At 34.3% G+C, this 72,089-nt stretch overlaps 5 protein-coding genes across 6 annotated transcripts in view; 2 read left to right on the top strand and 3 right to left on the bottom strand.

Annotated features, from left to right (window-relative positions):
• LOC128204291 (receptor-type tyrosine-protein phosphatase kappa-like) overlaps positions 1 to 2,115 on the bottom strand; it is a 12,906-nt gene extending 10,791 nt beyond the window's left edge. Inside the window, exons 1-5 of the mRNA XM_052905703.1 lie at positions 2,092 to 2,115; positions 1,368 to 1,558; positions 812 to 894; positions 467 to 610; positions 1 to 141 (exon numbers count right to left, since the gene is read on the bottom strand). The exon at positions 1 to 141 is cut by the window's left edge and continues 26 nt beyond it. Of these exons, the coding sequence (XP_052761663.1) occupies positions 1 to 141; positions 467 to 610; positions 812 to 894; positions 1,368 to 1,558; positions 2,092 to 2,115 (583 nt within the window). The remainder of the gene's footprint in view (positions 142 to 466; positions 611 to 811; positions 895 to 1,367; positions 1,559 to 2,091) is intronic.
• A 5,746-nt stretch (positions 2,116 to 7,861) lies between these two features.
• On the top strand, positions 7,862 to 32,757 carry LOC128206142 (uncharacterized). Of its 2 annotated transcripts, none has more exons than XM_052908418.1 (6): positions 7,862 to 8,033; positions 28,493 to 28,978; positions 29,103 to 29,243; positions 29,491 to 29,767; positions 30,156 to 31,091; positions 31,243 to 32,757. In XM_052908418.1, the coding sequence occupies exons 2-6, from the start codon at positions 28,535 to 28,537 to the stop codon at positions 31,785 to 31,787; spliced, it is 2,343 nt and encodes a 780-aa protein (XP_052764378.1). In that variant the 5' UTR covers positions 7,862 to 8,033; positions 28,493 to 28,534; the 3' UTR covers positions 31,788 to 32,757. The 2 variants fall into 2 exon arrangements, with proteins under 2 accessions (XP_052764378.1, XP_052764379.1); XM_052908419.1 differs by lacking the exon at positions 7,862 to 8,033 and adding an exon at positions 28,076 to 28,178.
• Positions 32,758 to 45,995: 13,238 nt separating this feature from the next.
• On the bottom strand, positions 45,996 to 56,074 carry LOC128204290 (receptor-type tyrosine-protein phosphatase S-like). Its single transcript, XM_052905702.1, has 18 exons — positions 56,065 to 56,074; positions 55,699 to 55,865; positions 55,273 to 55,360; positions 54,648 to 54,693; positions 54,476 to 54,531; positions 54,097 to 54,200; positions 53,606 to 53,718; positions 51,994 to 52,006; positions 51,219 to 51,367; positions 50,128 to 50,263; positions 49,586 to 49,714; positions 49,200 to 49,302; positions 48,982 to 49,058; positions 48,560 to 48,691; positions 48,194 to 48,331; positions 47,795 to 47,943; positions 47,507 to 47,642; positions 45,996 to 47,167 (listed from the first exon to the last, which is right to left on the bottom strand). The coding sequence occupies exons 1-18, from the start codon at positions 56,072 to 56,074 to the stop codon at positions 47,084 to 47,086; spliced, it is 1,830 nt and encodes a 609-aa protein (XP_052761662.1). The 3' UTR covers positions 45,996 to 47,083.
• On the bottom strand, positions 55,729 to 62,422 carry LOC128204041 (multiple epidermal growth factor-like domains protein 10). Its single transcript, XM_052905371.1, has 6 exons — positions 62,035 to 62,422; positions 57,444 to 58,917; positions 57,155 to 57,326; positions 56,897 to 56,976; positions 56,340 to 56,464; positions 55,729 to 55,865 (listed from the first exon to the last, which is right to left on the bottom strand). The coding sequence occupies exons 2-5, from the start codon at positions 58,660 to 58,662 to the stop codon at positions 56,340 to 56,342; spliced, it is 1,596 nt and encodes a 531-aa protein (XP_052761331.1). The 5' UTR covers positions 58,663 to 58,917; positions 62,035 to 62,422; the 3' UTR covers positions 55,729 to 55,865.
• Positions 62,423 to 67,533: 5,111 nt separating this feature from the next.
• On the top strand, positions 67,534 to 68,878 carry LOC128204289 (putative nuclease HARBI1). Its single transcript, XM_052905701.1, has 2 exons — positions 67,534 to 68,059; positions 68,718 to 68,878. Exons 1-2 carry the CDS (start codon positions 67,534 to 67,536, stop codon positions 68,876 to 68,878), a joined length of 687 nt encoding a protein of 228 aa, XP_052761661.1.
• The last annotated feature ends 3,211 nt before the right edge of the window (positions 68,879 to 72,089 follow it).

Raw genomic sequence — 72,089 nt, 5'->3', positions numbered from 1 at the left:
GTGTTTTTCCAGTAACAAATGAAACTAAGTCATCCAGATGTATCTTTCGTTTTTCTATGTCCTGTATTCCTATGTAGTACACGTTCTCTTCCATCTTTATATTCAACATTTTTTTCTCTGACTTTCTTGCTTCGTCTGCATCTGCATATCACCACAAAATAGTACGTCATCTTAGATCAGTGAATGAGTTTCTACATTTTTTTATCATATTGTTTATCAATTTGTCCTAAAGACGTTTATAAAAGTATTGCAAATAAATGTGTTGGATATTCGGTAAGTATTTGCTTTTTTTCGGCACGGTTTGTTAAGATGTTCGTCTACTTCAAAAATGTATACAATTTCCAATAAACGTGCAAAAAACGATTTAACACAACGAGACAGTTCATACAATTCATACAAACAATATGCACTAAACTTGTCTGATTAGCATCAGTAGAAAGGAATCAGTGCGTCTTAATTATCATACCGATTTCGAGATCATCCTCCTCTCCGGAAGATTCCGATGTTCCACCAAGAAAAATGGTATCAGAAACGACTTCGTAGTTAACCACTGCCAATTCAGATGATTTAATGGATGTTTGTCCCTCGGACTGACGTTTTCCATAAGGTTCTAAATGTTACGACAGTTATTAAAAATATGTAACAGTTATGAAAATAAATCTTAAAACAACATTTCCATACATTTATGTAAATAATACCAATAACAAAACATAAACCTTATTGAAAAACAAGCATTGCCAATTAATAATGAAAAATAAAATAATTTTACAGCACCATATACATATATGAATGAATACACAAACAGCAGTACCTGGTGATATACTTTCAATGGTATGATATTCATGAACAGTTTTCTCTTCCCCTTCTTCACGAGTCTGGTTCTTCTTAATCTTTCTAGAATAAGAATCATCACTGGCTTAAGAAAGTATGGTCTCGAAGGGCAAACATATATATATATATATATATATATATATATATATATATATATATATATATATATATATATATATATATATATATATATATATATATATATATATATATATATATATATATATATATATATATATTAAAAGGTAAGAATCGACATCGTGTATCAAGGTTTTGACAATATTTTTTTTAAAACATCAAATAAAATAAACACAAAATGACTTCATGACATATGGCATGCTACTTATTACACTCATATATGGAACGCGATTATTGCGGTTATATCTATCGAGTGTGAAGTTGCAGAATACATGAAGGACTGGCTAAAATGCCTCCAATTTCGTCCTTATTTCTTAAAGCTCGCGCTATTTGTATCAATTTAAATGTAATTCATAATATAATTTATATTCATTGTTAACGTCATATGTGTAGTTTACCTTTTCTTAAGAAAATAGACGACTATCAAGGCGACGACTAGCATAACTATAACACCGCCAACAGCTCCAGAAATGGCCGGGATAGGAGGAGTTGAGTTCTGTTTCGATTGATCGCCGTCTCCTTTGTCAGTGGTTGTTGTTTCATCGACTTCTATATCATATTTATAAACAAGGAGAGCTGTTAATCCCAGCTAGCAACGACAAAAACAAATCAGTTAGCCATACAAGCTGAATTGTCGAATTGTGGATTACTATACAATAGTATGTTCTGTTAAATCCAATTTCAAAATTATTGATATATTTGATTGACCTGGTGGATTAAAATGTGATGTAAATTGTAAATAGTGAGAAGGTAGTGACTGACCCGTTAAACATATATGTCCCGTGTATCCATCTATACATCCTTCTATACAGTCTCCGTTTGTATCACATAGGGTGCCTGATGATATGTTAGCACAGTAGCTCGAACATTCAAGTTCGCATTTATTGCCGTAGCGATTTTCCACGCATCCCGTTTTACAGTCACCTGTTTCACGTCGACAATCTTTGTTTGCGCAATATATGCTACAGGAAATATTACAATACCGACCATGAACACCATGGTTCCTGCAGCTTAAACATGCACCTGTGACTATCTCACAACCTTCGTCTGTACAGCTCGTTGGACAAGTCTCGTTACAAAACCGACCGTAATTCAGTCCTGAGGTACAGGAAACGCACTCACCCGTTCCAATATTACATTTGCCATCTTGGCATTGTTGGTTGCATTTTCTATTGCACAGTTCGCCATAAAATGATTCTTTGCATGTAGTACAGTGTGAACTGTTCATACAACTTTCACAATTAACTTGACAATCCACTTGTATCGCACAATGTCCATCTTCTTGGTTGCATACCTTGCATTCGGAGTCACAATGTTCAGTACAAGTTTGTCCATGAAAGCCATCAGAACAAGAAAAACAATGTCCAATTTGCATACAAGAAGCGGTTGAACATGTTTGCGGACATTTCAGATTACAATACGGTCCGTACCAACCAGTATAACACGCAAGACATACACCCGTGTTTTGTTCGCAGCCTCCATTGCAATCACTTGAACAAGCCATGTTGCAGTACGTCCCGTACCACATATCTTGACAAGACAAACAACTGCCTATGACAGAACAGGACATGCAGTTTGATGGACATTGAGGGTATTTCGTATCGCATCTACCTGACGAAATGTCACAAGATCCACCATTGCAATTACACCTGAGCAGACATAAATTGCCATAGTAGCCTTGCTCACATTTAGTACACGATGAAATATTTGTACATTCATTGCAATGAATTAAACACTGAGATCTACATGATCCCCCGTAGTATCCTAGTTGACATTTACACTCACCATTTTCACCTAAACATGAACCTGATATGCAATGATCAGAACACATTCCTTCGCATCTCGGTCCATAATAATTGCTTAAACATTCACAAGTGCCATTCGTGCTACAGTTGTTATTTCTGCATCCTGGACTACAGTTGAATGTGCATTTACTACCCCAATATCCTGCGATGCACGTTTCGCAAGAAAGTTCATTACTACATGTAAAACAATTAACACCAACACAAGGGGAACACCCACTGTAGAAAGGGAAGTGGCGTAGTGGGCAACTAAGGCATTTTCCTGCAGCATTATTGCAATGATCACACAGCGAATCGCAAGTTTTACCTAAAGCATAAATAAAAATTGCACAGGTATAAGACCGCTATAAGAAAGTACCTCTTTGCAACTCGAGTAATCACAATCCGTCCGTAAACCCTTCTTGAACCACCCAAGCAACAGGCCAATAATATGTAAACCTTGCTGCAAATATGTATTGAAATTAAACTGTATCTTCTCAGACTCATTAGTAAATATAACTTTCTTCTTTTCTTTAGGTTTATTCGGACCAAACTCCAACATATTTTAACTTTGAGCCAATTTTTTAATAATGATATCCATTTGCGAAACTGTTCTGCCTGAAAGACAAGCATCGAATGGCCATTCCTCGTGCACCGCAACTTAAATACTAGCCGAGAAATGGCACTGGGCAGTGACCATGTCTATGAATGGTAATAACCGTTAATGTTCCTATCTAGTCGTTTATTTCGATTACATTCTAAAGTGGACATAACTAAATAAATAAATACTACTGATACACATCAAAAGTGGTTTAAAACGGGCGAGGAATTGGCACCTGTCCCCTCTAAAAGTGTTAAAGTTTATTATAATTTCCGAGAAACAGTGTGATAAAATGCACTTAAATGCATTATTTAAGACTAGAATGGCTTAAAAGTCTCTTGGGAACGACCTTTTAAACTTTATTTACTCACTAAAACTGGCTAAAATATTATAATGAAATCTCACTTTCGTTCTTTTCTTTTGTTTTTAGTTTAATTATCAGGGAACCATTTAATTTATCATTATTTTAAGGAAATTTAAATCATTGGTTTTATTTTTAGGAAAATATGTTTATCTACCAATTAAATGATTTGCCTTGCTGCCAACTGTACTTGAATATCACTGTTCTACCAACTGGATAGGATTGGTTAATAGGTCAATTTTACCAATGCACAGTAGGCAATATAAAATTGACGGCGGACAGGTTTTAGAGTCGCACAGCCATTCTGTAAGAACATATTAACAATCAATTTAAAAAAGTAAGAGCCGATTTAGGTACTTTTAACATAAAAATAAATTATGATGAATAAACTACCATCACTAAAAATGATAATAGGATAACAAGGCATACTATAAAATATTTTGGTGTTATATCTTACGCCAAATGAGCATTTAATTGCATCTTCAATACGATCTATTTTTTCCAGGTTTTAACGAGTTCTCCGAGTTAATTTCCTGGGGAAAAAACCTGTTCGAATCCAATTACCAAGATTATAATTTTAATAACCGATAGTATACGTATCTTGATTCCCCGGCCAAAATATAAACATAGATATATTCATGTATTTATTTTGATTCGGTACGCGTTCGTTTTGAAACTTTTGGCGAATTTTGCTTTTTATATTGCCTATTATACTTAGCCGATATTAGAGTATTTGCGTTTTCTATAACTTTAATTGCGTTATTCTGCATATACACAGTTTATTTGCTCTTTATTAACCGCGTACCATAAAATGACTACTTCTTAAGCGCTAATTTTAGCAAGCTACTTAATATGCAGATCACAGTCCATAGCTCTTAGAACAGATTGATTACTAGGTAACTTAGATGTAAATGTTAATGTAAATTGGGTCGTTGATCACCGCAGTTCTAACAGAACTGGGGTTGATTCGCCCGTGCGGGCATTAATTCGTCATAAGTTAAAAATGTTATGTCGATCTGCTCCTAAGCTTGATGGTTAATTCCGATATACTCCGGAATGCCGATAGGGCCATCGCCTGTGAATGTGTTGATCTGAAACTTGATACTCGACAGTACGATGATGAAAACGCGAAATCAGCAAACTACGATGGTTAAAACGCGACAGTACGATGATTAAAGCGCGACATTACGATAACGAAAACGCGATGATACGACAGATGATGATAATGCGATACACTATCGTGTTTTCATCATCGTATTGTCGCGTTTTTAACATCGACGTTTCGTGATTTCACGTTTTCATCATCGCACTGTAGCGTTTTCATCATCGTACTGTAGCGTTTTCATCATCGTACTGTCGTGTTTTCATCATCGTACTATGGCGTTTCCATCATCGTACTATGGCGTTTTCATCATCGTACTATTGCGTTATCATCATCGTACTATGGCGTTTTCATCATCGTACTATCGCGTTATCATCATCGTACTATGGCGTTTTCATCATCGTACTATCGCGTTATCATAATCGTACTATGGCGTTTTCATCATCGTATTATGGCGTTTTCATCATCGTACTATCGCGTTTTCATCATCGTACTGTAGCGTTTTCATCATCGTACTATCGCGTTTTCATCATCGTACTGTCGTGTTTTCATCATCGTACTATGGCGTTTTCATTATAGTACTGTCGTGTTTTCATCATCGTACTATTGCCTTCCGGTGCGCATGCGCATATAAGAATTAACCCTCCATGTGACAAAATGTCGGTTTCAGGGGTGCTTGTAAGTAAGTAAGTAAATTGTTTATTATTGTGACATGTGCAATTCAAACAGAGTAGTAATAACATATATACAAATATTTGCAACATAGGCCACCATATCTTAAGTGTAATGTAAGTAACATCAGGTATATAACATCGATTGACTAGTATCATAACAAAGTTGGTATTACAGATACAATGAGAGTTGCAAAAGCGTTAGAAAATGATCAAATATCACATTAAGAGTACATAATAGTTCGTCTTTTTGGGTAGGCATTTACAATATATTTGGACAGTTTTCGAGGGTATGAGGACATCAGAATGGATAATTTACTGTCTATAACATGGTCGACTAGTTGACGTGAAATTATTTCGTTGAGGTGTAACAAACGTAGATCACTGTAACGATTGCATTCAAAATGAAAATGTTTCTCGTCCTCAATATAAATTTGCTGGCAAAATCTGCATAATCTCAGATCCATTGGTTCCCCATTATAACGTCCAGTTTTCACACTCAACGGCAAAATTCAAGTTCTAAATTGACATAATTATGATCTTTCATTCTTTTTCAGGTTAAGGCTTATGTAATCCTCTAATCAAAATGACGGTTTGAAGAGTCTATATGTTCGTAGTTTGGGGACGTGCTCGATTTCTCTCTTCCATACATCTGCATAATGGAATTGTATCAAGTCTTTTGTCTGGGGTTAATTCATAGCCCATTTATTGTCAAACGATTTATTGTCAAAAGTCCCACTGCATAGAATATTTCCTTTATTTCTTTTCTCCAATTATTCCTATGCATATGATTGTTGTAATCAGCGTTAAACACTTTTTTGGTAAGTCGTGTGTCATTCATTAGCACAAGTCTGTTCCAGAATCTGAACACAGAGTGCCATCGCCGGTACATACTTGGGAGCCAACCGGTGTCACCGACCATGGCAAGTATCGACGTGAAGCGTAGAACACCAAAGGAAATATCGCACTTCAGATCAACACATTCACAGGCGATGGCACTATTGGCATTCCGTAATATACGGTTATAAAAGTCTGCAGGCGTAGCGACCTACAACCTAAAAACATGTATTGTCTGTATTCCTTTTGAATAGGGCGTCTTTTCTGAGTTGCGCTCCCAAAATGCATCCACCTAACGCCAAATCCTGAAACCGACCCTGCACATACATATAATCTCTAAGTTCATCATACAAAGCGAAATGGTTGTTGGTTAAACGAGTGTCTACAAGGATAACTATCTGCAATTTAAGCACGTGGCAATACTAGTGTTACTGTATAGAAATGATATTTACAAAATGTAATACAACTAAACATTAAAAATGACAAGTAATGATATAATAAGAAAAAAACCAGTTAAATGTACACAGAACAAATGTATTCGGACAAAATTGGTGTTCGTCTTAGAGAAACAGCTTCTTACACTGTATCTATAATTTCTGACGATTTCTGTAAAATACATTGTACTATCAAATCAATTAATGCTCCCCAATTCTTAGGATGTTATATGTGTAATATGTGTCGTTTCATTGTACGTTCTTGAACTAAATAATATATAAACTAACATGTATTTATATATCTTGTATGTATGTAAGTTAGATTTATAAAAGTTATTGCTCCATATGTATGCGTTTATAAATGTTTATATTTGTCGCCATTTCGTATGATATTCGGATTTTTTTATATGACTATACGCTTTTCCTTATTTTGTTAAGCGTCAAGCTTAGTTCGCAGAAACTTACTATCTATTTGACCCAAAAACAATAAAGTTATTTCGAAAATAAAATGAAACTTTACTATGTATGCTAGACATTGCATCATTTTCGACGTTTCAACGTAGGAAACATCATAAAGACTAAACAAATATGCCACTTCGACATTGTCAGATCTCTCACTATTTGAATATTTTGAATCATTCAATACTAATGGATGTCTAAATCTCGTTCCACGTGACAAGCAATCGAATATTGGAAATGGCTTGACCGGTTATTTTTTTATGTTCATATATAATATCGACCGATTTCAAAACTCTGCAATGTAGTTCTTTCTAGTTAACGAAACGTGTTTGCTTTTCAGCCTACGAAGCTCAAAGCCTAGGCCCATGCGGACGCTTAACTACTGTTTAAGTTACAAAATGGCATGGCCTAAATAAATGTTATGTTCAGTTCATAATCACTGTATATCATAGTCAATACATGAACAAATAGACAAACATGTATCTATATAATCTATAGCTATTTATTCAATTTATTGGCATTTGTTAAATGTATTACCTCTTACTCGATCGATCTCATTACATTTCGTTCACATGTTTAAAATGACAAATACCACGCACAAGATCTAATTGATAAAGGGGTTTAAATGTTAGACTTTATAGTACATATCATGTTACAGATGTGATATCATTTCATAGTTTAAGAAAAGGATCGGTTAATTCGTTTCGTCTAGTTCTCTTCTCGGTTATGTTTTATTTCATCTTACAGAATTCCCGGGAATAAAGTTATTATTATTAACACACTATTTTGTGATTTTCATTGTGGAATGAATTAAAAAGGTAAACTCTTTCAACATGTGTTTGTAATGTAGTAATTGTACAGGTAGACATAGCCCAATATTCAGGTGAACTACCATATTTAAAGTGACACTCTTATTCAAATCAATATATACACATGTATAACAATCATACATGGACTGATAAATCTTTTACTACTTACTAAATAATGCATGTATGGAAAATATTAATAACTGATAACAAGATTGTGACCATGTATTTAATAGCAGAAAACGCAAAAATATTAATTGATTGGTGATTGCTAAAAGATTAACTGTGGTCTTCTAAAGTATCACAAGGTAGAAATACCGTATTTTATGCTCATTTCGTTCAAATTAAACTCTGTATCATTTACTTCATAAGAACCATTGTTTTCGACAACTTTTATGGAATATTACAACAATATTATTAATTGTGTTGAATCTTATTTAGGAGTAAAAGTGCATCTTTAATTAAATTACAATTCCACAAGTATTTTGGACATTTCGCACATCGCCGCGATGTTTCCTTACTGCGGACGTTATCTTTTTTAATCTAATTTTTACTATACTATATTTAATTTACATGTACAATCTTCTTTTTGTACCAAGGGTACCTGTTAAAGTATATGCAAATCGTGGTAAGTTGCATCGCAGCAATATGCCGCGTGCATATTTTTGATAGTCGTACGCTGTAACACCAGATAAATGCGTTGATGACGCACACCACCTCGTTGTCTGCCGCATAATATATCGCCGCGATTTTTCGTGATGACACAATCTTGCACGCGGTAGCAACGCGAGTTTAGTTGTGTAGTGTGTATATGTATCGATTTACAAGTAGTATAAAAATTGGTATTTCGCGGCCATTTTGTTTGGTGGTGCGGTGGTTCTGTCGATGGTTCCATTGTTTGCGCATGCGCAAGTTTGAAATTGACTTTCGCGGCCATTTTGTTTGGTGGTGCGGTGGTTCTGTCGGTGGTTCCATTGTTTACGCATGCGCAAGTTTGAAATTGACTTTCGCGGCCATATTTAGCGATTTCGCGCGTTAGCGGTCATATTTGGCGATTTCCCGCTTTTAGCGGTTATGTTTAACCATTGTTTAAAATCCAAGACAAAGGGTCATTGTTTAACTGGGTCTCCATTGATTATCAGTATTAATCTTTTTGTGATTGAAGTTGGCAGCCATTGTTTTACCGGCTAATATGAGTTATAATTTGACACCATATGACTCAAACAGGAGAATGTTTGATTCCTTTTGGGATGAGAATGGTAATATGTTACCCTGGAACGATAGTGAAGCTCGTTGTATATATTTGTGGGTTAAGGAGAGTCATCAGAAAATGGTAACTCTTTTAAGACAAACTAACAATTTTCAAACCATAGTTGATCAGTACAATAGCCATCAAGAGATTGAAGAATATCCGGATAGATGTAAATTCATTCCCTTTTTAACCGCATATACAGGACTTAAAGACGAGCCCATAGTACGAGAATAATCAACGTCCAAGACATTTTTTTTTTTTTTTTTTTTTTGGATTGTCAATAGTGGTATATAACAAACCGAACAAAATGGATATTGTAAGTCTGTGCTTTAACAGTTGTCTAAAGTGTTTAAAAAATACAAAAAATGGCTCAAGCTCAGATACGTTTTTCTAACGAGTTGCAGACATATTTGAGAGGTTTTGGTTTTGAAAATGTCTCTTGGTCACCAATAAGAAGGGAAATTACATGCACACTTGGTGACAAATTTGTCATAGTTGTGAAAGAGAGACAGCGACGCATTAAAATAATATTTAAAAAGGGTCACCAAAGTTTTCAATTACCATTTGATATTTTTGAAACTCTCTGTGATATGAAGGAAAGTGTTCAGTTATTGGCTTCATTCTTACACGGACAGTCGAAATGACAACTTCAAAACTATTAGAGTTTGAATATAGTTCTCCAAGCATGCTATTCTTTCAAGACAGACTTAAAACGTTCGACATGTGGCCACCTCAAATAGAACCAAACAAGTTCCAATTATCTTCAGCAGGATTTTATTATACTGGCAGAAATGACACAGTAGAGTGTTTTTCTTGCGGTTTGCGATTACATCAGTGGCAGAAAGGAGACGAGTCGTTGTTAAAACATAAAACACATTCTCCAAGTTGTTTATTTTTGAACATAATTGGACATCATAAAAACGACATTTCATGGCAGCATAAGGACACCCGATCTTCGTCCTCCAATGACTCATCCCGAGCACCATGGACGTGGACCGAACCTCTGGCGGGTTTTCAATATGGCGATATCCCCGGATGATCTGAAAATTCAAATTTGAATTTTTCCGTTATCATATGTTACTATAAAAGACTTATAAGAACAAACATGTACTCATTCCTTCTCTTGCTCGCGAGGTAAACACTTGATAAAATGGCTTGCTCATTATCTCAGGATTTATTTTCCTCTCAAGTTAGCGAAGATGATGAATGTTGTCATTCAATGACAACAAACTATGACGAAACTGAATTTGAAAATAAAACAATTAAAGTGAATGGTATAGAATTTTCATCAACGCCGTTAGATCATACAACTCCACAATCAACGAGTGTAATCATGATGAGTTCGTATTTTGATTTTCTGTATGCCAAAGCCTTGTGTGAAGTAAAAGGCATGACAGTGAGAAAGAACTGTTATGGATGTCAAATCAACCATCCCTCACAGAAAGAACATCATTGTATAATGAACACGGACGATGATGAAGACCAATTAGATTTTTATTTCGAAGGCATGCTGCGAGAAGTGAATGAACAGGACATTATTCGTTCCTGGGAAGAAATCATGGAAATATCAAATATTTCGAGTGAGACGGTCAACCTTCATAAACGGGTGATTGAAAGCAAAGACTTTCTCATCATGATGAAAACTGAACAGTGGAAAGCAAAAATGAAGAGACTAGTGCTTTCCATTACACGGATAGAAGACAGATTGTTTCGCACTTCGTTTTGAATGATGGTCAAATTGTATGGGAATAAAACAATGAACAATTATAGACTTGCTTTCTATAGATAATTACAAAGTTTGTGGTTTTCATTAAAAGAAACTTTAAATAATCATAAATTAAATGAATTGTCTTTACTCATTTTATGAAATATAGTTGATTTGTAATAAAATATTTTATATCAAAATGAGTTTTTTAGTTTTGTCTATATGTTCCATATCTAGTAAAGATGAAATATGGTTCTTCTGCGGTTTGTCTATTTAAAATGAATAAGTAGAAAACTTTTTACTTCAGTCATGGACAAATCACAAAAGGAGCATATTCTCTCTGGCTATTATTTTAATGTAAAGCAGCCTGGAAGTTATTTAGGTGCCACAAAGTTATGGAAAATATTGAACAAGAAATATCCTGAAATATTCACTGTGAATTTTATAAACAAATGGTTGAACAATCAAGATTCTTATGCTGTTCAGAAACAAGTGAGACATTCCTACAAATCGCCACCTGTGCAAGTAGCAGGTTTAAACGATCAAGCTGATATGGACCTTATGTCTGTTGAAAACATTTCAAAGTATAACGACGGTGTTAAGTACTTACTTATTGTTATAGACATTTTTCACGCTTTTTACTTGTAAGACCATTAAAAAAATAAGAAAACAGAAACAGTTTTATCCGCGGTTAAAGACGTTTTGAAACATCGAAAATTTAAGAAAGTGCGCACTGATTTTGGATCAGAGTTTGTAAATCACCAGATAAAAAAGTTTATGAAAAAACACAATATTTACTTGTTTAACACACACAGTAGCGCAAAAGCAAACTACGCAGAAAGAGTTATTCGAACTCTTAGAGGTATGATGTTTAGAATGTTACGACATCATCGTAATTACAGATATATTAATCATCTACAAGACATTGTTAACAGTTACAATGATAGCCCTCATCGTAGTTTAAAAGGTAGATCTCCGAGTGAAATTACAAAAAAGAATGAAACTCAAATCTGGGGAGAACTGTTTTTGAAACCTAAACAATTTTCAAAAACACTGTCAAAGTTTAAATTCAAAATAGGAGACTTGGTTCGATTAAGTTACACCAAACACCCTTTCAGAAGAGCTTACCAGCAACAATACACAACAGAGGTGTTTAAAGTTAAAAGCAGATTCTTTAAACAAGGTATACCTTTATATATTATCATTGACCTTAATAATGACCCAATCAAAGGATATGTAAAAGAACAAGAAATGATTCCAGTTGATAAAAATGAAGAAAATCTATGGTATATTGAAAAAAATTTGAAAAGGAGAAAAATCAAAGGAAAAATGCAGTATTTTGTTCAATGGGAAGGATTTCCAAAATCATTTAACAGCTGGGTGGATGCAGATCAAGTTCAAGAGAAGTAATGGAACGATATATGTTTATTAGGGACAGTGAAAGTAATCACATCTTCACCGAGAACAAACCCTATAACTTCAAAGTGCAGTTAAAATTACCTCTATCTTTTAATGGTTACTGGAAGGTTGCTTTGTGTGAAATAAGTATAAAAACTGATCCTAAAGCAAGAAGAAAAACTGTAGATAATACCTTATTTATTTACTCAAACGTTTGCAAAGAAAGCGTTGTTGATGGAGGTGAACGTCCCTTATTGAGAAGAATAGAGAAAAACGAAGAAAATGGTTGGAATTATGTGTTAGAATCTCCTTTTTATTTACCCTTAAACCGATCAGAATTCCAAGAGATTGATTTCAGTATAAAAACTGTGGAAAACGAGTATGCTTCATTCGTAAGTTCACCAGTGCATCTCACACTTCATTTTAAGCGATATCCATTTTACCCCAAATATGAATCAATCTAAGTTGTATGTACCGAACCCACAAATGTGGATAGACTATTTCAAAAATAACAAACCTCAAGTTGGGAGGGGATTTGCCATTCCACACAAGTCGAAGATGGGAAGTAATGGTATGACAATCAGCACAGTTTCCCCATCGGAACAGACAGTAAACCAGGCGAAAAGTGAGCTGAAACGAGATGGTTTAAATACTTCAGAAATGTCAACCCTTGTTCATAAATTATCCAAACCTTCAGAAGTAACACATCGTGTAAACAGCGCGAGAAAAAAACAGTTCAGAAACAGGAGTAAACAAACTAAACCGAAAAAAGGACAGAAGTCTACAAGAAAAAATAAAAAAAACTGAAAATAAACCTGTAAAAAACAATCAAAAATCAAGAAAAGGTGTAAAAGCAAGCAAAAAAGTGGACAATAAATGGAAAATTGATAAGAAAGCGAGAAATAATTCGAAGAAATCTATAACAACGTGGGATATATTTGGTTCATAAAATGTCTTATTTCACAAAAGACGGATTTTCTGAAGGTGTTCCGAATGAATTACTACTATTTGACTTACCTCCTACACAAGTTGCGGTGAATGATGTCCATTATCAAGAGATTCGTCCAATATCCCAAGTGTCGGATGATACTCCCATTGAGTTTCAAATCAGTGGTCAGAATTCGATGGACTATCTCGATCTGAAAGATACACAGTTATGTGTGAAACTAAAAGTAACTAATCCAGATGGATCTAACTTAAAATCGGGTGAGAAGGTGGGACCTGTGAATTTGTTCTTGCAGGCATTATTTTCAATTATAGAAGTGACTCTACAAAACAAGGCGGTTATATCATCTAATTACAATCCATATATAGCCATGTTTAATACTTTACTATGTAATGGAAAAGATGCTTCATTTTCTCAATTGTCTTCTCAACTATTCATAAAAGATGACAATGATCACCCAGAAGACTGTGATCCTAGTGGAGCAAACAATGGATTGTTTTTACGGGCAAAATATATAACAGAATCAAAAACTTTAGAGTTGCAAGGGCCTATATATCACAGTTTATTTACTATTAAACGGTACCTGTTAAACCAAGTGGATGTTAATGTGAAGTTGTATCGTAGTTCTCCAGCATTCTGTCTAAGTTCTGGCGAGACATCCCCAAGCTATAAAGTAAACATTACAGATAGTTATCTTTTAGTAAAAAAAGTTAGAGTCAATCCAGCTCTCATTGTTGCTCACTCTGAGATGTTAAAGATCAACACAGCAAAGTATCCATTTGATAGACTTGAATGTCGGTTACAAACCATTGCTGCAGGAAGTACGGTGTTTACGTGGGATAACTTATTTCAAGGACAAAAACCAAATACAATTGTCGTAGCCTTTGTTAGATCAGCAGCAATTTCGGGAGATTATAAATCAAATCCATTTCATTTCCTAAACTGTGACATTAGGAGTATTTGCCTTTATGCTGATGGGGTTCCAGTGTGGGGTAATCCACTAAAAACAAATTTTAATAATTTAAATGGAGAAAGTTTTATGAGAGTATACGCAAATATGTTTCTAACAAATGGAATGTGGAATAAAGATGCTGGACTTGATATAAACAGAGAAGACTTTGCACGCACATCCTGTATTTTTACATTTCAATTAGAGCCAAAGTTTTCTGATGAAGCATTTCTATCTCTAATAAAAACAGGAAATGTGCGATTAGAGGTTCAATTTGGAACGGCTTTATCTACCGCAACAAGCTGTATTGTGTATAATAGTTCTCCTGGATTTTTTCAAATTAACGCTCAGAGAGACATAATAACAGAATGAATACATCACAGCTTCAGTGTTGTATAGACTGTGATCCAATGTTGCAAAAAACAATTTTGGGGGTGTTTGCGGCTGATCAACTACCAAACGTCTTGGTATTTCCATGTGGTTTTATTGCCAATACAGACAATCATTTCATGGAAGGAAGACATTGGTGTACATTTTATTTCCCAAATTCAACCACTATCGAATATTTTGACAGTTATGGGAAACCAATTGACTATTTTAACACTTATTTTCTGAAATATGCTTCTTATTTTTCAACTGTTATCACAAATTCGAGACAGCTACAAAGTAATTACAGTGATGTTTGTGGGATGTATTGTTTGTTTTTCTTACTACAACGAACAAATGGTGTATCTTTTTATGACATTGTACATAGTTTTTTCAATGATTATGACTGTAATGATTTACTTGTATATAACTTCGTTAGAAATATGTTTCCATATTGTTCGCAAAATGGTTGTTTCAAAAACCAAACATGTAGATCACTAATAAAGTAGTGTATTTAAATGGTTTTTGTTTGTATTCTATTTATTGTGTTCTCTGTTATCAACAAGTGTAGATCATGTTGGATGCATTAATTAAATTTGAATGCCCTGTCACTTGTATTGTGGCAGGAACAAGTGGAAGTGGAAAGTCAACCTTTCTATTTGAGTTGTTTAAAAATGCAAACTCTATGTTTACCATGATTCCGAAAAAGATTATATATTGTTATTCTACCTATCAATCCTTATTTGATGATATGAAAGAACATGTGGAAAATATTGAATTTTTTGAAGGTTTACCAACTAAAGACGATATGGACATGTGGACTATGGAAACTGACTTCAAAATATTAGTGATTGATGATTTAGCACAAAAAGCTTCACAAAGTGTAGATATTGTCAACTTATTCACCATTTATAGTCATCACCATAATTTTTCAGTCTTTTTCGTAGTGCAAAATTTATTTACAGGAGGAAAATATTTTCGAACTATTAGTCTAAACAGTCATTATTTTGTGTTGTTTAACAATCAGAGAGATAAATTACAAATTCAAGCATTAGCCAAACAAATGTTTCCCGGTGAAACGCATTATTTTATGGATGCCTATAGAAAAGCCACAAACAAGAAATATAGTTACCTTCTGGTGGATGTAAGTCCACATTCTAACCCGTTATATAAACTTCGTACAGACATCTTTCCACATCAAACCCCCATTGTATTTCTACCTGAAAAGGAGAAAAATGGAAGATAAACTACAGAAGGAGAGACATTTTTTAAAATTTATGATCAACACCAATGAAAAACAACAAAAAATGTTGATAAAAAACTTAACAAAATCTCAATTGGCTGCACTTATAGAGGTGATTTACAATGCTATCAGGGGAAATCTTGTCATTCCAGAAAAGGATAAAAAGAACTTGAAACGATATAGACATGTCATACGTAAAGTAATATCCAAAAGACTCTCTCAAAAAAGGAGGAAAGCCATTCTGTTAAAATATTTCATACAGTTTTTAGCGTTAATTAAACCCAGTGAATCATGGCTCAAGAATTAGTGTTAATTCCTAAATCAAAGTATGAATACTTACTCTCTAAATGTGATGGAAGTTTACAAAACAGTCAACCTTCTAAAAACAATAACATGGTATTACAACAAAATGGTAAGAATTCACAGAAAAGGTTGACTCAAAATGGCGGGAAGTTACAGAAAAAATCAATTCAAAATGACAGAAATTTACAGAAAAGACTAGTCGTGAAACGTTTAAACAAGTTTTTTGAAAAACCTAAAAAAATAAGAAAAAAAATGAGAATCTCAAAGAAATAAAGTCAAAACAAAACAAAAGGGGAAAAACAAAGATAATTAACAAATTGAAATGGATTCCCTATAGTATTTGAAATTCAAATGTTTAAAATTCAAATGTTTGGCGAACTTTTTTCCAGCCAAATTCACATTTTGGTGGAATATTTTCCCACCAAAACATTTGACAAACTAGTTCATTTACTATTGAGTTTCCGAGTTAGTAACATTCTTTAAGTTTTTACAGAAGGAAGAAATTGATACTTTTGAACCTGAAAAAATACCAGAGGATGGATCTAAGGGGTATATTCTAGAAGTAGATCTAGAATATCCAAAACATTTACATGACAGTCATAACGACTACCCATTAGCTCCGGAACGTGAATTCACACCCAATGAAAAATTATCTCCTTATGCTCAACATGTGTTGAAACATTTACACAACAGTGAGGAACTTCAACCCAGAGCAAAGGTGGAAAAATTACTCACCACTTTAGAAAACAAACAGAATTATGTACTTCACTATCGCAACCTGCAACTGTATCTCCAACTCGGTCTAAAATTGAAAAAATACATAAAGTATTAGAGTTCCAACAAGAGGCTTTCATGAAACCCTACGTTGAGTTCAACACCAAAATGCGACAACAAGCCAAGACTGCTTTCGAGAAGAACTTCTTCAAACTCATGAACAACTCGGTCTTCGGTAAGGTTGTTTTTTTTTTTTTTTTTTTTTTTTTTTTTTTTTTTGGGGTTCGTGTTAATTATTACATTGTTATCATTTTTGTATGATCTGCCCGTATGTAATTTATACAATAAATTTATTGTCACTTCCATACCACTAATACTTATCTACAAAACAACTGTTCAATAATTGTCAGGCGTAGTTTCACTTTTTGGTATTTCATTCATCTTCAATCAGACCCTTACAAGTGCTCATGTACAATTAGGAACCTAAAGTAAAACTGACCAAAACTAACTACCGGCAAGTAAAAAGTGTATTTTTCGGTCCCATTTTCATATCCCTCATCCAAAACACAGGTATCTAAGATAACGACGGATACCATCATAAAAACATATATTGAGCAGTTCAGAGTAAAGATTAACATGATGAAAAGTTACTTACCAAAAATTTTGTTTACTTTCAGGAAAAACCATGGAAAATCTTCGGAAGCATCGGTCCGTAGAACTTGTTCATACAGAAAAACGACTACAGAAGGTGTCATCCAAACCCACTTATAAGATGCACCGGATTTTTTCTGAAGACCTTGTTGGTGTTGAATTAAGTCGCAAAAAAATTAAATTAAATAAACCAATTTTTGTTGGAATGAGTATCCTTGATTTGTCAAAATATACCATGTACGATTTTTATTATAATCATTTGAAAAATGTGTATGGTAGCAACGTTGAGCTAGAATTAACGGACACAGATTCATTTTTAGTATCATGTACAACACCGGACATTTTCCAAGATATGTTGGCCTATTCACATTTGTTTGACACTTCAGATTTCCCTAAAGATCATTTTTTATATAGTGACTTCAACAAAAAAGTAATGGGAAAAATGAAAAGTGAAACAAATGAGAAATGTATTAGTGAATATTGCGGTTTGCGATCGAAAATGTATGCATTTAAGTGTGATGATATAGACGAGAAAAGAGCAAAAGGGATATCAAAAGCGGTTGTTAAAAAATCATTGACTCTTAATGATTATAAACATGTATTATTTAATAATTCTCAAATGCACTCAACAATGCATTCATTAAGAAGTCATAACCATAAAATTTATCTGGAAACAATCAGCAAAGTAGGATTATCTAGTTTTGATGACAAAAGATTTTTATAAGAAGATGGAATTAAATCATATGCTTATGGACATTATAAGATACAAGAGATATAAAATCTATGTTTTATACCAAATTACATCTAATTTCATGTGATGTTATCTACTGCTCTACTGTTAAAATGTAACCTAAAATAAATAAAAAAAATAAATAAAAATGTATGATCTTTGTTAAACAAATTGTTTGAATTCAATTATAATCAACTTTATTTGTATTTGCATTGTATTTATAAGAAAATAAATATTAAAATCTTGTCTGATATTTTATTTAATTGATACAACATACCGGAATGGTATAAAATAGCTCGTCAGACATGTCCTCAACTTATAAATCTAAATTTGGTCTTGTTAAATTTTAAAATATTGTATTAATGGAATGAAATAGTTATACACAAAAATAAATAATAAAAAACATTCACGTTTTCATTACAATAAGATCGAACACATCTTAACATTTCTGTAGGGTTGATTTAATGAAATGTAAACGATACATCATACCTTTAAGGTATGAGGTTATTTGATAAAGAAATTGTGTGAATCCTTTACCGATTTAATAAAAATAGTGAAACTCAAAAGAAGCTAAGAGAGGACAAAACTGTTATATCTTCAAAACCTACTTTTGGTGGTCAAAATAAAAGATTATTTAGTAAGTTGTTTGAAAAACTTTCATGTCATTGTAAGGTTCAACGGAGGTGTCCATAATGATAAACAGAGTCCAGTGAATCGAGCGCTGGCATTTGACAATGGTTTAATAAGTGATTTATTGTGATAGCTCACCACAGTGGAAGAGCTTTAGTCACCCTGAATGATAAACTAGATATATGATAACGACAATCTCGTCTTTTGAGCCATCAGCAGCTCATTTAACTGTCTTCACTTTTAAGTTATTACAATGGGTACGTCGGAGAGTAATTGGGTGGCTATTAGATATGGTGTTGTTGTACGAATTGACACTAAACGGTCAGGTTTTAGTCATTCAATTTCTTGAAATCACTTTCGATCACGCGATGGCTGGGTTCTGATGAACTTTTGTTTGTCAATGACCTGTGATCTTACATATAAAAGAATCCGTTTGATCACATATAAAGATGGCGGAGGTTATGATAAGTCCATCGTCTGATGAGGGAAAACAATACCATTAAATAGATCCTAGGTCGATGACCCTATGTTAGAAACGTTGGATGAGTTGTCCTTTGACATACAATACACTGATGTGGTTAGTGTGACAATGCTATTGTTTATATCCCTTCTATTGAAATGAATACTGTTAATCAATGGAGACCCAGTTAAACAATGACCCTTTGTCTTGGATTTCAAACAATGGTTAAATATGGCCGCTAACGCGGGAAACCGCCAAAGATGGCCGCGAGAGTCAATTTCAAACGCACATCCAATTAAAAGACACATGCTAAATTTATAAGTTTAATGATGTATATTAATGTGTGATCAGTTCGTCCTCCACCCCCTTGTCTGTCTGGAGCGTACATCTGACAGGATCCAGTTGCCCTATCCACCTAATGTACAGTAGCAATACTGAATTTTATCACCACACTTGCTAAAATGTATAACAATGTTGTTAAATTAGATGAGTTTGACTTGTAATTGCTGAAAGTATAGCTTTCATATCAAATATCTGCTGTATGTTTTAAATTAGAGTATGTCTTGCTATACCTATTTCAGGGACTAGAATTTGTCATCAATGCCATCGCGGATAAAATCATTTGCAAGTGAATAATTGCTTTTTTTTCTAGAACGGGCATAAGTACAATTTTCAATGTTCGTTGAATGCACAAGACTATAGGTACTCACATTACAATAACATAGTTGTTAAATGTTTTTCTCAAGAAGCAAATATTACCTGGAACAATTTGAACACCTGCTGAAGGAAAGTCATTTCCCCCTTTCTCCTCTTTAGCCAATATATCATTCGTCATAAATCTGTCAAAACCAGGGTACAAAATCAAGTACTAGTAATACGAAGGTTATTAAGGTACCTCTTTGTAAATTATTGGATCATCCAATCATGATTACAGGTAAACATTTAATATAAAGTATATAATACTGCAAAAGTTTCATGAAATCAAACCTGTGAAAAAGATGATGTTATAAATCTGTTTAATATCAATATGTACAGGATTGCTTGGTGACAGTTAATTAAACTATGTACAATAACAATGATGAATTACAAACTAGTTTAATAACATACAAAACAAAATATCGCATGGGGCTTTCTGATTCTAACCAAAGATTAAAACAACACAGTAATGACTAATATTGATCTCAAAAAGAGATTTTTAAAGAGGAAAATTATCATTATCTTCTCACACAAAGGAGTGTGTAATAAATCGAGCGTTGGACAACGGTTTAATTAGTGACCTACTGTGATAGATCACCTCATTGTACTAGATTTAGTTAGCCTGGATGATAAACTAAATGTATGATAACGATAATAGTGACAGTCCCGTCTTTTGGACTTTCAACACATCATTTAACCGACTTTTCACTTTAATGGTATTACAATGCGTCAATGACATGTGCTTTTTCACCTTAAATAATCAGAAGTTTGATCACTTAAAAAGATAGAGGGGGTTATAATTAGTACATCGTGTGATAAGGGGACAACAATTAAAGGCAATACTATTAAACAAATGATGCGTTAATCATTGTTAGAAACTTTGGAGCGTTGTCCTTTGGCATACATAACCCTGATCTGATAAAGACGATAGTGCTATCTTCGTGTCGTACCATAAACTACATTGAAATGAATACTCTCAATCAAACAATGCACCCGTCAACATTCCGCGGACCTGCCTGTGATGGGACCCGCCAGATTCGTCAAAGATGACCGCGAGTTACCTTCTTTTACCCTATAACCTAGTGATAACTATGGGTTTTTTCCTTTGTAAAAATGGAAAACATTATTATTTTTTTGAACAGAGACATTATAAATCTTTGTGGTAATGAAAAAAACTGTATCTGCTGATGAACAAGGACAACAAACGTCTTTTCAAAGTTTTAAAATGAACATTTTAAAACCTTTGTCTTAAACTTTCTTCCAAAACATTCGTGTATGAATCGTTATTCTTTGAAACAAAGAAATCATATAAAATCATTAAAGGGAAAAAAACGTTGTAATTTTCCTAACTAGTGAGATCAAATTTTGTTTATTACTTGTAAAAGGGATTGAAAAAAAACTTTTGAAAAATTTGATGATTGTAGAAAACAATAGTTGTTATCATAACCTCTCAACTGTTAGGTCAGCTCAATATAACCTTTATCAATATTTTATGTAAAATGATCATGAGCCCCTTTTAAAAGGTATCAAGTACAATCATTATAACAATCGTGACCATTTCTATGATAAATGTTATTGTTAACATGTTAAGATTGTTCTCCCTATCGCTCCTTTTGGGAGTTGAATTGATATATAAAAATATTGTATTGATGGTGATAACGGAACTCATCTTGGCTAATGTTATGTTAACGGAAAAATGAGTATGGTTTTGCAAGGTGAAAAGTTCATATCACCGTTCATTAAATTTGAATGTCTTTCACTGTTAACAATGACCCTTTGTCTTGGATTTTAAACAATGGTTAAACATAACCGCTAAAAGCGGGAAATCGCCAAATATGACCGCTAACGCGCGAAATCGCCAAAGATGGCCGCGAAAGTCAATTTCAAACTTGCGCATGCGTAAACAATGGAACCACCGACAGAACCACCGCACCACCAAACAAAATGGCCGCGAAAGTCAATTTCAAACTTGCGCATGCGCAAACAATGGAACCACCGACAGAACCACCGCACCACCAAACAAAATGGCCGCGAAACTCCAATTTTTATACTACTTTTACAAACCGATAGTAATTCTTAGACTTTGTTCGAATGATTGGAGCGAATGACCAGATGTTACAAGAACGGAAACAAACGAACACAAACGGTCATTAACGGATGACCTTCCCCCCTCCCCCCGGAAAAAAAAACGATGATGTGTTTATAAGGAACATTGGCTTGAAGAAATTGACAAACATCCATATACTATATGACAGGAAAGTTTATTTTATTTAACCTTAGCATTGAGGCGAGCTTTGTTTCTTTTGAGTCAAACACGCACGCCCATACATTGCGTGTGTATGCAATTTGATCGTAGTGTACAGAGGCGACTGATCATATTCATTGGGAGACGCAGTATATTGCTATAAGAATGTACCTGGCGAGATGCCAATATACTTTGATACAATTACGTTTTGCTATATTGCTATATTGATAGTTTGAAAGCATATGGAATATATATGTTCGCATAAACATAAGTTATAATTTCAAAAATATAACTTATGGCATATTGAACTGCTTTTTGTCAAGCTTTACTAGAATATCGAAGATACATATTCCTCCTGACGCGCAATTCCCAGCTGTGTAGATCGGTTGCACTGGCAACGGATTTTCAAACTCAATCATTTTAAAAAAAATGTAAGTGAACTGAGTAATTAGATGATAACTTGACCCGTGTTAAAAAACGTTCAATACCATGTTAGTATATTATACAGTACATAGTGCATATTGTTTTTCATCAGAGCAGTCAATACGTATGGGTGAAGTATTTTTACTATTATTATTTATCAAAATAAGTATTAATAATCCCTCAAATAAAATATCACACATATATTTGTAAACGAAATTCAAATAAGTGCGACCGAGACGTTTGTATTTATTTATTTTTGGATTTTTTGTTTAATGATAAATATGATAGTGCGTTTGGATTTGATACGATATAGATGATTACACTATTTTCCTAAGTTATCTCTTAGAAGTTACAAGTATGGAATATGCTGATTTAGAAAATAATTCGGCTAGCAAGTACTGTTCTCAGTTATCAACGTACACTGACAGTTGGCTTGTTTTGAGGGTTGTTAGTGGCATTGTAACGCCGCATAGCAGCATCGCCGCATAAACGTGATATGTTTTGTTTCTGCGGTGATTTTCAACGCATAAACATGGCGACCACGTTTATGCGGCGACGCTCAACGCATAAAACAGAAATTGCTAATATGGGGCGCAACTGTGCCATTTTGCCACACAAAGAGAATTTATTTAACCATTTAGTATAAAGCTAAATCATAGAGCCCTAATATTTCAACGATGGTGATTACGTTGATGATGATGATGATGTCCGCCCGTCCGTCCCGAAATCTTGTGACATGGGAATTTCCAGAGTCACTTACATTTATTCATTGGTGTATTAATGATGATGGTGGTGATTGTGATTGGGCAGATGATGGTTGTGGTTGTGATTGTGGAGATCATGGTGACGGTTGTGATGATGTTGTTGATTATGATGATGATTAAGATTAGGGCGTAGCATATTACTGTCATTTAAAAAAAAAATAGGGAATGATGATAATGACGATAATGACGATGATGATGATGATGATGATGATGATGATGATGATGATGATGATGATGATGATGATGATGATGATGATGATGATGACGATGATGATGATGGAGGTGTGGTGGAAGTGGAGGTTGTGATTGTTGTGATGATGATGGTGGAGATTGTGATGATGTTGTTGATTAAGATGATGATTAAGATTAGGGCGAAGCATATAACTGTCATTTTTAAGAAAATGCGGGAAAAGAAGGCAGGCAAATTGGTCAAATTAAAGGTAATATTTTAAAGTTGAGCCAAAATTTAAAAATAAATTATTACTTCCCTTGGAGTATTCACATCTACATTTTCTTGGTTACAAATGACTAGTGCATAAAAAATAATCAATGAAAGACAGACGTCCATGATGACACTATATCAGTCATCTGAGTCATCTTGTTCAAGTGCCCAAAACTAAAGTTGTGTTGAAATTTTTGGAAACAATATCATGTTCAAAAGTGTTCCTTCCGTTGCCCTGGTAACCAGAGATGTACGCTTTTGACCTAGACGTGAATAAATTTCACAATCGCACAATAACCGGTTGTTCTTGACATTGAAATGATTCTTAGCTTATCTGAGCACATAGAGCACATGTGACGCTGTGAGGATTGTTGGATTTATTTTGTTTGTCTGTCGTTAACAATTGACTTTTCTAATGACGTTTCAAATGACGTTCAAAGTGCGCATTGTCAAGGGTACATGCTCGTCAGTCTGACAAAAAGGCGAGAATATATGTTACGTCATACGACGATTCAATTTTCTGATTGTCCCAAAGGACGGTGCTGTGCGTTGTTGTAACATATGTTCCATTAGTCTGGCCAAACGTCATTTCAAACGCTTTCACAGAAAGATCAATTGGTTTGGTTCACATTTAAATCGATCTTGCTAAATCTTTGTCAGAATTTACGTCTCAAAAAGTCTAGTTCAAAGCTTGGTTAAGTGGACACAAACGTCCGTTCTTGATGAAACTTTATCAACCACTAGTGTATAAGTATGTGTTTTAATTGTTTTTTTTATGCGAAGCATTATATCTTCTATGTTTAAGAACGTTGAACCATCTAGTACGGCTACCCGTTTCAAGGAGTCAGTGCATATGTGTCTTTGTCATTTGTTTCATCTGAGGTTTTTTATTTATAAAATACCCAGTCCATTGGTTCACATATCATACTTCTTATTTGCATATATAACTTAAATGTTTTGTAATAAATACTTTGTGTTAGCACAAACGACATGAAATAGTTCGAGGATAAACAACTGTCTTACTCGTATCAAAGGACTATATGAAATACTTATCTCGTTTCTGTAGATTTTAAAATAAATATCAAGTATGAAACCTAAGAAATAAGCAGAGTCTATGTTTTTTCTAACCCATCGTCATTTTATTGTTTATACCTATAGAAATGTAAATCATGTCCTACAACCAAACGTATCGCGGAGGGAATTGTTAAATTGAAAGTGGCAACCAGAAATGCTACGGCTTCGACAACCAATGCCTACTAAAGGTTCGAAATAATTTAAAGTAAGTTCAACTCATCAATAAATTGCTTACTTAAGTACGACGCGACCATTAATGTTGAAGACTGAAGACCGAATGTTCCTAGAAGTGTCGGTAACTTGTTTAAAACACATTTATAATGCAAGGCAACAAATCCGATAAAAAATAAGATAAGTGTTCTGTTACCTTAAATATCACGAACAAGGTATTTAATGTCTGATTATTTGCATTTAAAATAAATGATAAAAAGTTCATTATTTATTAGGTTATTAAGGTTTGTATATCTCTTCTCTTACTTCAATTGAATTCGTTCGTAAAATGACTTTTTTTTGCATTCTTCGAAGGCCGAAATAACTTGTTTGATATTTTATTTCCGATACAAGAATTACGTTTTGTAATACAGAAAACTTTTAAATAATACCAAACTAATATGGCATACACCAGGCATCCAAAATATATATACTTAACTTTTACACCCTAGTCCTCACGAAACTGTTGTCAAACCTTTCTATATTACCAAACGAAATCAAATCCGAACAACTGTGATGGCAGGAGTTTATAACCGTATTTGCCATATTGTTGTGCTCGGAAGTATTGATGGATGAAAGAATGAAAAAAAAACTATTATTAACAAGACGTACTCATACCTCGAGCTGTTAAAGTCAAACGGACCGACTTTGAACTATATGTATGAACATATTAATTTATTAATGCTGAGGCAAATGCTTGGAATGATATATATCTACATGGGCCAGAGTTGGAGATTTATCTATTCCCAAATGTAGATTATTTTACGTACCTTTTACGTAAACTCGTAAAATGTCGTGCACTCTCGGGTTAAGATGCATCATCCTCCACGACGACACACGGCAGATGCTTACCGCTTCCAGTTAAGCGAAATATTCAACGTTTTTGCTGGAACATATTGCACATGTTGACCATGACATGACCAACATGAGTAATACATAACGTCTAAACTTTGGTCATTAATTGAAGTAAACTAGTTGCCGGTCCTTATTAAAGATAATTACAGAATAATGACTGTATGACATATTTCAAATCAAGAGAACACGTACTCCTTAAAATTGATACTATACAATTATTAACTAATAAACTATGAAATATGCTCTCATATTGACCAAAAGAAACATTATTTACCGAGGCGATAACCGAGGTTGATATTAATGTTGCGTTCAATATGAACTGCATATTTCACAGCTAATAGCTTTTTTATTATATATGATACCGTATTAATTTTAATGACGTCAAGTGATAAACTGTTTCCGGTCTATAAATAGACTGGTAGATCTGCCGTTTATGAAGTGAATATTCCCGCATTATTATGACGTCATATGATCAGCTGGTTCCGGTCTATAAAAGACAGGCTATTATGGGGTTTTAATCTGATAATGAAAAATGTTCTTCGTCCAATCATAGACGGTTTATTGATAGATCATATACGTAAAGGTGTTTTGCATTCATAGAATTACAATAGATAAAGATGAACACCACAAAGCTATCTATACCGTAAGACCTCTTTTATTCGATATATTTATTCTCTATCCGTGTATATATAATTACCTTACAGATACTTTTTATGGTTTATGCGTGCATAGGAAACTATAAAATATGGCTCCATTCTGTATTACTGTTCCTTGTATCGTTATATCTTGCGGTCTTAAACTTCATCTTAATGCATGTTTAAAATATGTCATCGAATATCAAGATATTGAAATAGTTTCTCGAAGACAGGATAAATATACGGCAGCAAATAAAAGGCAAATCAATAAGATCAAAAGATCTTTGAAAAATCGAACATAAGTGCACTTCTCCATTGAAGTAAATAATATTTTACCCAAGTTATGATCAATAGTAAATGTGCATTAATGAATTCAAAATTGGCTTATGGGATTGAATAATTACTCTTATTATATTACAATTTGTTCTGGTGTAGGAATAAACAGGAAAGTGTTTAGGTTGATCATAGTTATTTTTGTATTATTAACAGACGAAGTGTCCTCCTTTTAATAGCGTTAAGGACGCTTTAACAATCTTACACGAAGATATATCATTTTCCTAGTATTGGAGATTTCTTGAGTCCGAATTTTTACGTAATTAGAAATATGCTTTATTTATAATTTTGAGGAAGAAATGTTTTATTTTAATTATTTAAATGATATTTCATTTTTTTGGCAAGAACAACCACAACAACACATTTATCAGCAACAACATCAGCAAACAACAATAACAACTACAACAACAACAATGCAATGGCGCAATTTATTCGCCACAGCATATCTAAGCACGTAGTAAGCAAATGAGGATATAAAAAAAATTAAATATAGTTATGAAATGTAATATGAGAACATCTTTGCGGGGACAATGGAAATTTATGTATTATAAATATAATATAACTTAATTGTACACCAAAATAGTTAAGAATATCTTGAAATATGAAAGACTTTTGTGAGTTCTAAATATTTATAACTGCAGATGATGATTCATTATGTACTAGTCGCAATTTGTCGCTTAACTTCATAAACATATACTTATAAATATGTATATCGAATATATATATATTGGTATGTTTTACATGTATTCGTTTTACAGTTGATAAAAATGTGTTTTCACGATCTGGGTCACACGTATTGATAAATAATGCATTGGAAAAGGTTATATAAAAGTGTACCATGTTCGAGAAGGCAATATGAGTTGAACTTTATTTGAAATAGCTTTAATCAAATTTAAAGCTTAATTGTAATCAGATCTACCAAGGACGAGTTTACGGAGATACTTATTAATTTGAGATGCTGAGCTGTGTGCGTACTTTTAACCATATGATTAGAGCGTTTTACAATATTTTGGGAGAGTTCTGTCGTCGAATACACTTTTAATGCTACGAATCCATTTGACACCTGACATCATATTGAATGATGTCGGACACTTAAATAGGCTTTTGTGTGATAAGGAATCAGAAAACACAAGGTGCAATATGGAGTTATTTTTCTAGTTTTCATATTTTATATTTGAATCGTTTTAGACAAGTATGAAATAAATGTATATACAGGTATATTTTATTCAAAATACAGTTTGTTTACTGTCGTTTTTGTTTTGTCTCAATGAACCATTATCAAGTAGAGATATTTGTTTTATTTCGAACAAACATAACAAGCCACAATATCCACATATTTACATGAATAGAACAACAGATTATCTGAAATGAAAAGATACATACAATTTATGATGGCAATAATCGCAAATAAAAAGTGCATGTTTTCACTGTCAGCTATTTCTTTCAGGTATTTTATTAACACACCAAACCAAATATTATAGAGATCCAGATGCATAAGGCACCGACTGATGCAATCACGACATTAGTTACAAAGAGAACTAAGAAGTTTGTCGAAATACATTTTAGGAATTTCCATCATGAAATAATTAAAAGTGTGCAAGGTGAAACAAATGCTGAATGTGGCAAGTGCACTTTGAGACAACTGTTGGATAGGTCGTTTACTTGTCCAAAACTGATATGTGACAAAATAAGGGACCACATCAAGTTAAGCCATAGACATACCAGTCCCTCATGGTCAAACACAACACCGCCAAACTGGTGTAATAGTCATTGGGAGATAGCGAAGTGTTTTCTGCCCGAATCCGATACCAATGCCCGGACGACCAGCGCAGAGGATGTAAATTTATTGGAGCTGATCGATTGTGTTTGCAATTGCAAGTATTTTGATCGTTTGAAGGGAACGTCAACAGCCAGTGAAAGCGTGCCTATTCAGGTATATAGTATGTGTTTCTCATTAAATTAACATGCTTACAAGGTATATCCAAGATAACATTAAAATTGAAAACAAAAGTATTTTATACAACAAAAAATGTTATGTCATATTTTCGTTTCTGCAGTTGCGAGATATTCTTATTCGAAAGAAGACAGAAAAGACTTTGCTCGATTCGGAGGAAAATTATCTACTGTATCAGAAAACACTCGAAGAATTCTTAACTGTAATAACGCCACACACACTACAACACACTCTGCCTGAGCTGGTATTTAGATAGTGCTTTCATTTTAAAGCTGGAAAACCTTAATTCCCTTTTAACATAAGATTTTTCTTAATTTGTTTATTCAAAGTATAATTGAAAATACATTTATCGTAACAAATAGTATTCAATAAGTTCAGTTGGAACATCGGCATTCTTAACCAAATATATAATGAAACTTTGAAAACTGAGAGAAATTCGAACAAATTTGTAATTTAATGATAAATTGTATAAGTGTTTGCCTTTTTTTCAGATACAATTTGCAAAACAATATCCAAAATTGAGTCGGTCACTTTCTACACAATCAAGTGATGACTTCAAAGATTTCATCAAGACTGGAAAGACGTACAATTCGATAGAATGTGTTCTTCCGAAACCCATTTATAGACGACAAAACTCCGATGAAGATGCGCCTATTGCATCGACGTCTATTGAATTACCAAGAACAAGCATTTCGTTACCCGCGGTTGAAAACATAGATATAACGGAAGGCGTTCGTCGTCAGAAACGGCATCTACCATTTCCAACCAGTAAGTTTACAATTTTACAAAATTGTTTTTGTTTATTTTGTCCTGGTTTCTTAAGCCCCAAACACGTAGGCACAAATAACACATAAGACAGCACATTCAAGATACCTATGGTTTGGCAAACAAATGACAGCACACACACGACATCAAAAACACTAAAAATGATTTTCAAAATGTTTCACCCGGATGTCATATTCTAAAACATCAATAGTATATTGCTCCTTTTATTCATTGTCAGATTAAGATTCAGCGAACATTACAAATCATAAATATTTGAAACGATATTATATTGTAATTATAGCCTATGACCGCATCTTGAGATATTAAACAGTATTTCGATTGTTATGCTCGAACATAGCCATTCACTTTTTATCCATACTATGTTTTACAGACATACACAGGGAAAAACAAAGCCAAGAATGGCTTGATATCCTTTATGAAGGAAATCGTAACGCTTTTAAAAAAGAATGCAGCCATATTTGTCAAGATATAAAATCGTCTAGTCCGAACATACTCGATGTTTATGCAGCAATTTTTGATCGCTCAGACAAACCACGACAAACAGCATTTGTTGCTACTGTCAGTAAAGATCAAGAACATGACATTACTTATTCTAATCACAACATCGTTATGAAGGTAAGGAACCGATACGAAGCTGAAGGAAATATAGTAGCTAACTCAGAAATCACAAGACGAAACCGTCTATCTCCCGGTGATCAGTCTAAATTGAAACAACATATATCCGAACTGTCACCACGGCTTATGCAGAAGCATAAATACCTAAACATGATAACTGCAAGTGGTGTTAGATCAAGGGGTTTTGGAAAAGCTCACACGATTGACCCAGAGGTATGCATTGTCCTATATGTTCACGCCAAAGGATATATTCCAATAGACGAGATGGCATTTGAAAGAAGTTATCATGACATACCTGTCGACATTAGAGAAGGAGGATTTTGGGGCTTTAATGAAACCGTTCGTATTGGCGATGCCATCTTCCGTGAAGGCGTCGGTTTGGCAGGAAGTTTGGGCGGGTTTTTTGAACATCCTTCGCTTGGACTTTGTGGAATAACTTCAGCACACGCTGTACTCAAACCAAAGGAACTAAAACAGTGCATGGAAGATGGACGTTTTCCTGCAAACAAAGAGGGTGAAATATATCAAATTAAAACATGCAATGATCTTTTCAATATTGGTCGTCTAGTAATGGCATTTTATGCCGAAGGAAATGACCAAGATGCAGGTGTGGAGCTTGCCGTTTTTGTCATTGATAGTAGTTTGTCATCCGAACAGATATCTGTGTCTTTTGAAGGAATAAATCGCCAAGGTACTTACTATTTAATTGTTTGAATAAGATAGCAGTAATTTTGGACAATTAACATTTTCGAAATCGGCAATAAAAATCATTTAACTTAAATTTCAACGACATTAATAATGATTCCTCATTTATTTACATTTTAAATGTTTGTAAATTTTAGGTCAACCAGCTACATTTTCATTTGAAACAGGAAAATCACTAGGAAGTGCATACTTTTACCCAGACTATCATTGTTGCAAATATGGAAGCGCGACTACCTTTACTTCTGGCGAAATCAGTAGTGATTTTGATAATGATGGCCTCCTTAGCATTAAGGAAATGAAATTTGATGAGTTAAAACCTCTCGTTTTACACAAACAATACGAAATTGCACCTTTGGCGGAGAACATGCCATTTGCAGATTTTGGCGATTCTGGAGCTTTTGTGTACTGTTGGCGTTCGACGTGCGATTTAGTGTGCGTTGGAATGATAGTTGGTGGAACATCAAATGGCACAACTGTTGTCACTCCTATTAATTCAGTTTTGAAACAGCTCGGCGTTCCAAAATTAAAGAATTTTAAAAAGCTAAAAAATGAGCAGTTGCTAAAACATTTAGATGCTAAAGTTGACCGACTTGAGTCCAAATTCGACACTATGCAGTCTGGTATAAATCAGCTTTTACATCGTTTAAATCAGAGTTCCAGGACAGGACCAACTGATTGTTAAAAACCACAACTCGACGATTTAAGCGAAGCAATGGCAGAAGAGTATACTTGGGTTGTTCGGAAAAATAATATTATACCTATTCTATAAAATATTTATGTTGCCCAATTGTATTGGAATCACTGATATTGCCAAGCCAAAACCACTACAATTGAAAAGTTGTGTAAAGGTGTATCTGAACCTAACAAAACAAAATCACGCATTTGTTCAATTGTAAACATATTTACATGCTCCCTAAATATGCTCGTATCGGTATTGACTAAATTTCGTAAATTAATTCAATATTGATACCAATATTAGCAATGTACACATGTTATATGAACAACACATTTTAATTAAATGGCATGGCATTGTTATCACTTTGAATGAATGGTTGCAATAAAAGCATGTGTAACAATCTTTCATAAACATTATTGAAAAAATGGTACTAATTTATCAACTTTGTGTTAATGTTTAAGAATATCTTGAGTGAACAGAGGATATCAAATTTGTCAAGAAGCAAGACAAAGAATAAGATTCAATTATGTCGTGTTGACTTTGGTTGTACATCACTTGTCTAAGTTTACTAAAATTATTTCACAATGCTCAAACTTTTTGTATCTGTAAATTGAAAAGGTTTTGAAACTCATAATGTTTCAAATACAACTTGACAAGACTGACAATTGAGTTTCAATTAGGTGGTTTCAATCCACTTTACGAATTATTTTGATGACTTACATCTCTATAATACAATGATATATTTTATATAAGTAGAACTATTTTGTACATAAACACAATTTTGAACGAAGATTTATTTTCTTCCGAAACACAGCTCAATTGCAAGCTGAAACCTTTTACAACAACCGTGAACCAGGTAATGCCTAATATATACGTATATATAGTCTAATCTTGCTCTTTGATTCTAAGGATTGACATAAACAAAAGAATTCTGCGACCTTTGAGAGGTACAATTACCCGATGTAATCTCAAAACGTACGATTGTCTTTCCGTTTACGAACTAGCCATTGGTCGTGAATTTCAAGCATTTCAACTGGTTCCATTAAAACTTTTACTGGCTGCTAGCGGAACCTATGTTTTTAAACCAAGGTCTTTTATCCTGGACCCAGTTTCGCACTTATGTCAAATCGCTACTCTGCATGCAATTCATCAGCGATATCTTTTCCTTCCAAAATTTACAGTTCAAAATACCACAATGACGACACGGATAAATTTTTGACATATTTACAGTTTGTTTTGGAAACGGCAAACTATATCATGACGTTTTTAGGTGCGAACTTCTTTCGTTAGCAATACCATTGTTATATCTTTATTAAAATCAATCAGAACGCATGTACCTGGTGCCGTTAGTAATGTAGTGCAATCGCATCTTTGCACGATAACCGCCTTAAGTTCTAAATTGGTTATATTCGTAAATAAAGTTACATATTTTGCGTTTGAGTTTATTTTTGAGGTTAGTTTTCTAGTGCTAACTTATTTATTTAGTGCAATTATTTAACTAGCGACAAAAATGGATTAAGCAAGATGTAAAACATTTCTTTTAACAAACAGTTGTTTTTCATAAAGAGTACAAGTAAAATTAGAGGTGTCACACTACAGGATTTTGCATAAAGGTATTAGCCGGTTGCACCCATATCAGTAATAAACCCGTCTGCCCGGGAGTATAATTGCGCGTCGCTCAGCTGATATTATCTATCAGCATCTGTCCACCATCGAGGTAGCATCAAGCAGTTAATTGAAAATCGTCGTTTGAAGGCTAAAAATAAGATTCAAGACCTACTGGCTGTTAAGTATTGAACCAACGGCATTGTGATCTGTGAGTTAGAAATGCACACGGATCATGATGTCAGTTGGATATTCTTGTTTCTAGTAGCAAGATAAATAGAGCATTGCGAAAAGAGTCCAGGCGAGTACGACCAAGAGATACTGTTGAATAGGAATGCAAAAGAGACTTGGTACATCCTGGGGTTTCATAGTATTCCAATTCCAGTAGAAAGACACATAGAGCATTGCGATCTAGTCTGGTGAACGGAGCTGGTGGCTTGGAACTCCAGGAGCCAATTACCTGGTATCTTCGTTAGTCACAAAGCGTTGCGATCTGTATGCTGGCAAAGGTTTAGGTAATTTGCATCACAAACACACAAGCTCCCGTCAGAGAAGGTCATTCATAATTAAAGTGGTTGATGTTTATTTAAACCAATGAGTAGTCTTTGAATCCTTATTATTTGGTTGATTATGGTTCAACTTACCAATCAAGCATCTGTTTCAGTCATAAGGCAAAGTAACCTGAACAAAATTATATTTAAGACCGATTCATATAAGCTCGTCGACACCGATTGAAGAAGATACAGAAACATTACCGTTATGATATTAAAATGGTTAGTGACAGATGAGTTAATTGAGTATTAAAACCATTTTTTCGAAATTAGTAATAGTATTGAAAATAAAGGAGCAAGCCTAGTTAACATAAATGTAATCGAAGATCCTGTTAAGTGGTAAGGGCATAATATACACAAGACGAGAGGCACTAAAAGTCACGAAAAAAACCCCAAAAAATACACACGCATCTACATATCTAAAATTAATTTAATACATGTTGGGGTTACCGCCTGTGACCGGCACTCTTAATGGAAGTTTGGGATAGCTTTAAATAGGTCTATGGGTCTAACCTTATATTTTCCGGAGCATTTACAATAAGAACAAAACCAAATTATAAGCCGGATTCAGTATATCAACTTCACACTTATCTGATGGTTGTATGTGCTATGGTCCGTTGAACAAAACATTGATTATTTGATTTGTCAATAGGGACATTGACTTTCTAGAAAGTGCCTGTTTATATATGGGTGCGAGTTCTAGTCAAAGAATACATAAACAAATGCATTGACAGTTTTAATAAAATAAAATAAATGCTAAACTGTATCGCTATTTTAAATTAAGGCCAAAATGACATTAATCGCGATCCCATTCGGCAACATTTTTCAATAAAAGCTTATGACATGACGGTCAATCTGTACATATTATTTAAATGTTAATGGATCTGCAGATTAGTTATGGGGCAGAGAATAGTATTCCTCGACAGTGTATGACATTCAATTTGCAAGAAATTGACAATTGCACGTTAAGGTTTGAAAATAAATGTTTTTCTGTTTCCTGCAAGTGAGCTCCGACAACTGCCCGCCATCGTCTATCAATGCCAGAAAACGCCCCGCCGTTGACCATGAAAGCGGTTCCAAAAATCGTTAACCGTCGTTCAGAGCCCAAAAACGTCAAGCCGTTGACTGTCGGCGACTGTGTCACAACATCCTGTCGTTGGTCGTCGATGATTGCCGGAAAACACTCAGTCGTTTATCGTCGGTGAGTGTGCTTAAACGTCCCATTGTTGATCAGGGAGCCATTGTTTTTCTGCAAACTTCTTTGACAAAAGTTTTTTTGTCTTATGCTATTTTGGGTTAAAGGCTGGAAACGTGATGACCGCATACGAGCGTATAAAACATTGCCCGCATTTACCTTAAATATGATAAACGATGAAATATATTTAAGCATAGATAGTGTCGCCAATACTGTCTTTGGTCCGGTGTTTCTTGAGGTGACATACATAGTTGTTTGGGTCCCTCAAGTGTTAACATATAAAGTAGTTGTCGGTTCCTGAGTACCTTTGGTCAATATGTGCATGCACACTTCTTGAATGATAAACATTCTACAGACCTAGGAATGGTATGATTAGCATGTAGTAATGTAAACAGTACAGCTACTTTACTAAGAAACTATCTGTTCATATTTTCCAGATATCTTATTCCCTCAGTTAAACTTTAGCATTACTTTTTTAGATATGTAATGTGAAAAATGACCATACTATACTTAACATACCCCTTGTTTACCTAAAATAAACGATGACAAATATTGAAATGAATTTGTATTCTTAAACGCAGCCTTGATAAAAGACTTGATAAAGTGTTTGGTATATGATACAACTGAACGCACCTAAGCTTACATCATAAAACGATAATGTCCATACTCAGCGAATTAATTTATGTCTATATATAATTATAAACATTTGGTCTTTGATGTCTTTTGAAAAATAGAATTATTGTTGACACTGTAAAGGTAAGATTTAACAAACTTTTACATTCATTGTTGTTAAAGATAATACCTGCTTTTATACTTCGATTTTCATTCAAATAAATGCCATATGATCATTCATTGCGTGTTAATATTTTTCAATCGTGTGAATATTGACTAATATATCATAAACATGTCTTCTTAAGTAACGCGATATGGGTACAATTAAATGTGAATACGTTATGAAAGAAACTCAATGAACCTTTTGACGGCTCCAGGTTATTGAGATATGATTCAATGTAAAATTGCATGAATGTAAAATCATAACTTCGTGTCTTTTGGTGCATTTAAGTAAGATATAGTAATGCATAACTGAAACATGCAAGTAAGGCTTTATTAAGAAAAGAATAAACACATAGATGACAGACGATCAAGTAAACATAAAAGTATCATCTTTATTAATCACTTATACTGCATTTCAACAAGTGACAAATAAGGAGGTGTGTTATGATAAAATATGTTTGTGTCGATGATATATATTTTTACTTTATTAGCGTTTATACTAGAATAAAAAAAACACCGAAAAAAACTAATGGAAATTACAGTGACAAGCCGAGCAGACCAAATTGGAACCAACTTCATGTTTAAAGGAAGAGATAAAGTCCAATTACCATGAGCGGTTAAGTGATCTAATGTGAGCTTACGTTGTTATCAAGATGAAATAGCTAATATACGTACTTAAACGTACAATATTATATTTTCTTTTTGTCAAAACATAATTCAACATATAACTTGACATGTCACCTGAAACCTGCCTTAAATATACAGTTATGTGCGTCATTTAGGAAATGACGCCATACCTTTTATATATTTTGCGCACTGAATTTGATATGCATTGGAAAGCTGGAAGCAGTTACAGTAACAAAATTTATATCTTACTGATACATTTCTGAAATACCGAAGGAAATCATATTTTCCTTTTTTAACTTTCCATGTTGTATATGCTTCAATGTTGTGTCTAAGGGGAAATGTTTAAAACATTATTGTTAAAATTTACTTGACCAGAAAAGGTCAAACGTAACTTGGAACGATTTCCTCCGTATTTAAACAAACAGGCCATCAATATGATTATGTAAGTAAGGTCAAGTGATGATAAAGTAATCTCAATGATAGTAATCGGTATTTAATTTTCTTAAAGTGTATGCTATTTATTACTTCATAAGATATACGTTTGTACTTGACTTGTCTGTGTAAACTTAGTTTGACCAGAAACAATCTAAACTAAACATTACAATGCAATTACTCGTTTAACTACATTTGTATGCGAAGGTAGACCCTTCAAAAGGATATGCTATATTGTGTCTTGCAAACGGTAATGATACACGCATAAATAACCAAACAATATTAGCTTCATGTACGCAGAAGCATTTTTGTATTTTGTATTTTTGGTTTGAATTCGCCTCCTTGTAAGCACGTTGTGAGGATTTTACATAGGAACATGTCTTAACAATCTAACTATAGTGACAATTGATAACGTTATAGAACACTTTTATTTTTATTTTTTGTTTTAGTCCAGAAAAAACACTACGACGTTATTTGTTTGGGCATGGAGTTGTCAAATAAGAAAAATAACAAGTATTTTTCTAAGATCTTGGGTTTAGCAATGGTAAACTGAAATATAATTTATTATTTAAAACTGAAGACGGCATGGATATAATTGGAACACATTTCACCCCCTGAGTCATACCCGAGGTACAAGCAGACATGGCAAAACATACACCCTCTCAACAAAAAAGCCTTGACTCATTACAAAATGTGGGGTTCGAGATGACACGAATGTTCTGGGATTTGGAGATGTCGTCATGAATTTGATATGTAAAGATCGAAGTGACATTGTCGACGTAAGAAAATAACCATATAAACCTGTCGATATAAGCAGGATTCAAAGAAAAACAATTAACGTTGACATCAAAACTGAATTGTTCCAGCTTTAGAGAGGGTCTAAAGATACCTACCATTTTTGTTGCAGATTATGAAACATTCAAAGCTAATGACATTCCAAGCTTCTTTGGGCGCTTTATCATACCGGTAGCCGAAAACCTTGTAGAGGTTGAGAATCGATCAAAGGCAGATGCCGTTCATATTTGGATCTCGACCAAGGAAAAGCTTTCCCAAAACATCTGTAATCTGCTTGAAATGTACGCACTTAGACATATCCGAGAGATAACAGACATTCTTCTAACCATGACCAGAGGATGTAATAAGCAGCCGTACTACCATGCCTTACAAAGGTGTTTAGGCGGGCAAGAAAATGCCATGAATAGTCCTGTATCCATCCATCGACTATATGAGGTGATAACAATTCCGTCCAACCCCCACAGGCAATGTACGTATTTTGATCAGAGAATATGACATTTAGAGTTTGCATCTATGATTTAATGTAAAAATATCTTGAATCTTGAAAAATGACTTAGCCAATCGTTCTGTAAACTTATGGAGAAAACAATCAGTAGTAAGAATTAAGTTGGGTGTCATTCGAACAATTGGTTGAGGTATCGGGTTTACTTATGAATTTGAATAAAATGTGGGCTTTGATTGTTTTAGCCAAACAAACGTTTTCAATTTTATCATTAAGGTTATCCTTTCAGACAGCCGCGATTCGACTGGTGAGGAAGATCTGACAGTTTCCAAGCAGGAACATTTTCGACTTGTTGACAAAAACAACAATCACAGATTTACATGGTGAAATCATAGCTATGTATGGGCGAAGTAACCTACCCGGTAACGAAATGCCCAAATCAAGGGATGATGACTTTGCAACTGAACAAAAAAGTCAACTTACAGATGAATTTGTGTTTATCTGGGGCGCGACGTCGTCGCCTGGAAAAGGGAAAATAGCAATGCCCGAATATTTTGAAAGACATAGAAGGAATCTAGTGGGAGTTGGGGACGAAGATACATCTGACCAGGAGGGAAATGTTGCGAGTGGTAATACACTATTTGCAACAAAAGGCGATAGCGGCGCCATGATCTGTAAAGATGATATAGATTCAGTTCAAAACAAAGGTGTGGCAATCTCTATGCTGATAGGAGAACAAACACAAACGAACAAACAGTAACGCTGAAAGAAAGTAAAACATTCCAGCGACAGATGTCGATTAGTTCCACTGGAAGTCACTCAAGTGCATCAACTGAATGTCAAGCCGAGAATCAAGTCTCTAGATTTGATTCAACAACGGGAGGTAAAAGAGTATATCTGTCATTCCAACTCCATGCAGGCCTTCAACAACTTAATCAAGTTCATGAAAGCGAATTCAAGTTATTTTAGCAATAGTTCGACATCATAATTTGTCAGAATTCAACGGTGAGTCAAGTTTCGATAGTGAAACAAATAAAGACTTACCGCTTTAACTTCGACACACGTTACGGTATTTATGAAGACAAGTTTGCTAAGATGCATGGTTAATACTTTGGACAATCTCTATTTATATAAGATACGCAGGTGCAGGCCAATCAAGATGCCCTACGAAATAACTTCTTGCAAAACTATTGAATCATGCTGAAGAAAAGGCCGTTTGCCTATTTACCGTCAATCGGTGTACGCTATATCTACGCAAGCGACGTTCAACTGACATGAAGAAGTGATGATCCGGTATTCGGAGGATAACCGGTCTGATACAACCTTCATGTGTTTGATTAACTGTATTAATAAAACTTAATTAACAGATGTGTAAAAATATCAAATTAGTGAAAATTTGATTTTTTGTACTATAATATTTCACAGATTCATATTGTACAATATTCATCATGTAAAGCATTCTTATGTTAGGTAAGATTGTTTTATTTGCGAACTCTACTTGGAACGTACATTTGCAATGATTGCTTTTCAAATCCACTTGAGTTTCTTGTTCTCTTATAGCCATGAGTCCTGAGATAAAGAGAGTCCAAGGCATAGTTTTTTGTACACAGTAATTTTAAATTGCGCATACTTCTGGTTTTCATGTATAAGACTTAAAGGGTCTTCAGATTTTGTTCTACTATAGATTTCGGCTGCACGATAAAATAAATCAATGGTTACATGAACAAGTGATTTTTTTACAAAATGTTATACCTTTAATAGGAAATGGCAACAAATAGAAAATATAGTTTTTAATAGCAGTTCACTCTTACATACTAGTATGCTTTCAGGCTGGTGTATCTTATATCTGAAATGTACACATACTACTGTCATTTATAATACGAATCTTCTTTTAAGCTAGTAATATTTAATTTTACCTTACTTCTAAAAGCACCTTTCCTCTATCTTGTTACACATAATCTATCCCATCTTTTTATTATTTGTTCGTTTATAATAAGTCCGAAATATCAACCTGTTTTGATCAATTAGCTGTTGTTTAATTAACTGATTCAAATGTTTCAAATTAACGCTTTGTTTTGTATAACATAGAATGTTGTGTACTTGGTTGTATAAATGTCAATTCGGGCAACACAAACATTAACCAGGCCCAAACTTCTCGAATCATCTCAAATCTTTTATAACAGGAAAAAGCTAGTTCTGTTTTTGAATAATGCGTGTAATATGTTTATTCTGGAGACAATAAACTTATTTGTATTTAGAAATATCAAGATAAAGTAGGAAATGGAGATGAAATAATGAAATAAGCTACTGAAGAGTGTAATGGGTAAGAACTTTCGAGAAATTTGGGTATCACATTAAAACTCGAAATATTCGACTTCCAGACGATTTCTGCCTTTTTGTCATTTTACACTGCTATTATTCCGTCCTTTGAGGTTGATTGATACTACGAATATGTTTGAATGATACAACAAACAGATGTCATTAAACGAAGAGAAGATATCGGCTTGGTTTTATTTTGGGTTTCATTTTAATACAAGTGTTATGCCTAACAATGATTCATGCGTAATTGAATTTTGTACTGAATTCTACCCCATACCAGTGTACGAAATACGAATCTGAACATAATTGAACTATTATATGAGCAAGCTTAATGCCAATTAAGACCGTTTTCGTGATATAATATTGATTGGATAAATTTGTCTTTGATCGACACAATGAAATCATCAGGCTTAACAGATCATTCAAAAATAAAGGTTGTCACTTTAGGAGCGTTATTATTCAATTTAAAGCTGAAACAATCACTACTCAAGCAGTAAATGACTTCCAATGAACAAAAAATAGATATTTCAATAGGTTATTCAATTTTATTTCGTATTGGATCGGTGACAGAGCATTTGTTCCGGGTTTGTATAGGGTCTCTTATTACGTTATAGTAGTAGTCCCAACCGCTTGGGTACCGAGTATACCCTGGGAGTAGGATCAAAGAAATCATATGTTAAATCACACGACAGTCTGAATATGATAACAATGACTTGATCAATATCAATGCGCGCTTATTGATTTACAGAGGTGCGGTATCGAGTGAATACAGGTGTACCTTCACAAAAATCGTCATAACTTATAAATATGGCATTTTTACAATTTATACAGCGATACAAAGCTGAAGAAATTACCTTCCATATGATATAAAATAAAACACTATCAAAACAAACAATGGCATTAAAAAGCCGTTGAATGAAATCGTCAATATTTGACAGCCAGTTCAAGTTTTAAAAATATGAGTGATCTTCCGAAAATCGTCATAACTTAATGACTAAAATTGTAACTAATGCAATTGTTACACCCATATAAAGTAAGAATCATTATCTTTCATATGATATAGATTATATCGTAACAAAAATAGACAGTAAAGCAGCGAGGTAAAAACAAAATGTTCAGTGTTAATCGGCAACAATGGGCCGATTACAGTGCCGGTGCAGGTTAATAAGAGAATTCTCTGCCGAAAATTTGAAAATTGAATCCGAAAAATATATTTTATATAATTCTTTTGCGCGTTCAAAGAATATGGAAAAAAATGGTATCTACGGACTGCATTCAAAATCGATAGGCGTTATTAAGAAATTGATTGAAAGTTAAGACACTTGATTTTCGTGTGTTTTAACTATAAATAGTGTAACTAGTTTCTTAATTTTACATACAGCGAGCTATAAAAAGTCGGTTCACGAATAAAGATGTAAAACACGTCTATTGTTTGCATGATCTCTCCACGAAACATGAATGATTTGAAAGATGAAGAATTTTGCTTTCATTTGGTTAAATGTTGAATTTAAAGGTCTTGTTTTCAAAACTTATCCTTAACTCTGGGTAACTATTGTGCCGAACAAAAATACAACATATTAGTATTCGCATCTTTTTGTAAAAGAGGACTCAAATCTACTTAAACATAAAATCAGACATAATTACTCGAAGCTGAGAACATCAATAATTATCGTTTTCCCTGCTCGTATGAAAAAAGAAAGAAATTTAACTAAACTTATCGATTATCTATTTAAAAAAAATGATTGAATCTGATTGAAAATTAATTGTAGTCGCTTAAATGTCCCACCAGCTTCCCGTGCTTATATTCTTCTAGGAATGATTATGAAGATTCACAGAGTATTTATGTTTTCTTTTCGGAAGAACAGCTTAATATAAATCCAGCAATGACAAAACAATCCATGAATGAAATATATAGAGGATATTTGTTTATTTCAGTGTAAGATCGTATTTTATTTCACGAGTGTCATAAAAAACATATTTTCACGAGTGGCGAAGCCACGAGTGAAAATGTAGATTTTTATGATCACGAGTGAAATTAAATACGATCTTACACTGAAATAAACAAATTTTCTGTTTCATTTATGCTTATTTTCGGAGTTTTATTTGTTTTTTATTTATTTCTGAATTACCCCCTTTTTTGAAAAGGGTGGGCTTTACGCCGCTACCCGTGGGGCGCCCCTCATGCATAATTATAGCTGTCAACTTTTCTACTTTCGGTTTGCTGAGAAATAGTTCTCTGCTATTCATTCTTATAGCTTAATATTCGCTCGTTTTTTATTGCAAAGCTTTATGAACAGTAAACAATGACGTATTATTAGTGCACATATGTTCCAAAAATAATGAAAACACTTTTTATTTTAAGATGGACATGAAAAAATAACCAAATTACTACGCCGCTATTTAAAGAATGAAAATTTGGAAGGTCAAATGTGTTAGCAAAACAAATGTGGATACTCATTGGATTTTAACCATTTTTCTTAGTTTAAGACTGCATGTACGTCTGTTTTTTATAGTAAGTTAATATTTAGTCATCTTACTGTCAGAGACCAGTCTGTTTCGCTTTAAAATGTTTGTTTTCCAGATAAAGAGTAAATGCCACGCTTGTTTGTTGACACATTTTGAGGTGTGGGTGGGGTAAAAAATATCGGATCTATCTGTAAATTGTTGTGTGAATTCTCCAGGAAGCTCAATTTACGTACTCCAATGGTTAACAGTTCAAAATACATTTGAACGATGATATAAAATTTTATTTATGTTCGAACAGTTGTTTTTGTCTGTAATTTGTTTGGTATGAAAGCAAATGTTCGAACATTCAGCTTCAAAGATCAGTAAAATGTTTGATAAACGGGATAACCGGTAATAAACGGTAAGTTGTTAATTTCCAATTATATATTTATCTAAATTTATAAAACATTTCTTTTATATTTTTTTAACATTTTTTTTACATAATTTATTGAAGTCCAGTAGGCAAGTACATATAACAACAAAGGAATTTAAAGTAGTTCTGAAAGTTGATATTTTCACTCCTTATTTTGCAGTGAAAATATCAAATTGATATTTTCACTGTTGTTATTTCACTGGTTAAACCCCATATTACATCGAAAAGCATGAAAGAAATCATAATATATGCAAAGTAATCAATGATTCCATATATCAAGCGCAATTCTTGGAACCTTTTCATGTAATGATGCTGTAACATTTATGAACAGAATATATTAAAAACTACATGGTACAGCTCAGAAAGATAATAATTGCCATTGTAATGTCACTCTTACTTCAATGTCGCTTGTAAAAACGAAACGAGCGTGGACGAAATCACTAGGAAAATGTATAACATTGCTTGACCAGAAAGAAAAATCGAAAAACAATTACAGTAACGTTATGTCTGTGAGTAAAGATGGTCACCGAAGTAATGGTTCCCCCTTTTGCCAAGTTGTTTTTAAAATCAATTCATTGAAGATGGCAACACCTTTCATAACAACAAGCGAAATGTTCTTTGGAAATTTTGCTTCCGGTTTGACCAAATATATTCGGATAATTGTATGGGTTAATAGTGGGTTAATAGTGGTATAATGTTACTATATTATCACATATATTGGTTGAGATATATACCTCAACATTTTATCATTTAAATATTGCCACAGATATGTATTATAACACATGAAATGAAATACATATGTCATTACACCATCCAGGCAGCAATCATCCGATGCCTATTTTGACAATGAATAAATTGGCAAACTTCAAGTCACAAATTTAGCAATATTTTTACTTTGAAATTATTTTTAAAAGAATGCATCAACATTTATTAGCATGCTACTTACAAAATGATGTCAAAACTATGATGAAAGTATATTAATATACATAAACAATTTGAATGAAAATACAATGTCACCAGTGTGGCGCAGAGTTTTTAGAAAAGTATCACAATTTCCAAAAACAACCACATTTCAAATCATAATTGACTGTTCATATTTAGATAAAATTTGATAAAAAGTGTACAAAAATGTCAAGCTTTGTCATATTTATACAATAACTCAGATAAGTTGCACATATTTATATTCGAATGTGGAAGTATATGCAATAGACAATCAACCTTTAAAATTTTAGCAAAGCCGATATTTTGAAGAAGACGAAGACTTACATTGTCTTAAACTATGTTTACAAACCTAGAAAAACTCAAAAGTTCTATGAATAAATAAACATAAATACTAACAGTATATACAGTTGATGTTTTTTCAGTGTACTAAAACATAATATGCGAAATCTTTGGCGAAATCATGAACATTTTCACGGCATATTTTGTTATTAGCACGATTCGTCAATAGAGGGTAATGTGCAATGTGCGGAACAGCATTTTCAGCCAAAACAGCTTGTTTTTAATCCCTTTGTTTTTGGTCCCACGTATGCCGTAATTTTAGAAGGGTTTCATAAGAAGGTCATCTAACAGGGTGATTTGAGGGATTGGATAGACAAAATAAAGAAAATTGAACAAGTAATATGTTGTTTCGCGTCTTTTTATCAATCACGTTTTGTTTCACTGTTTAATCTGATTTTCTCGGCATCATTTTCCTCGACAGGCATGATTTTGTTGATCCACGATAATGCACCGGTGATCCGGAAACAATCGTTTGCCTAACCTAATTTTCGAGATATGTTTCTTTGATCACATAACTACTAAAGTAAACGCTTAATACGTGTAAACGTGCAAGTGAATGCACTTGATTGCTGAATACATGCACGTATTTATTCGAAGGTGTATCTAATCGGTGTACGTTTATCAAATAATAGACAATACACATCTTGCATGGTCTTGTCGTGTGAACATTTCTTAATGAATCATCAAATTTCAATTATATCATTTTTATAAGGACACGTTGTTCGGAGACTAACTAAACAATTAAGTCAATTGTATTACCTATTATATAAGTATGTGTGTCATTGCAATGTCTATATAATGTTCTTTGGTTGTCTAAATTTCTTATGAATATTTTAAGGTATCATCATAAAGTTTTAAGAGTTGCTTCCAAAATTTGAGTAATTGAAATAGTTGATAACACTAGAAAAGCAAGGGTATGTCTTACAGCCCCATATCGTGCGTGGGATGCTGCTTATTTGTCAGTTTATATGACGTTGATATTACACAGGATGTTAATTTAAACATTTACCACAAACACTGTTTTAACAAACAATAAAATGTATTGTGCTCAATAGTGTCCCTTTTTGACTATATTTGTTAAAAAACATAGATGATTTTATCATCATATTATTCATTTGCTGAAGTTGTTTAAAGTTTTCACGTTTGGAGCCCACGACCGAGTGGTAACCTTTCTATTTCATTTGTTGTATACTTACAATATAAAGAGAATATGACGTTTGTCGGTTGAACTAACCCAATGTGTCAATGATTAGTTTCATACAATTCATACCACAACAGTCCGCATGTTGATGCATTAACAAGTATCTTACACAACCAATATTAAGGTTTTTTATTCAGTACAACACTCATTCAAAGCAAATGCATCACAAAGCCAAATGTTATCAATAGAAAATAACAAAACAAAGCGGCAGTTAATAGGCGGTTTTACATTACTTATTACTAACCAGAGCCTGTCATTTGTGCGGAACCACTCCTTGGCGTATTCGACACTGTGAACGTCCGGGGTAGTTATGAGCAATACAGAAAAGTATCTCAACTCTTCAATATAGATACATTTGTCCGAATTTCAATAAACAAAGGAACCTAATTATATGTTGATAAAGTTCTTAAACATTCTATTAAGTTTATACAAAATGAAAACACGCTCAGATGTTTAGAATTAGAATAAAGCAGATAAATGCAGAAACGTGTGTATAACTATAACACATCTGTGAATAGATAAAGCCGATCTGGTAGGGTCATAACTACAGCTTAACAAAATCCAAATAAGAAACGTTCATATGATGTACAAACGAAACAATTTCTTTGATTTTACACGTAAAATAGTAGTAGTAGTAGTAGTAGTAGTAGTAGTAGTAGTAGTAGTAGTAGTAGTAGTAGTAGTAGTAGTAGTAGTAGTAGCAGCAGCAGCAGCACCAGCAGCAGCAGTAGCAGTAGCAGTAGTAGAAGAAGTAGTAGTAGTAGCAGCAGCAGCAGCAGCAGCAGCAGCAGCAGCAGCAGTAGCAGTAGCAGTAGCAGTAGCAGTAGTAGTAGTAGAAGCTAATATACGTGTAGATATAACTAGTATGAAACAGTATGTTCAGAATTTTGAGTAGATACCATTTTAGCTGTCCCAGTTGGTAACGAGTTAATAAAAATAATTATAGTTCAAGCATAAATGAGGGCTTACTGCTTACTGGGAGCGGTGACCCCAAATATCTGTTGGAATTATATATTCTAAATATAGTCAAGACAATTGTGTTGGCTGTTTGAACTTGGAATAATTATATTGTAGGAACAGCTAAAGTGCCCCGAACTTTACACAATGGTATGCAATTTAAAAACAAACACAGACATATGAACAATTGACGACAAGATAACAAATCAAGATAGTTCAGTTTTGTTTTCCAATCCACATTTAATTTATATATCTTCGCTGAAATTGGAGTATGTTTTGAACGAGCGGACGAACTCCAGAACACAATCATGGCAGAAGTCGAACTGTGCCTACAAATAGAAAATATCAAAACACATTGGTTACATGCAGTAGAATAAGCTATGACTCACCGTTCTTTGCATTGTTTGTAAAGGATATTAAGTTAAATATATCACATCGTACACTACTTAATTGTATCGGGGTTGTCATCGTTATTCCCTGCGAATACGTAGCTTATAGTAAGCTTACTCTTTGCCAAAGAAAGAGGGCTTTAAAGAAGACCAAACATATATGTACATATATATTTAATTTATTATGTTGACTCAATCGTTAATGGGCATAATGCGAGCTTGTATTAAGCGCAGATATATGTTAATTCGAAATTAAAACCAAATAAATGGTTAGCTAACCTGATTGGCCACGGCGTTGGGTCTCCTGGCCTTAACCTTCCTGACTGCGTTTACCACACTGACCTCGTGCTCTACTTCCATCTTCTCCATGAGGAATGCCATAACACAGAACAGCCCGCTCTCACTACCACCATCCCTGATAAATATATCATATTAGATTAATTAAAGAGAATGTAAGTTCAAATGAAACCATATTTGGTCCAAAATCCCGCAATCCCGATATGTAAAAAAGTTCGGAAATAAAATCCAACGAGAACGCATGGGATACAAAGCATGAATTTGTACTACCTGCAGTGGACAAGAACAGGTCCTTTGGACGATGCCATTTTGACATCTCTCAGAAATGCGACATAATTAGCAGGGCTGCATGGAACATTTCCAGTCTGGTTCCAGTCTGTAAACTCAAAGTGTCGCAGTGTACTCTTCCCACCTTCACTCTGTAACAAAAACCGAAGCTACAATCATATATGAAGGTAAACTTTCATTAATTACAAAGAAATCCCCTGGTTTAAAACGAAATGAATAAAAGACATTATACTGTTCACTGAAAGCAAAGCAAGTTTGACTCTTTGTTTTTGATGGCACCCCTTACAGTTTTACGTCGAAATTACTTTCTTGTTTTAAAAAAAAATCTTCTTTCAAATGATGTAAATTCTATTACATGTATAGAATCGATGTTAAACTAACCTGTGTGCTTCCCTTGAACTCTATAGTTAGCCATTTCTGGACACTGTACTCGTTCTTGACTTTATCCCTCTCACTTAAAATAGATAGTTGACCTTTCTTGAGCACTTGATTGTCCGCTGGATCATATTCACCTATATCCTGGTGGAAATAATGTTAAGTTCGTTTTTAATGAAATTCCATTAATATGGATTTGATTAAGACTTATACATCTTCTACAATAGGAGATAACTGAAATTTATCATGTTTTTCCGTCTTGGAATAAAAGAGCAGTAAAAGAGAACTGTGCATATCATGTTATTTCGTCGTGTCGACTCATTACAGACTTTTGACAAAATGATACGAATTTATTGATCATCTTAATCGTACTTTTTTTCCGTCGCTTTGCTCAAAGCTGACAATGCAGGAGCAATGTTCTTGGTATGCCAAAGTAAGGAAATCCTGAACAGTATTTGGCATCGGAGACTGGGCGACGATGTATTTCTGTTTCGCCTGAAACGCCTGCAAAACAAATTAAATGTACGACGATGGACGAACACGATATACGAACATATTACTGCAGTTAAAGGTAACGGTATGAATGCACTGATCTAAGCAATCAGAATAGGATTTTCAAACGAAGGTTCTCATAACGTAAATTTTTAGCAGATTAAACTGGCAGTATATGTTTTGAGAAACTACCGTTAAGAGAGAAAATGTTAAATAAAAGCCTTTTTAAACTTGATTATGTTCTTTGAAAATGTTACATAATAATATGTATATATATAAATGATTTCACAGTATACCATTACATGAACAAAGACAGCGTTGACGTAGTCTGAATCTCCATGTCTTATTCCCAGATGAAGTCGAGGGCGGTATTCATCGCCTGAAAGTAATAACCCTTTTATTGTATACCTTTTTGGTTACCATAATTTTACATTTTAATAGCGCAGTATTTCATTACCGAATGTCATTTCAACATCGCGCGGTGGGTAATGGGTGCGCAATATTCTTTACAAACGTGTACCTGGAATATCTGCTCCACTTCTGTTCTTTCCTTTCTCAGTCTTGTTTCGTTCTATAGCAAGGATTTCGTCGTCAGTGTGAACATGGGGAGAGTCTGTTATTTTCTACAAAGGAGAAATACTTTACACTGCCATTTCGTTTGCGTTCTGAGCATATATGCATTTACATATGTTTCAAAGAAACATATTACTAATACATTTTGAATATAATTATTAATTTGAGCCTAATCGGTGGGAAAATTACTTTCTTTTGGCTCTTTTTATCTGGATAAATACACTTTATATACCAAGTAAACATCGCTGTGTAATTTTCGGTATAAGACTACTTATTAAGAGAACTGAAGATTGATAAGCATACACACTTTGAGCAAATATCACATTGCGTTACCTTAAACTGCCTGATAAGATCGCCCTTGCTGGTCTCAATCATGTAGTCATGAAACTGTTTTCCTGGTATCTGCTCACAGTTAAATGTCAGGGTGTGAACCAGAGCAAGGTGTAGAAACTCGTACTGTTCCTGAAATAAGGAAATGAACACTGATATACTCATGATTCATTTCCATGTTCATTGTTTCTATGGAATGACCTATCAGAAATCAAGCATAAACAGTGTGTAGTTCAAATATGACATGCAAACATAGAAAAACAAAATTGCAAGGAAAACTTTACAACTGATAAGCCATTGAAAGAGAGACAGTATATTTTCAGCTGAGACAGTATATATCCAGCTATTGCACAAGAAGCATATCTTAAAGACGTGCATAACTGAGTTACAAACACTAAATAACGCACTTTCTAAGGCCCAATATAAAGTAAAAAAAATACAGTTTTATCGATATTTCCTGTACCTTCCTATATTTATGCACTTCTCTATTACTTTGTCACTCACGTTACGATCTTTATGGTTCAAGGATTCAAATATCAACCTACCGCTGTCTGGACCATGTTTGGCCGGTTCTGTCTCATATTGATGATGCATCCAGGAATCTCAACAGCCTTGTTCGAATTGCCTTCCTTTGTTAGAATATCTAACGCAATATATGTCCCGGTTCGACCGATTCCCGCACTAAAAGGAACAGCCATATATGACATTTATCGAACGTAACAAATGGTAAAAGGCAATGCGCTATTTATTAATTTATACAAATGTATTTTCAGCTCCATTGTAAAGAGTGCTGAAAGTTGATAAAAATCAATCTCGAGTCCGTTTGAAAACCTATACTGTGTCATATTTTTTATAGGCCAAGTAAAGGTTCCACTGGCCTCTTAATCGAAAGGAGGACACATTTACCACTAGGATTTATATGAGCTTTTTAATGGACATACAATAGAGCTTCAGATGAGTTTATTACTGGTTCTGTTTCAACGCGTACAAAGAAAACACTCACAGTATTTGTGATACCTTGCTCATTGTCTGACCTAATGCTCGTGCACTTGAGAGCGATTTCAGTTCCCCTAGTTCTGTGTTTTCTTTGAAATGGTCCATTATAGCATCACCAGTGTTGTAAAACATTATTTTCTGAACAGATTCATTATAAGAATGGTCTTATTTGCTTATTTGCAACTAGCGTTGGGACATCAACATATACAGGGGCAATCAATTATGAGAACCATCTTTCTTAACTTAATCAGCACCGTGACACTCTGATCTTCGACGTTCATAACATGGCAAGGGCTCTTGAACATACAATAAAAAAAGATACCACACTTGCAATAACAGTCGAATCCCATTAGCTCGAACTAGCTTGGCTCGAATTTCTCGTTGGCACAAACAGGATATAAAGGAACTTCTTTTTACCGATGATTTGTAGTCCCACTTGGGTCGAATTTTACGAGGCTCGAGGTGTTTCGCCGGTCCATGGGAGTTCGAGCCAACATAGTCCGAATGTTTCGCTCATTTCCCATCATTAATGGTACAAAATTAGAACATTACTTTATACTTGGAATGCTCTGTGACGCTCTCAAAAAGTACTTTTATAAAAGGGCAAAGGTTTAAAAATGAACCATTAAATAATCTATACCTGCAATGGACCAGTGTTGGACCTCCGAGAAGAGCAGGAGAATTGAGCACTCCATGTCGGAACTCAATCAACGCTGTTACGTCCTCTGGGATTCCCTTGTCAGGCCAGGCCGTGAAGTGAAGGTGGTGCAGCTGCCTCTCAGATTCGCCCTGAAATTGTTTTTATTATGTTTTCTAGCTGACGGTCTTTGCCCCGATTATAAATAAAGCATGCTTGCGTGTTGCATTTTGAATTAGGTCATGTATTCCAATTTTTGAAATAACCGGCTTTTTGTTAATCCATATTGTCATAATAATTTACGGAGCCCCGCACCCCGCTCCCCTCCTCCCTTGCGCCCTCTCTAATTCCCTCTGTTTTCTGGTTTAATGATTTCGAGGGCGTTCGCTTTACCCTGATTTCCATAGCAATTTGTTGTGAAACGATAGCGTAACGCCATGAATCAGTTTTTAATGAGATTGCCAAGATTGGTATATAGTTATGAATTGTATAGAACTTAAACAAGTGATCGTTGTTAGTGTTCTTGTGTTGATGCCATACAGCCATGATGCCGTAGTCAAGGGGAAGGTATATTGCTACTAAGTTTTAATTGATATAGTTCTTTACAATCTTATACATCACATACACCCTGACCGACCAAATTACCTGACTCTTTTTAACTCTATTAAGAAAGTGGATTTAAACAATCTTTTCATTTAAGTGTACTCTAGGTAGAAACATATAAATCAACTTCGTTCTTGACAGCATTGATCCTTCTACAAAGAAAACGTTGATGTGCTTTTACTAGTTTACTTCTTTCTACCTTTAAATAACATGATTATTATTGAATAAGTTCGTATTACTTGTGTAAGTTTTTAAACAGCAACTCATAAGGAAGCATATTACGAGTAAAACCTGGTTATCTTTCCTTGTAATGGTTATATTGATATCAATATTAATATCAATAAGCCGAATCATTGGGTGCATCGATTTAAAAATGTAATATAATGCGTAAATAAAAAGAAAATAAACATTTTATCGCTTCACTCTTAACTAAACGCTGGAGGTTAAAAGCATTCTTCAATTCAGTGTCTATCTCTCCGTAAATCTTTTGTGTTTATTCCGGTAGCGTGAAGTCGAAATAATCATTAGCATTCACGGCTGCTTTAAGTTTAGTTTTGCCCACTACTTAAACTTCCGTGTATTTTGCCTATATTTTCTTTAAGCCTTGTCAAACTACATAATGAATGGTTGAGACGTTCAAGGGTTTAAACTAGTAGGCATATCCGAAGCATTGATTGATTTGATAACTACGATTATGTGTCTTAAAATTTAAATTGGTCGTCTATAGCAAAGACATAAAGTACACAATGGCTTAAATCTTGCACGCGCTAATGAATTTGAAATCTCGAGGTGTGAAGGCGCAACCCAAAATCCTTTTTCATTGGTTCACAAACAAATGCATACACTGAACTAACATTCTTATTCGAGTTATGCATTTTGAGGCAGCCGAGTCAACGGCACTTTTTAATTACACTTCCTCACTCTTTCTGGTGACATTGGCCCCGCTGTAGTAATGTTTTAATTATTGTTAATGTGTGTTTTGTTTCATTTAAAGCTATGATGTTTAAAGAAACATTCAGAATATATTGAGGTTATTGTTTATACACACTTACCTTTAAAAATTGTATGCACTGTGCATTAGTGAATTGTTATGGACAGTCACTACAATCCAAGTTCGTGGTGGAAGAAAGCAGTACCAAAATCAAAACAGAGCGAGAACATCCGTTAGTTTGCTTTATTTGTTGTAATTTGGCCAAGAGGCAAAACTCATAAGAAAGCTCAAAACAAGTAAATTTGTGTTATTTTTCTTTGCAATGTTTATATTCATATCAATATGAAGTGTTTCATGTAATTGAGGAAAGGACTTTATACGAACACATTTAAAGCTATAGTATTTGAACAGAGAAGGTAATGAATATTATTCCATACATTGGTTTTAGTCGTGTTCGTTAAGCGTGAAGTAAAGACAGCATTTATGAAGGCCTTACATTTAGTTTAAGGTACTTTTTAATCTTCCGTGTATTTTGCCTATTTTTCGCAAGTTATGTTAAATGTTTGTGACTTTTAAGTGTTTAAGTTGAGTACGAATATCCGACTTACTGATTTATGTTCATGATAAAAGTTGTTGAGATTCAATTTGTTAAGTAACAAGCTGTTTCCTTTAAACAATAAGCAATTTATACATTGTAAACGAATTATGCAACATAAATGAAGATATTTATTAAAACTTGTTTCATTTACGTGTTCAAATTGGATTTAAGTTCAGAAGCAAATAATGATTAAAATGGACTAAGATTTCGTGTTCACAATACGTAAAAGAAATCTTATACGCTTACATTTAGTGGAGCAGCAACCTTCTCGTAAACTCTGCATACTCATCCTCGCTCTGACAGGTGACCTTCACCACGCTGTAGTCTTTAGTGGTCCCAACACGAGGCCAGTACTGCTCGCATTTTTCCTTCTGAATGATAGGAAAATTAATCTAAATACTGATTCGAATCTGGTATAAACAGTGCTGTGTTTCCATGTGTTCTTGTTTACTATTGCCTTAGAGAGTGCAGTATTTAAACTTGAGTGATCACATTATTGTATGTCGATTTCCGATGTTAACTTTGCATATATTTGATACGTTAAACTTGCAATCAAAACTAAACAAATTTTGGAATAAGCAAGCATTCTGTGATGAAACGCTTTAAATAGATTGATATTATTTATAAATATTTTTGTACTTGAATGTTATAAATCAAAGTATCAGTTTCATATACGTGTACATATAAACGCGGGGTTAAGCTTGAACAATCAATATATATTTATCATAGCAATAAAGATGTCTTCAAACCCCTTCCTCCATCAAGTTGGTAACCATGACGATCTTCTCGACCTTTTGTTGCCAAATCATATTCCAGAACATGCCAAAGTCTTCCATCTGTTTTGACATTGGACCTAGGATTAGAAACAATAGAAACCGTGGCAATCGTCTTCAACAGGGTGTGTCTCTTTATTCATACATGTATAACATTTGTGTTGTTCGGATTTCTGACTCTTAACGAATAAGTGATATAATGTAGTATATCCCACTCTTAGAAAATGCACACAGAAATCTGATATGCAATGCCTTGTCCGACCAAATGACTGGCAGACGAAATATAGAAAGCAACAATGAAAGTTCCATGGCCATGTAGATGTCTTAGATATATTTATAGGACATATATTCTTACCAAGCGACGCAATATACGCATTTCTCTCTCTGAAACCCTGCAAATAGAATAGGACTCTAAGTATAATAATTGTTGAAAGTGTACTTGATACGTTTGTGATTTATTTCATTTAAAGTTCTCTTCGACATCAAAATGAGTATTTGGTTCTTATACATACATCGATGTAGTTAGCATGTAATCCGTATCAAAACCAGTCACTTTCACCCTTGTTTCATCATCTGGAAAAATATATTGTAATAATGTACAGATACAGTTATATCGACACTTTTGTAGCCTTTTTTCATTTTGAACACCAGATTCAAAACGTATTTTTAAATAAACTACTGTATAATAAATGCAATACTAATATATATAATAATGGTTATTTAACGCATATTAATCAGTGTTGTGCTAATCAAAAGTCAAAGGTCGAGTAATTTTAAACGAGATTATGGCAATAACTAGATGGGCACATGTTTAAGAAACCCCTAGAAATTTGATGACTTTCAATTATTTACGTTGTTACTTTATTCGGGATTGCTGGGATTAGAGTGAGGTTGTGCACACATTTGACATTTTACTGACCGTTCCAAGGCGGTCCCTAACAATCCTTGATAAACATACCCAGTTTTTTATATACAGTATGAATGCACTGTGCTGTTTGTGGAGTTGTGTGCTGTTCTATCATCGTTCTTGTTTGTATTTTTTTGTTTTAATATTCTATGTCTTTGGCGATTACCCAGTGCCATTAAACCTGTTTTATTTTTAAACATTTTACTGCTGAGCATGTTTCTGTAGCTTTTCGCATACATATTTACATGCATATAATCCCTTGTATCTGTTCTTCGCCCTGTTTAGAGGTAGTTTGGCAGCGTCACAGCTCCTTGTGAGGCCGTCGGAGAATTTCTGGGGGAAAAATACATATATTAAAATTGTTTGTAAATTATTAATTAATGCGCATTGATCGGTGTACTGCGCTAATTAAACTTCAATAGTATTGTAACATGAATCCTTTGTATCTGTTCTTCGCCCTATTTTGAGGTAATTTCAGCATTACAGCTCCTTGTGAGGCCGTCAGAGAATTTCTTGGGGAAACAGATAAAGCATACATTTTATTGAGACAATGATCATGATTGCCTTATAATATTGAGATTTTTAATATAAATTATGTTTTCTATTGTTACTTATTTGAGAAATAGTTATCAAAAATACTCTATTCGTGATGCTTTGTGAATAAAAAATACATCAAATTCCTCCTCATAGTATGCTAGAGTCTTTCCAGCCACAAAAACCGCCAGTTCCTCCACTTTCACTTTCCGTTTCTCGATATCCTGTATCCCGATGTAGTAAACGTTCTCCTCAACCTTCTTGGCAACTTTCCTTTTCTGTGTTCTCCTCTCTTCGTCCAAATCTGTTAAAGAAGAAATACATTGTTATAATACAAACATGACTGATTCAGCGCCATTATTAAGTATTTCACTGTCTTGTAAAAGCATGTCACAGGCAAAAACATATTAAAATACTGCCAAAACTAGATTTAATTATGACTTTTACTATAAACACTATCACAATGTAAACTACAGGGACAAATCCAGTAGCCAAAACTTTACCAACAACCATGATTTCGGGTACCAGACTCAGGTATAGTCCACACTAATCGAGGGACACACATCGAGCAAATACACATTATATTAATACATTCTGAGGAAACTGCCTTGGAACTGTCAGTGAAAAAAGAATTCACGGGGAATTTAATATTGATACCCAACTGCATACTAACGCGACTTGTCAAAACACTTATTAGCTTAATCGGAGCCATCATCAATATGAAACCATTTACAAATTAAGCTAAGCAAAATATATTTATCATATTTATCATTTGTACCTATTTCAAGTTCATCCTCTTTGGGGCTTCCAAAGTTTCAGCGATTCTTACAATATCTGCAGCTGTGTCATACATTGCAGGACTATATCCTGATGTCCTTGGTGATGTTTTCGACTTAGGAGTTTCTGAGAAAAACAATAAGATGATAAACATTTAAACAGTGGCACGAAAACATTCGCATTTATTTTGGCTTGGTATAATACGTATGCTGTGTTCACAAAAATAGACATAACACTTTCTGTAAAATATACTGGTTGAGCAAACAAATATAAGACAACCTGAAAACATTCAACCAAAGAAAACTTTCGGATCCTCGACTTCATGTTTACACTACACTCTTATTTTCTAATGTACACTTTTAAACTGCCAAATGCATTGTTTTTTTATACAATACAGAAACACATTGCCAATTGTTTGAAAAAGGAGGAATTGCGAATATAATTTGATGTAAATAAAATCTGTGTTGTTTTTCATGATACTAATAGTTTACTCAATGATCTTGCCACGCATTTGTGAAAGCATTCTGTCAATGGAAGATGATACATCAATTTTGATACCATCAGAAACAGGTCCGATTGTGTGATATTCGTTACCAACACCATCGTCTGTGTATTCCTCGTCCGGTTTTCGGGTTTTCCTAAAATTAAAATGAAAAATCCATTAAGCAAAAGCTAAATAAGTATTTTAGAAGCATAGATACAACACGACATGGAATATCAAATCAATTTTATTATATATAGAACTAGAAACCTAAAAGCACAATCATTGGAAATATATCTAAGATGATAAAGAGCTTGATCAAATACGATAACTACCTTTTTCTGAGCAAGAAAAGGATCGTCACTACAATGGCAGCAGTTACAACAACACCTCCTATGCCTCCAACAATTGCAGGAATAGTTGAAGTATTTGAAGTAGCTGAAGTACTCAATAGCTCATCTGTTCTTGTTTCTGTATTTAATCGTTCAGTCTTTATCTTTATATTTTCTTTAAATATAAGGAGTATATGTCTCGAAAGTCAGTAAAACTTATTTAAATATAAATGTTAAACATCTTACGTATTTTACAAGCCAATTATTGCAAAATATACATAAAGCTTTGTACCTGATGTGCATCTTTTGCCAACGAATCCTTCAGTGCATCCGCCCAGACATGCACCTTCTAGATCACATATTGTTCCTGAACCATTTTGGCATCCGTGAGAACATTCCTGATCACATTTAGTTCCAAAGTAACCATCTCTGCATCCGTTTAAGCAAACGCCATTCTCTCGTTTACATTCTTTACCAAGACAAAACGGACTACATGTTTCATTACAAAACATTCCAAACACCGAGTTATTTTTACAGCTATTACAAGCACCTGTAGTTCTATCACAAGAAGACGAATTACATTCATAATTGCATGTTAAATTGCAGTAACTACCAAAAGCAGATACCGAAGAACAATTGAAACATACACCTTTGATATTGCACATTTTATCTGTACACTCGTCGTTGCAAGATAAATGGCAGATTTCTCCATATTTCGATTCTTTGCAACGGGTACAAGTGCCGTTGGACTCACATGATACACAGTTCGCAGGGCAGACCTCGCATAATCCATCATTTTGACGACATTTATTACTTTCACACATCTGTTTACATTCCATGTTGCAACTGTTACCGTAATATCCCAATTCACAGGACAAGCAGCTACCATTTGTATAACAAAGTGAGTCAGCACATTTACCGGGGCAAGTTAAGTTGCAAAATTGTCCGTGATAACCACGATTACATGAATAGCATGTCTGTGATGAATCATCACAGGTACCATTACAGTTTATTGGACAAGCTTTATTCAAACAGTGGCCTTGAAGTCGATCGCAGCCGAACATGCAATTACATCCAAATTCACATTGATGGCCATAATACCCTAACACACACGACTGACAATTCCCTTGAATGTCACACCCATCATTGCAAGTAGTCGAGCACGTATGCTCACATCGACGGCCATATTTTCCGCTTACGCATGAAGAGCACACGTTATCATTGCAAGACAAACAGTCTGTTTCACAAGAGAGACACATTCCGGTCACAATATCACATGCATTGCCACCGCATTGACAAAAGGATTGACACAAACTACCGAACTTTCCTGTTTCACACAATGAGCATGAAGTGACATTTTTACAATCGGCGCAATATTCGCCACATTGTGAGCGACACGATGCCCCAAAATATCCTTGTATACATACACAATTACCATTATCACCAAAGCAAGTGGAAGGTAGGCAATTGTCTGAACAATTTCCATCGCATTTATTTCCGTAAAAGTTCATAAGACAAGAACAAAAACCATTAGAAGTATTGCATGTTCCATACACACCCTTCTGCACATGTTGCAATACAGGTTTCACCCCAAAACCCGTCTTTGCATGAGTCACAATTTAACGGATTAGAACATGTTCTGCAATTTGGATAAGTACAAGGAAGACAATTAGACACTTGTGGATAAAAGCCGTCTTGGCACTTACGGCATAATCCAGACGACGCAATGGTGTCACAGTCAGTGCAATTGGAGTGACATTGGGTACCTTAAGATAATATAACATATTAGTATGACTAACACAAGTCGAAACAAAAACAAATAAACAATTTAATTGTTTCAACGATATCAACCTGATATACAAAGTTGAAAATAAATAACTATCCAATAAGGTTAAATGATTATTTTATTTCATTAACTAAATTCTTTTTTTTCTCTGTTTTTCTTCTTTTTGGAATTGCCAAGCATGATAATCCGTTTATTCATTTCAAATAATCACATAGCCAAGAAAGGTATGAATATACATAGTTTACATGTCGTATCTTGAAATTACATCTGTAGTACATTTCCCAAAATCATTCAAAAAACAAGATGACACATTTTGTTTGGGTAATGTCTTTGGAGAACAAATGAATCGTAGTACAAATAGTGTAAGATATTATCATCAACTTATCTTCGTTCGCTTACAAAATATGTCATATAGATACGCTATTTGGCTTGGTCTATTTGATATTCCTTGACAATATATTTAATGTGTTTAAAAGTTCTGTTAAAACCACAGTTTTGAACACGTCTGTAATAGAGTTCCAAAAAAACAGACAGGTAGGGACAATGTATGAAAAATTCTTCGTAATCTTCTACTTTATTTACACGGAGGGGATTCTGTTATATTCCAAGGAAATAAATTTAAGTTGGTCGGAACGAAAATATGAAGGATTTTTTATTTTAAATTGTTTTACTTTGTTGTCAACGACTGATTTATGTATAATGTAATACCAAGATTTCCAATTAATATACTCACGTTTGCGCTATTTCTAATTGGTGTACATATAGGGCTTTTCAAAATTGTGTTTTATGTAGAGTTGGGAAATGTCTTTATTCGTCATATCATTAAGAGGTATTTTTTTGCATGATTCTAATATTTTTATATTTACTTTTGTATTCATTCATATGTCAGTTGCCTTGCATGTCAAAAGTTTTGTCTAAAATATCAGTTTGTTATTCATTTTTAATTAGTACTGAGCAACCTTAACAATTAATTAGTGTCCAATTGATAAAATCATGTTTAATAATTTGTTCAATAGCATCTGTAAAATGCGTTTCTTGTAAGAATGCAATGTCTGTTCTCTGGGCCTTTAACCATTCAATTAAACGTACACGTTTTTTCCTCGTAATTCTTGAACATTAAGCGATAACACATGTACAGAATCAGCACGAATCATTTTAAATTAGAGATGCTTAATTATTATGTAGCCTTGTTACAAAGAATAACAATATAAGGCGACTTTGAATTTTGAAAGAATTCTAAAATACTTATTGCGGTCTGTCGGATAGAAAAAAAATGCTTCTTAATGATCATTAATCGGTCAATTAGTTCCCGGAGAGCGAATTAACTTCAGTATGTATGTAACAGAATACATGGAAAGGAGCGAGTTATAATAACGTGGTAACCAAAGAAGAGGTACAGCTCGAGTTCAAGCTAAAGTGCTTTTCATTCTGGTAAAACACATTTTGCATTATTTAAAAAAAATATTAGTCGCGCAAACAAAAAGGGTTTTCCAATGGTATACACTTATTTATTAGTTCTTTTGAAGAAAAGCCATTATAAAAAGTACAGTTTATGCTTTCTTGTGGTGTAAGAAGGAAGTGAATGTGCTTTTGGGTATATGAGTTTCGTCTGTTAAATCAGATGTGGTATGTTCGTGTATCACCCTACAATACTTCTACAGGAAACAAAAGTAGTTTAACTATTAACGGCATCTTCGAAAAATCATAGATGGTAACGTGAACAAATACTTGTTTAGAATGTATAAAATGCTCTATTTAAAACAAGCATTTTCGTTTTGATAAAGCAATATTTAATGGTTTATTACTGTGATGGATTATTCAATCCTGCTCAGTGTATGATATAAAAAACCTAATGAAATACACCCTGTTATAACGTACGAACCAGTCGAAATTCGTAGAAGAGCTATCATGAACTATGACTTAAACGAACCACTTGCAAAGGAATCATAGGACCATGCGAATATATCGTCGAAATACTTCTTATTATGGATTAAACGTAACAAATAAGGAGCCACTACCGCATAAGCTAATGCGACAACATATCATTACACTTAGAAGTATATCATGGGCATCTTTATTTGGCTGCAGAGCGATTGATAAGTAAATTACTGTTTACACTATATCGAACTAAGTCGAAGAGATGATTGTCTGTGATATATAAGTTGATTTAAAGATTACTTAAAGTGAAATTTCAAAATACTATTAAAGTGTATACATATCTCTTAAGGTAGCACACCCCTAATGAAAACCTCCGCTTGAAACTCTTCAATTCTAATGTTTTAGCCTATGTTGTTATGCGCAGGACTACAAATCTTTTGAGGGTTTCAAGGTAGTGGTTGAAACCCAGCCAGAAGCACAGATATATTTTATTTTCGTCTTCTTTGTTTTCAGTAGCTAACATTTTTTTGCAAAAGTTAATATTGTATTTCCATTAAAAAGTAATTAAATACATTTTTACACATAAATATAAGCTCCTGTGAAGATTGTATAATTTGCACGCACGGCGGAAATAGGTGGTTGGGAATTACAAATTTTATATTTTTTAAAATGAGACGGTAAAACATTTTGATTTTTGGGCATAATGTTTCCAAAAGATTAAAGAAAAATATTAAAGAACAGGCCATGAGTATTTCTAAAACTTGTTATTTTTGCTTTTAAACATCGATGTTCCAATTATACACGGTCAAAACAGTATGTTAAAATTGAAAAACGATATAGCTATTTCTTTAGGTGATGTGATCAATAATGTATTATTTCTGAAAGCAAATATATTTCTTGTTATTCTGATATCAAATTATTACCAAAATGTTGAAAAATAAATGAAATAAAGGATTGTTCTTTGTCTCTCGGGTGATGTCGCTTTTATCGACAATTCTGAAAAGGAGGTATTGTAATTCAAATTTAAATAAAATTGTTATTTGACGGTAAATTTCTTTTAAATTTTGTTTTTGAATCCAGGAAATGATACACATTAAGAAATTATCAAGCTGGTCATAGTTTGAAATGGTGCCCATTAGGGGTGTGCTACCTTAAATACAAAACCGATGGACAAATTGCATCAATTTTAAAATGATGTACAATATAATATTAAGCTTACCACCGCACAGATAAAATCCGAAGGACACGAACAATACTATTTTCAAAAGAACGTTTTGAGCCTTTATCTCCATTATTCAGCTTTAAACTTAACAAACTTTGTATAATTCATATGTCCACAATGTTTTATTCAAACCAGGAAGATCGTTACAGCGTAGTATATCATTTATGATGCGAGTGGCAATTCATTGATCCTACATACTGGTATGGTAAACGATACGCTTTAGTGATTATTAACAATGACACAATGATTGAAAGTTTTTGCAGCTACTATTTGGATTTGGACAGAGGTTTACTTTCATGTACCGCATTTGATGATTAAACATCTAATTACTCCCGGTCTTATATTGCGGAAATGTAATTTGTCGGCCAAATCCATCCAAATACAGAAATTTAATGTATCAGAACATAGCCACTGTTATACGGAAGCTGTAAACGGGAGCCTCAGCAACGCCTAGAGCAACAATGGATCCCCTGACGTTTTCAGCAATAACTAAAATCCTCAAAATTCAGCATGTCACTTACCGCATATCAAATTCAATTATGAGGCGCAACCCTACTGGCCCCGTGACGTAAGCGACACCAACAGCAAGGCTCATTTCAGGCAATGACCGTGGATTGATGAAGAGCGCCCATGAACTAAGCAGCATACATCAAACAAAGCCGCCAAGCGTGACTGTTGACGAACACAGGGACAATGCGAAGATATTATAAAACAAAAGTATGTGATGGCTTACATCCTGCGGCTGAGCTTGGTTAAAATTTGTTCTGGAAGCTGCTGAGAAGCAAAATAAGGAAACGCCAGACATTTGCAAAAGGATATCACATTCGGATGAAAATCTCATCAACTTTGTCAACGCTATTTTATGAAAGCGTGTATGCCGAAAGTGTCTCAATTAAAGTGGAAGAGCAAGACAGATATTTAAATAACTATGATCAAAATAAAAAAATATCTATGACTTGACTACTACATTGAGCAGGAACAGTGCGCGATCAATAATAAAATTAAAGTGGGTAAAAAGCCCAGGAATAGAACATATTTTAAATAAAGATGTAATGCATGGCGGCGAGGGTATGTTATCTGCTCTACTTAATTTCATTCTGGCACAGAGAGAAGTATCCTGCTAATTGGTAAGCCAATTTAATAATCCCGCTTTACAGTCAAGACGAAATTTAAAACCCAACCGCGTATCGATATACCTGTCTCTTTGGTGCCATATTTTAGTTAAATAATAGAAAGGGTTCATATAACCTTTCATTAGCTTATTTAATTTAAACCAATAACAGGGCTTTCAGATAAAATCAAGTTGAGCCACTGCTGCATTGAACATGCATGCAACTATACATCATTGATTTATTAGAAGCAATCGCAAACTTCAAATCCGTCATACAAGGAGGAATGTTGTCAAATGTATATAACCGTCTATCAATTGGACCAAAGCAACCTATGCTGCTTGGTCGTTTTAACCATGAGAGTTAACTCATTTGTAGCTGATATTTTACTTGTATCATTATCTCCCTTGCAACTTGCAATGTATGGTTGAATTATTGCATCACAACTGCATTGGGTGGAACATTGACAATTACAATTACAACTGTTTAAAATATATTTGACCATGATATTTTAATATCGATAAGCCTAAACATTTCATTTGTCAAAAGGATATAAGGTTTTAATATAAGAGCGAAAGTTGAATGTATGTACTTTATTTTCGAATGTGGTTATTAAAGCAGATTTTATTTCTACATTCACTGTTGTCATTACATGTAATTTTACCTGATATATGCACACTTCTGTTTACAGTTTGGTGGCCGAAATTTCTGCTCCCTACGTCATTTCTGCCGTCGACGTCAACATCACCAGTCGGCGTCATTTGTTCAATTCGTCAGTTTTGATTATGTCCCATCGCCGTTGTTTTTACAGTATTGTTACCCTTGTAATCGTCGCTATTACCGCTCTTGTCAACTTGTACTGACTACCCGTCTCGTCGCTGTCAGTCGAAATACCGCCAATAAAAAACATTTAAATAACAGTTGATCTTCGCCCTGCCCATGCTTCCACCGCGGTATTGTATAAGATGCGGACGAATATTATGAACATATCAGCAACGCCCCAATGTAGCTTACCACCATCCCGATCCCGACAGAGCGGTGTTGTGTGGCTCAAATGTACAACGATTTCAATTTTATGTAAGTGTTTGACAATTCTCTTTATTCCTTGCAATGGTTTCATATGGAGTCTAGTCCCTTTAACCTTAATCCAATTGGACTGATTTTTATGTATTTTTACTTAGTATATGAGTTTGTTAAAGGGTCGTATTGTTGTTATAGTTTGTTAAATTGTAGGTTTTAAAACTCTTCGATATGAATGTCTCGCTTAAACAAAGGTTGCGGCAATTTGAATTTGTATTTGTATTAAATTGTAAAGAAATGGTTACAGATGGCAACTCCATTATGATTTATATCTCAACATACCTTTTTAATTATATTTATCAGATGAAAAACTATATCTTTCAAAAGTTTAACACTTATACGGCGGTTGTTTCGTTTACATTGTTCTTGACCACTGATGTTTGCAAGTGTTATGGACGACGTTTCCTGTTGTTATTCTAAATTGTTATACTGTAGGGTTCGTTTTGGGGTGAAGGTAAAAATGTATATTATACGTTACACCGTATTGGTTTAAGATTACAGGTTAACAATTAAGAATAATAAATACACTGTTGAATATAAGAATATACCAACGGTAATAAGTTACATTATATGACCTACAAACTGGGTAATACAACATTTTGCTTCACATTTATCTCATTCACCTCAAAATATTAGGGCGAGTTGAAAATGGTCCATTCCTCTAATCCCGTATTTGGCGAGTTAAGTAGCCAATAAAAACGGCAGAAACTCGTATTGGCCGACATTTGTCGATATTGGGTGAGGTTTGGCATGTATTGTCGTCAATTGTTAAAACACCGCCGTCAAGTACGTAGTAGTTAATTAATAGTACTTGGTACTAACAGTTGATCAATACATACAGACATCCTTACAGGTGTATTTTATTACTTTGTTAGTATAAGGTCCAAATGTAAACTAAGTCATTGAATTTGACGATCACATAATTCTTTAAAAATTGTTCCAAAAGAAAACTGATAGTTGGCTTTGCTTGTAACATTGTAACGAACCTAAGAAACTAAGGCATTTTGTAAGCCTGTGAAGCTTAGCTGCTCTTAAACACTGCTTTAATCCCCGTAGAATTCCTACGTATTCATTGTCTGCCTGGTTAGTACAGTTTGACTCATTTTGTTAAGAGTAAGTTTGTTTCGTTCAGTTTTTGATTGTTGTGTTCAGTGGCCATGTGGTTTGTTAAGTGTTTGTTTTGTATGTTCATTACATTTATCTTGTTCAATAGTTGTTTGATATTTTAAGTATCTGTCCGGTGTGTTGAGCAAATACTTTGTTTCATGAGTGTATATATGGTTGTTTATTGCCTGTTTATTTGTTCAGTATCAGCTTTGTATGTTAAGTAAGTATTTGTTTTGTTCAGTGTATGTTTGTTGAGTTACTATATGGTTAAGTGTCCTATTGGTGTGTTAGGTGCATCATGTTTCATTTGTTCAGTATTTAGTGTGTTGCGTATATGTTTAATTTGTTCATTGTTTGTCGTGTTCAGTGTCAGTTTGAACACTAACTGTATGTATGGTTCATTGTCCTTTTGATGTTAAGCGTCTGTTTGCTTTATTTATTGATATTTATTGTCTGTTTTTAATGTGGTGCATTCCGTGTCCGTTTGGTTTGTTCAGTGTGTGCTAGATTTGTTTTAGTGTATAATTTGTTTGTTCAATATCAGTTTGAATTTGCAGTGTATGTTCGTTTGTTAAATGTCTACATGAATTGTTTAGTATGTGTGTGGTTTAAACAATGTCTATTTGATGTATTCAGTGTTGGTTCGGCCATTCAGCTCATGTTTCTTTGTTTAGTGTTATGTATATTTTATCAGCGTGTGTTCAGTTTGTTTAGTGTTTGCATGCTGTTCGTTTGTTCAGTATCTATTTTTGTCTATTTAGTGTCTGTTTGATTTCTTCAGTGTTTGTTTAGTTTGTTGCAGTGTATGTTTTGTACATTAACTGTCTATTGGGTGAATTTAGTGTTGAGTGTTTGATCAGCGACCATTCGTTTGGTGCAGTGATATTTGGTTTGATTCGTTGAACATATTGATATGCAAACAGTTTTTGAATACCAACATTTTGTCGTTCCCATATACATTCAAACCCAATGGTATAAAACTTATTGTATGTTTGGCCACCTACATCAATCAAAGCGCGAGGCGCTGACAGACTATTTGCGGGCAAATATGTGAGAGCTGCACATTTTATTTGAACTATGGGAATGGGTGAAGGGCATATTGATAAAAGTGAAAAATGTGCCGAGGGCCAAGAGCGCTTTTGCCCAAACTGGGCGAGGAAACAACAACATCTTTACCTATTTTATGGCGTCTTGTGTCATTTTGTTTATGTAAATGTCTCTTCAATCGTCGTAAACCCCCCTCCCCATGTATTTAATGTGACAATGCATGCTAAAGATTTTTCGTTGTTTTTATTAGATATCATACGATTGGAAAATACAATACATCATATATCATTTCCTTTAATTAACATACACGTTTTGTTTAAGGAAAATCATTTTTTTACAAACAACTTCACCAATAATTCCATTCAAGATGCGCAGCTTATCACTTAAGTCGACGTATCCCCATGTATTTAAAGATACAATCAGAGGCGTAGCCAGACTTTACCGAATGTTACGCACTAAAGTGGGAGGGTGTGGGATGGGGAATATCCCTGTAGCCGGTATGGGGTTCGGGGGGGGGGGGTCTACCCAGTGGAAAACAATGGAAAATGGAACGAACATGTCATGTTGAGCTCTGGGGTGTATTTGAAGGGATTAATAGGTTCGAGGCCGCCGACTTTGTAGTTACCAAGTGATTGATTTCGGCTATCTATCACAGGGAAGCAACGTTTTCTTTGGCTGCTCTTCCTTTTATTCTGATATCAATTTTTAGCTTAGCACTCGACCTTTCATTTTTCAAATTAATGTTAGGCGCATGCGTAAGTGCGTAACGCTGGCTACGCCCCTGACAATGCATGCCCCTTTCAATCGCTTCTAAAGATTTTCAGTGCTTTTATTATATATCATACGTTACGAAAGTTTTATGAACATACACGTTTTAACTGTTAAAGGAAAATGATTTTATTTTTACGAATAACTTTAGCAATAATTCCTATCCGATTGAAAATGTAGAGCTTATTAGGGGCCGGTTGCTCAAAACCTCAGTTAAATTTAACTGCTCGTTTAAGTTTTAACGGTCCGTTTAATTTTAACTATTATTGGCATGAGGTTGCTCAAAATATAGTTAGAATTTAACGGCGGGTTTAATGGTTGAACCAGCCGTTAAATGTAACGGAGGAATAGACCTACATTAAAACATTAACGGAAGGTTTCCAAGATGGCGGCTCTATTTGTAAATCATAGAAAAGTGAAAGAATTTAGGCACACTGCACATGTACAGGATATGCTAGACAATGAGATGTATGCCAGATACAGATATACGAATGGTGGAATAGATTATCTAGAGGATTTGCTGAAGGAATCGCTGGAAAGAATGACAAGAAGAAACAGAGCACTTACTGTTAGACAGATGATTCTGATTACGTTGCGCTTCTTCGCCACAGGAGCATTTTTTAACATCATTGGTGATAGCATGGGCTACCACAAGTGCACTGTGTCACGTGTTGTAGCCCAAGTAACAGAAGCAATTTGTGGCCACATACATCAGTTTGTGATGTGGCCTGATGCCAATGCTCGAGCATGGAATATGACAGAATTTTTTAAGAAAGCTGGTTTCCCTAATGTTGTTGGATGTGTAGACGGAACACATATCCGAATCCAGGCGCCATCTGAAGACGAACCAGCCTTCGTGAATAGGAAAGGCTTCCATAGCATCAACATGCAGGCTGTATGTGACATCAAAGGTATTAAACGTTTTCCACTTTTGTTTTCAGTATTTCCATCTTTTCTTTCGAACGCTTAACATAATAATTATATTGTCAATTCGGCCAAAACACGTCCGGTTAAAGGGCGATACTAAAAGGCTGACTGGAGCGCTGACAGTATACATATAGAGGGAAAATGCTGACCAAAAATGTCATAAAATGCTGACCAAAAATGTTATCAAATAGTGATTTTACATGTAGTCGACGTACTATACTATTTATCATTTTTTGTTAAATAAATAACTCGTAGACATAGGTAACATATGGTACCGTACTCAAAAATATTTTGTATACAGAGTCTCTGCATACAGATTGTCTATCTATCTCTGTTTAATGTCAACTCCTCTTCCGAGTGTTACTGACATGAACGGTGGGCGCCGGCTTGTTAGTGAAAAAATAAAACACTGATGAGGCAAATCACATCAGAAAAGTGAGAACTAGGGTATAAAAGAGAACACAATTTAGGTAACATGATAAAAAGTGATTGGTTAACTGGTAAAAGGATAAAAACACTGCTCGCTTGTGAAGAGTTTGGAGGGTGCAGGACGAAGTGAACCATTACCCAAGTGAACTACTGCCATTTGTGGATTCAACTCTGATTATTATTGCACAGTTTAATGGTTTAATCATTTTACAGGAAAATTTACAAGTGTAAATGCAAGCTGGCCTGGGTCGTGCCACGACGCGCACGTCTTCAGAACGTCGGGATTGGCAGCCAAAATGACCATTGAACATGTGGCGTTTTCAGATGGTGTCCTTTTAGGAGACAGTGGGTATGAACATGAAAAGTTTGCTTGAATCCAGTAAATTTCCAACTTTATATAGCGCAGTAACTTAGAGCTAAGGGAAGTAACCGATACCGAGTTTTAACAGTAGTTTCATTTAGTTTTTCTTTGCGTTTAAATCGCTTTATGATGGCGGACGGCTAGGAGGGTCATCGATCTAAAAATATTTGATTACCCTGGATATCGGTGGTCCAGGTGCTGGAAAAGTGCAAATTATTACAGCGAAATGGTTAGGGTCATTCAAGCCCAGATTCTTATAAAAACTAGGCTTGATCGACCCCAGCTGTGCTCACATATTGAAATGAACGTCAAGATCAGTCGATGTAAAAACTGTTTGAAGAATGGAAATGTTTGCCGTCCAACTCCGAAAATACGTGAGAAAAATTGTTTTTTAATTTCCAAGTACTCGTTATTTTTAATAGCTAATGCTATCCAAAACCAATGTGTTATGTCTCATTTTTATCAATTTAATTTTCTAAACCGGTTTAATAATGCACCAGTCAATTGTAACCAAGCCCCCCCCCCCGGTCCGGGGAATAGTGGGGACTTTGAGTTTCGGTCCAGCCAAGCCCGGCTAAAGTCCTCTCCCTGTGGGAAGGATCTGCTTGTGAAACCCCCGCCAAATGCCCCTGAACCCACGGGAATCTTATGTTAGGCCCATTCCCGGGAAGACAAAACCACCGCATTCACTCGGCACTGTGGAGCCACCTAGAAGGTAAAAATACGGCCCATTTCCCTGGCTTTCCCCGGTATACCCCCGGAACTGGAAGGCTGTGGTTGAAATTGACTGGTGCATAAGTCATTGACAAATTTGTCCAAATGACAAAACATGTGTATCATACAGGATAAGACATGGTTGAAAAATGTCTCTGGCAATTATTCTGTACACTGGGGCAATTATCAACCAAAAGCCATGGTCAACCATGTATTATCTTTATAATTTACATAATAATGTAATAATTATAAATATATAATATTTTTATAATATTAATTTATTTGTCATCTTAAGTAAACCTCACCATGAAGTGTTCCCTTACTTCATAAACCTTGGAATATTTTTTTTAAAATAATTTTTAGAATTATTCAATATGCCAAAAATAATACCTGTTTTCTGACTGAAGCATAAGAAATGAAATACACATGAAAACAAAGGTCCGTTTTGATATATACATCAGAAAATGATGTTTTGTTATACTGACGGATTACAGCTGATTAATCGGATAATGGATCGATCAGGGTCTCCGATTAATCGATTATGAAAATCCAAGCTGATTGCCCATCACTACTACATAGATAAGATTTATTTTGTTACAGTAATAAGAATATGTATTAAAGGTTCTTTATTGGATATATTACTTATGAATCAGAGACATCCATCCCTGCCAAGTTGCATTATTATGTCTTATTATCGGTATATGCAGGTACGCCCTGAAGCCATGACCCCTTTTATTAGGGTTGACAGTGAAGCAAAGGAAAGCTATCAACAGGCACACACTCGGACAAGGGCCTGCATCGAGAGAGCATTTGGCAGGCTTATGAGGAGATTTCATGTTTTACATTCAGAGGTACTACTTGTGTATATGAATAATGGTTGTATATTAATTAATGTTATTTACTAGTGTTTAAACTACATGTTGTGTGCCTTACTGTTGCCTTCATTCAATTTCCACTTAATGTATTGTGCTAGTATTTAAATCATGAACATATTTTATCTTGTAACTTTTAATGTATCTGGTTATTTTTATAATGAAGCCTATAATCTTATTGCAACCTATGCATTTATACTATAACATGTGATATTATGATCTTGAATCTTTTTTGGTCTTTTGTTTGTCTGTTATTGGATAATCTATTATGTCGGAAATAGCTATCAGCTAGTGTTATTTATGATTATCATAACCGATTTTAAATAAGTTTAATTTATCTTATTGTATCGTTTCTTAATAGTTATAGTATTAGTACACGCACTTAAACAAACACCAAACCGATCATGCATGTACGCGCACACGTTCAAATATTCACCTTTTTCAATTAAATTATATAATTTTACAGATACGCCTCAGACCAAAAAGGCATGCAAGGTAGCTGTGGCATGTGTAATCCTACATAATATTGCAGTGGACATGAACATGCCTATGGACGACGATGAGTTCATTCAGCCACAGAATGGGAATGATGGAGTACACCAAGATGGTGGTACTGGCGTTGCCACTCGAGACTTCATTGTGGAAAACTTCTTCTCTGTGTAGTATCGATATGGACTTATATATACCACTGCTATCATAAATGCTCGTTCTTCATCACCACTGCTCGTTCTTCATCACCACTGCTCACTTCATCACCACTGTTAAATTATCATCACCACTGTTAGTTCATCATCACCACTGTTAGTTAATCATCACCACTGTTAGTTTATCATCATCGCTGTTAGATTATCAACATCTTCATACACCTCTTGAAGTAAAAAATAATAATAAGAACAGACGTAAGCGGCCCTGTCAAGACAGTGTTTTTTCTTGCGGTCCAAAAATAATTGAAAATTATCTGTATAAACTAACGTATTTGTGAGTTTATTGTGTGCAAAAGAAATAGGAATATCGGATTTACTAGACCAGGTACATAACTATTGACAATTAGCTTGTTAAAGAAGTAAGAATGTCAGAAATACAAACAGAAATAGCCAATAACAATCAAAATGGCGTCCCTCTCGTGTTTATGAGGGAGAAGGATCTCTTTGGGCAACGTAAACCAGCTCCAGATAAATGGCTAAAACACGTAGAACTATATTCTGCAATTGCTAAAATAGTAGACCCGATTCATATAACTGGGTTACAGAGAGTTAATGGGTTTTGGAGAATCTATCTTGATAATATGGACGATAAAGTGGCGTTGATGGCCCAAGGGGTTCCATTAAGGGGCAGAAACATTCAAGTCATGAACACGAATCCTAACCGCCTTGACGGTGAGAACACTACTCGTGTACGGGTCAAAAATATCCCTCTGTCAGTTGACGACGGTTATATTACAAGGAAACTTGTGTCCATGAACGCTGAAATTATTCATGCTTTTCGTGAAAAATTACGCATAAATGGCAAATTAACGCAGTGTGAAACAGGCGATAGAATTCTGATTTGTAAAACCTCTTCCCTCAATGAGCCTCTACCCTCTACAATAGCTTTTGGCCAATTTAAGGGCCGTGTCCTGCATTTCGGCCAAAACAAGTT

The sequence above is a fragment of the Mya arenaria genome, chromosome 10 (genome assembly GCF_026914265.1).
Source record: "Mya arenaria isolate MELC-2E11 chromosome 10, ASM2691426v1".
Lineage (NCBI taxonomy): Eukaryota > Metazoa > Mollusca > Bivalvia > Myida > Myidae > Mya > Mya arenaria.
Note: the sequence above shows the minus strand (reverse complement) of the source record. Positions and strands in the feature narration are given on the sequence as shown.

Coding starts and splice junctions, on each gene's coding strand:
- LOC128204290 (XM_052905702.1), bottom strand. Junction 50,264..51,218: donor CCAACACTGGTCCATTGCAG/GTATAGATTATT, acceptor TGTTCCTTTTAG/TGCGGGAATCGGTCGAACCG. Junction 49,059..49,199: donor AAGTGGAGCAGATATTCCAG/GTACACGTTTGT, acceptor TATTACTTTCAG/GCGATGAATACCGCCCTCGA.
- LOC128206142 (XM_052908418.1), top strand. CDS start 28,535: ATGCATAAGGCACCGACTGATGCAATCACGACATTAGTTACAAAGAGA. Junction 29,244..29,490: donor AACACACTCTGCCTGAGCTG/GTATTTAGATAG, acceptor CCTTTTTTTCAG/ATACAATTTGCAAAACAATA. Junction 29,768..30,155: donor GCATCTACCATTTCCAACCA/GTAAGTTTACAA, acceptor TATGTTTTACAG/ACATACACAGGGAAAAACAA.
- LOC128204289 (XM_052905701.1), top strand. CDS start 67,534: ATGGCGGCTCTATTTGTAAATCATAGAAAAGTGAAAGAATTTAGGCAC. Junction 68,060..68,717: donor GGCTGTATGTGACATCAAAG/GTATTAAACGTT, acceptor ATCATTTTACAG/GAAAATTTACAAGTGTAAAT.
- LOC128204041 (XM_052905371.1), bottom strand. CDS start 58,662: ATGAACTTTTACGGAAATAAATGCGATGGAAATTGTTCAGACAATTGC. Junction 57,327..57,443: donor TGGCAAAAGATGCACATCAG/GTACAAAGCTTT, acceptor TTATATTTAAAG/AAAATATAAAGATAAAGACT. Junction 56,465..56,896: donor AATCGGACCTGTTTCTGATG/GTATCAAAATTG, acceptor TGTTTTTCTCAG/AAACTCCTAAGTCGAAAACA.